Here is a 72,089-nt window from a genome sequence, read left to right on the forward strand (position 1 = left end):
CAGCTCTTCATATGTCCACCAAGTCAAATCTGTGAAGGTTAGTTATTGTGTGATCTTTAATGTGATTAATTTTCAGGAAGTTTTCAGCTTCAGTTTGGTCAGACCAAACTAGATTTATGACCTCGGCTTATAATGCCTTAGGATTAGTAAAATTAATTTTGTGTCCTTTTCCAGAAATATGATGAAACCTTTCCAAAATGTCTCCATTGGGAAATTACCTTAGAAAGGTCAGTAGGTGCATTCCATTTTCAAGTAACACGAGGGGTGAGAGGTTTAAATCCTTTACTAATGGTCAGTCAAGTAATAAACTTTAGGACAGTTTAATAAATTACGACAATTTCCTTACATCAGTGCTTGGTTGACATGAACTTTTGGTGGCCTGAGTAGTATTTTGTAAGCACATAAATATTCTTGTTAATGAAAATTGCTTACTTCAACAAAAAAGTAATGGGAATATTGACCTGCGGTGCATTTTTGCTAATATAAAAGGCTGTGGTCAACATGACTGCGTTCAGAAAGCTGTCACCCAAACAAATCACTCAAAGTATTTCCATCCGAGCCGCATTGATAGAAATGAAGTGTTCTGGTATACAAAAATGTAATTTTACATCAGCTGAAAGATGAAAGGGAACTAAGAAATGTGTTTCATCTCATTACTAAGCAATGCTGATGAATAAAACAAATGCCCAATGCTAAAGAGCACTGATGCAGAAATGATTAAAAAGAAATTCTAAAATCTCGATGTTTTGCTGAAAATGTAGAAAGATGGTGACGCAAAGACAAATATTTCTGATATCACATTACCATATGATCCTCTGTCACTGTCTGACTAACTAATATCCAATGGCACTGTTGACACCTACACAGGGGCATGTTCCCGGCTACCACCGTGAGCATGGCAGAAGATTGGCACATCGCCCATTTTAATTGCGCAAACAGATTTTGTGTCAAGTTTTGCCAACCTTAATGGTGATGGAGCAGAAGACAAAGAAAGGACACTGTAGAATTTGGAGTGTGATTGATATTTTTCTGCTAACCTGCTATGTCCCTTTTCGACCAGTATTCAGGTCAATCAAAGATTAATTGCTGTTGGGTGAGGAAAGTTTACAGAACACCAGAAGCCAGAAATGATCAAAATTAAAAATCTGCCTGCACCATTTCCAATCAAAGGAGGCAGCATATAAATCAGATACATGAATGGTTTTTTTCTGCACTGCAGGGATTCTATGATTCTATGATTGTTGCATGTGGCTAAGTGGGTCCCCTGCTGCTCTTTGCTTATTCGCACTGCAGGCTGCCCCTGTGCTCAGCAGGGGTCCAAGGAGCTTTGTGAAAATACCATTTTGTGCACCAGCCTGCTCCTCTTAAAGGCAGGCTGTCCCTCTTAAAGGGAAACTGCACTGAAGAACAATGAAGGAGGAAAGTGCTGGAAAATCAAATGCAAGGGCAGAGACAGCACTTCAGGGTGATGGATGCAGCACTGGAGATGTTCCTGGTTGGGGTGAGAAGGCAGGGGGCACTCAAGGAGGAAGTGAGAGCAGTTGACCAGGAAGTTCAATTCGCAATTTCTGGACCTGAAGACCTGGCAGCAGTGCCTCAAGAAATCTAATGGTGTCACGTGGGTTGTCAAGGTTAGTGAATGCATCTTCACATGACATCTTCAACCCACCATACCAGCACCACTCATGCTGCTTAATGCAACACACCCCCATTCATCACCTAGCACTCAGGTCTGACATCCAGATTCTCCATGACATGTCCCTGCATTACCTCCCTTTTCAATTCCCAGCTCACCCTCATCCTGCTGTCTGGTATAATATGCATACGTATGAACCTCTAACTTTCCATCCCAACTCCCTTAACTCACTCCAACCATCCTCTTCTGATCTCCTCCCTTCAGACACTCGAATTGCTGCCTGTCCAGCCACAGGATCTCAAAGACGAAGAGAGAACAACAATGTAGCCCTAATGACGAGGCCCAGCCACTTGATTTGACGCTTCACCACTGGGTGAGGTGACAGACAAGTACCGCTGTTGAGGACTCAGATAAGGGCCTTGACGGTGCTGATGGGCTTGCACTCTGAGATTCTGGATACACTGGTTGGCCAACCAGACAGCCTCCTGTCACTGTCAAGGAACACCAAACAGTCTGGTTCAAAGTGGACAGAGGATAGGGCACAGAGCTACCCTTTCAGCAGCCTCTGCTTCGTCTCTCTATTGTGCTGTAGATCCCGAGGCCCCCATACCAGTCGCAACCTCCAGGCAATCGGGTCACCAAATCCTCACCGGGATGCAAAACACTCCCTGAAAAACATAGGAACTCATTATAACACTTCCAAAAAGCCTCCAGAGTACTTCCAAACAGTTTGCAATAGCAGATGTTTTGAAATTTACTTCAATCTCGGGTGCCTGAACTTTAAGAAATGTTAATACAGAGCCCATCTTGCATCTCTGCGCTGTTTTTTGCAGACCTCCATTGCCAGGATCGATGGAGTTTATTTTCAGTAACCTGGCATCGTAGCAGCTGGTTTGGAGGATAAAGCTACTTCACAGGGTTTCTGTGCTTGCTGTCCGAGTGAAGTGGTGCTAAGCTCCCTTAGCATCATCTCTTTTGATGCTATGGAGATTAACTTTGTGCCTCAGGTGTTTGTACATTTCCAGTTCCAAGTCAGGATAAACCCAGAATGCTTGTAGTTCTCTTTTTGATTCTGACAGTGTGAAATATGGCTCTGGAATTTGATGGATGCCTTCAAACTTTATTTACATCAACCAGCAGATCAGAGGCTGCACCATTCTACACCACCGCAAGTGCTGTGTCACATAACATACAGGACAGTATTATGGGCACAGATTCATGGCAAAATAATATGACAGTTTTTTCTCATACTCTATTCTGTGATTTTTGCTGACCTGGAGAATGAATCCTGCATTTCACATTTTTCAGTGTAAGCATTAATGAATATCTTGCTGAATGTCATTTTGGAATGTGTTAGTTGTATCCCTTACCTCTGTATTAATGTCCAGGATACATAGGAAGATAAGAGGAAACATGCAGCGAATTGGAGACAGGTATGTGGGATTTAGCAGAGGTCAGCTGAAAGTGAGCTGCAATAGGTTCAGCAACAGTGGAGGATTCTGAATTGAACAGCATTGTGGCCGATTCTCAGGGTTGGAATCAATCACTAAGAGAGGTTAAAAAAAGGGTCAGAGTGACAAAGGGTCATCTGGATTCTTTCCTCTCCTTACAGATGCTGCCAGACCTGCTGAGATTTCCCAGCAGTTTCTCTTTTGGACCAAGAGAGGTATGTCAGAACTGTTCGTGAGAAAGAGGGCAGTGCAGGAGGTGGAGGTACGCTGAATATTGTAAAGCACTGAGGAGGAGTTGCAAAATGGAGATATAATGTATTATAGCCAAATTTACAGATGACACAAAACTAGGTGGGGAAGCAAGTTGCAATGAGGAAAGAGGAAATTTACAAATGGATATGGATAGGTTAGGTGAGTGGACCAAAATTTGGCAGATGGAATTTAAGGTGGGTAAGTGAGAGGTTATCCATTCTGGTCGGAGGAATAAAAAGGCAAGTTATTATCTAATTGGAGAACAATTTCAAAATGCTTGCAGAGGGATCTGGATGTACTTGAGCATGAATTGCAGAAAGTTAATATGCAGGTGCAGCAGTTAATAAGGAAGGGAATGGAATTTTGGCATTCATTGCTAATGGTTTAGAAGAACACGAAAGGAGGGAGGTGTTGGTTTGATTTGATTTGATTGGTTGCAACTGTACAAGGCATTAGTGAGACTGGATCTGGAGTACTGCACACAGTTTTGGTCTCCTTACTTGGGGAAAGATGTAAGTGCATAAGAGGCAGTTCAGGGGAGGTTCACTAGATTAATTCCAGGGATGAAGGAATTGTCTTATGAAGAGAGATTGAGCAGTTTAGGCCTATACTCGCTGGAGTTTAGAAAAATGAGAGGAGATATAATTTAGGTATATAAGATGCTAAAGGGGATTAACAGAGTGGGTGTTTCCCCTTGTTGGACATTCTTGAATAAAAGGCCATTGTTTTAAGGTAAGGGGTAGAAGATTTCAAACAGAAATTAGGAGGAATTACTTCACATGAAGGGTCATGAATCTATGGAATTCTCTACCCCAGAGTGCAGTGGATGCCAGAACACTAAACAAATTTAAGGAGGAGACAGACCAGTCTTTAATTAATAGTGGGATGAAGGGTGATGGGCATCAGGCAGGAAGGTGGAGACAAGATCAGCCATGATCTTATTGAATGGCGGAGCAGGCTCAAGTGGCTGAATTGCCTACTCCTGCTTCTAATTCTTATACTCTTAAATTCTAAATTATGTTAAAACTGGCAGGACTAACTGCCAACTCTAGGGCTTGTTATTGTTGTGTTTTTTTTCTGCCTGTGCTTACTAATGAATGAACATCGAGGCACCAACTACACACAAAAGTCTGGTTAACATACAAATAGATAGGTTCATTTATTAAGGAGATGAGAAGATGGTAGCAGTATTACAAAGTTGGAGAACTTGTACATATGTCTGACCTGTTTGGTTCCTCACTTCAGACTGAGTCTGAATCACATGACATATTGCATCATTTCCCCACTAGTAATTTTTACAGAAAACTTAACCTCAATCAGTACAAAGAACAAAGAAAATTACAGCACAGAAACAGGTCCTTTGGCCCTCCAAGCCTGCACCGACCATGCTGCCCATGTGAACTAAAACCCTCTCCCCTACCGGGGACCATATCCCTCTATTCCCATCCTACTCATGTATTTGTCCAGATGTCCCTTAAAAGTCAACATTGTATCTGCTTCCGCTACCTCCCCGAGGAGCGAGTTCCAGGCACCCACCATCCTCTGTGCCAAAAACTTGCCTCGTACATCTAGAAACTTGCCTCGTACATCAAATGGTATGATTGCACTGATTTATAAGAATCATAGGAACTAGGAGCAGGAGTAGGCAAGTCAGTCCCTCGAATTTGCTCTGCCATTTAAGACAATCATGGCTGACCTTATCTCGGCCTCAACTCCACTTAACTGCCCATTAACTAAAACCCTTCAAACCCTTACTAATTAAAAATCTGTCCACTTCTTCCTTAAATTTACTCAATGTCCCAGCATCCACCACACTCTGGGGTAGTGAATTCCACAGATTCATGACCCTTTGAGAGAAGAAGTTTCTCCTCAACTCTGGTTTAAATCTGCCACCACTTATCTTAAAATTATGACCTCATGTTCTAGACTGTCCGACAAGAGGAAACATCCTCTCCACACCCACTTTGTCAATCCTTCTTATCATCTTGTACACCTTAATTCGATCTCCTCTCATTCTTCTAAACTCCAAGGAGTATAGGCCTAAACAGTCCAATCTCTCGTCATAAGACAAACCCCTCATCTCTGGAATCAATCTAGTGAACCTCCTCTGAGCTGCCTACAACACAATTGCATCCCTCCTCAAGTAAGAAAACCAAAACTTTATACAATATTCTAAGTGCAGTCTCGCTAATTCTTTGTACAGTAGCAGCTATGCTTCACTATTTTTATATTCCATTCTTTTCGCAATAAATGCCAAGATTCCATTTGCCTTCCTTATTACCTGCTTTACCTGCATACTAGTTTCCTGCGATTCATGCACAAGAACACCCAGATCCCTCTGCACCAGAACACTACGATGTTCTCTCCATTTACATAATAATTTGCCTTTGTATTTTTCCTACCAAAATAGATAACCTCACACTTATCCACGTTAAATTCCATCTGCCAAATTTTGTCCCATTCACTTAATGTATCCATCGTCATTTGTACATTTCTTATTTCATTATCGCGACTTACTATCCAACCTACCTAGTTGATGGACAGATTTCTTGCTGTGTTAATGGATCTATAAAGAAACCCACCCGTAAAGTAAAGCTTATTCATTAGTCACAAGTAAGGCTTACATTAACAAGTTACTGTGAAATTCCCCTAGTCGCCACACTCTGGCGCCTGTTTGCACCTAACCAGCACATCTTTCAGACTGTGGGAGGAAACCGGAATGCTTGGAGGAAACCCACGCAGACGTGGGCAGAATGTTCAAACTCCACACCGACAGTGACCCAAGCCGGGAATCGAACCCGGGTCTCTGGCGCTGTGAGGCAGCAGTGCTAACTACTGTGTCACCATGCCACTCTGAGCTTGCGTTGAAATCTGGAAGTTAAACTATCCTAAACCTCTTTCTTTTTGTTGCAGTAGTTGAACTTCAACATCATCTTGCTAGCCACCCATCACATTTGCCTCGAGTTAAAACCATGGCTGTAGTATATTGAGTGCAAACTTTAAAAACCTGTACACAAATGGTGTTCCTGCTGGACACAAACAAACAATTGAATTAATTGCAACAGAAACAGAAAATGCTGGAAAATCTCAGCAGGTCTGACAGCATCTGTGAAGAGAGAATAAAGCCAATGTTTCGGAACTGGATGACATTTCTTAAGACCCTGCTGCGATTTTCCAGTATTTTCTGTTTTTGTTTCAGATTCCAGCATCTGTAGTAATTTGCTTTGATCTTAATATAATTGAATTAATTGGTTGTGGATTTGGACTTGGCATACGCTTTTCCCTTGGCTGTTTGAGAAAGTGTTTCTGAATTAGTTGATATGAAATTGGTCAGTACGGTACATTAAAATTCATTTGAAAGCAAGTTACATATCGGTAAGAGCAAATCCATCTTACTGCAATCAGAAATTTTGCTCAATAAATTTATAGTTTAGGTGCTATTTGAAATTAGATTTTTGATGGTTCAGATAATTTCATGCAGATATCCATCGTTATTTACAGAGATTCATTTGCTCTGCCTTCCACTTGTCTCACATGGATATATTAAAACAGAAGCCAGATTTATCGCTTTATGGTGACGTAGTATTAAATTATTCTCAGCACTTTGAATATTCAATTTCACTTTTCAGAATATCAAGAATTGCCGTTTGTCATTCATATGATCATTAACAATTGATTAATTATACATTTTGTTGATTTGGTTGTTACCTCTACAAGGAAAGAATGATAAAATGCAGTGTACATGTTATACAGTCAATTAAAGCAGATTTCTTTTTATTACCACTCGCTTTTATTTGATGGTTCATAAGTTGAGGACTCCACTAAAATGTAAATTGGAAATAAACTGAAGGTTAAGGTGACATATTCTGCTGCAGAGCTCCTCTTATGAATCCTTATTGTTCTAACTCGGAGCAACATTTTGACTCTTTTCCATAGAGCTAACACGCTGCTTACTCTCAGACCAGTTTATTAAAAAAAACTTAGTAAGATAGTCGATCATCAGGTCAACCGAGGTTAAAAAAATACTGATTCTGAGCCATGGGAGCATCATGACAGATGTGAATTGATTCTAATCGCAAATGCATTTGAGATAATCTGACATACTGGGCATTCACATCATGCTAAGATAATTGATAGGGATTATGCACTATTCGATAAGATCAGGTCTTTGCAGGGTGAAAGTCTTTACCACTATCTTTATACATTACAGTAGATATGATGCAGTAAATGACTTTATCACGATTCCATTCGTGACATTATTAATAGAGTTCCAAAAACTTCTATTCAATTCTTTTGATTCAGTTTGACTAAATCCCCACACAAGTGAATTGAGGAATGTGGTTTAAGGAACTCGGAAATATAAGAAGCCAGGGAGTCAAGCTTTACGGTTGGGAAGTTGGATGACAACATTATAACCCCATCTCCACCTACTCAACTATAGGGTAAGGTTCATGTTGTACAAATTAATAGGCGCAAATTAAGAATGTGGTTCAGTGACATCTTGCTGTGCATTGCCCATCTATCTCAATTCAGTAGCATTAACAGAAGGAAAAGGACCAAACAGGTTCCCTGCTGCAACTCACCAGTTTTAAGAAGGTGGAAATTTGGGTTGCTCCAATGATTAGCTGCCCCAACAGGTCAGGCCTTGGAGAGGAGATCACCTCCTAACCCTTTGAGTAGATTGCTAAGTGGCCACCCAAACCCAAGTGTTTTGGAGTATACAGGCTCTGTCCATATTTACCTAAATGATTCCAATCGGATTCCTCTGGCCATTTTCAGTTAGGGAGCCTCCTGCCAGAAACAGATAGACATATTGCTTATCCATTTACAGACTCCTCTCAAAATTCCATTAGGTTGGCCTTCAGTGTGCATGATGGGGCCAAGGTGTCCCTTCCAATTTCTAATGATTCAATAATTAGAAGTGAGCAGTCAGTAGTTGAAAATTAACACCAACATATTCAAGTCCAAGCTGGAACTGAATCTTCAACTGCATCATTATCTTGATTTAACAGAAATTAATAAGCAAAGTTTTTGTGGGTTACTTTTGTAAGTGCATTGTAAAATGGAAGCAAAAATGGAATTATGGTGAAAACCTAAAGAAAAGTCCATTCCCTCTTAATGCCTCTTAATTATGTTTACATATTTCCAGATGGAGAGAGAAAAACATGGCCTTTATTCTTCACATATGGTCAGATATTAAAGATATCCCTGTAATATGCCATTGGCTGTCTTCAATACTGCATCAAGGCAGTCACTAAAGTGTGGTCTGCCGTTCTAAACAATGAGCAACTTCAATATGCTATTGTGTAGGGATTTGCCACTGACATTGACCTTTTGCTTACTGCCACAAATGTTTCTTCAAACACATTAAAAATATTGTTCTATAAGAGTGAATAATTACCTTTTAGAAGCTACATTGGTGAAAATTCCTGCTTTCCAGTTAATAGAATATGGGGGGCCTGTTACAATAAGCGAGGGGGGAGCTAGCCTCACAATTTTAGGTGAGGTCAGTCCTCTTCACAGTCGACTTAAGTGCACCAACATCATGGGTGTTGCAACCCTGAAATGATCAATAGTGTTGAAATATGCTCTTGAAATAGAAATGAGTTAATCAAGGTTTCAAAGCACAAATACAAGTAAGCAGTAAATAACAAGTTCTTTGAATTGAAGCAATCTCTGTCAGCAGAGAGTGTACATGCAAAATATCACAGCTGGTTGATCAACTAAGATGTTGCAATCTTCAAACTGTTATGATCTTATTTAAAATGGATGCGATCTGGTCCAGTTTAGAACACCCTTGTTTTATTACCTTTAAACACTGGAAGCTAAATTCCATTAATGGTACGTTTTATAGGCCTAAAACAGGTACATTGATAACCTATTTAGCAGTGCAGATGCCAGAAACCCATCTGTGTGTTTGTTTGGCCATCGTTAAATTGCTTGGGGCCATTTTTAGGTGGCCCTGTTCGCCACCTGAAATGAACACAGGCTTTGTTTCAACATTAAAACGAGTCACCCCAGCATTCATAAAGACCCAGACTCCGTTTGGGGAGAGGAGGACCTCCTCACCAACCTGCTCCTGGGTCAAACTTGTCATCAACGTGCCCAGGCAGTGAGTGCCTGGGAGCGTTGTCCACCCCAACTGTCTGCCCCTCTACCATAGCTACCTTCACAGCCGGGTGTCCTTGGAGAGGGAGCATCCGCGGGTCCACCAGCACCAAAGAGGTCTTACATGCCCGATGGGCTCCGTGGGGACTGGGATGCATTAATCACATTTTAGTTTGATGTCTTAAGTTTAATTTGTGATTTGTTTTTGTTTAAGGCAGTGTCCTTTTAATGGCTGACCCTCAGTTCATTTGATTTACCTCAAAATAGGGTAACATTGCTGGACTGGTAATCCAGGCTAATACTCTGGGGAGAAGAAATCATAGAAACCTTCCAGTGCAGAAAGAGGCCATCTGGCCCATCGAGTCTGCACCGACCACAATCCCACCCAGGCCCTACCCCCACATCTCTACACATTTACCCGCTAATCCTTCTAACCTACGCATCTCAGGACACTAAGGGGCAAATTTAGCATGGCCAATCAACCTAACCCGCACATTTTTGGACTGTGGGAGGAAACCGGAGCACCCGGAGGAAACCCACGCAGACACGAGGAGAATGTGCAAACTCCACAGAGAGTGACCCAAGCCAAGAATCGAACCCAGGTCCCTGGAGCTGTGAAGCAGCAGTGCTAACCACTGTGCTACCGTGCCGCCCGGAGTTCAAATCCGAGCACAGCAGCTGGGAATAAAAATATAGAATAGCTAATCACTGTAATAGTGATCATGAAACTATCATTGTTTGTCATAAAAACCCATCTGGTTCACTCATGTCTTTCAGAGAAGGAAATCAACCATTCTTGACTATGGGCCTCCATGTGACTATAGACCCACAGCGATGTGGCTGACTCTTAACTGCCCATGAAATAACCTAGCAAGCAACTCCATTCGAAGACAATTAGGGATGAGCGACAAATGTCAGCCTTGCCAGTATAGCCTACATCCCATTAACTTTCAAAAAGCAAAATAATTTAGTTATGATTGAATTAAGATAGAAGCTAAAATATCATAAACTTAAAATTCCACAGCATATTGGAGAAATGACATCCCCCAAAAATATAAAATAAGCATTTCAGGACCATTGAGAGTGATTATTATGAAGGTGGCATCTTGTTAAAAACCCAGGTACACCCCATTGAATGTGTAACTTTTACAAAAGCTCTTAAAGCAAATCTAACAGAGTAAGATTGGACTTTTTTGTGAATTAACTGATTGCTTAGGGCAGTGCTTCCCAAACTGTGGGTCACAACCCCCAGTGAGGTTGTGAGACTAGATTTTGGGGTAATGAGCTCTGAGGCAGCAACGGCTGTCGTGGAGCTTGGACTGGGATTGGATAGCTGTGAGGCCCCTGAAATCCTTGCCTTTCTTGTTATTGGTTGGCATGGTCCAATACACTGCTCTCTGAGGCCTGGTTGCTGCATTGGAATCCCTGCCTTTTCATCAACTCCCCAGTGCTGAACTCCTGTTCCTCCACCCCCTTGGAACTAAAATCCCCCCCTCCACTCCGCTCCCCCGCCCCCCATCGGCTCAACAGCTCTCATAGCCTCTCAAATTTTCACTTTGGGGTCAGGCATCAAAATGGGGTCACACCAGGAAAATATTTGTGAAACAAGCTGAGGGATTACACCTTATACGGACCTTAAAAACACACCTTTTGGAGGAACGTATAACACTGGCAGCAGTTTCTGTATTTCCACATTCTTCTGCGCATGTGCAGACTCCTTAAGTTGCTGTCAGTTTCAGTAATGATGGCAAACGGTGACAGTCTCACTGTCATTACCACTGCGGAGCTTGGGCCATGATGCCTGTGGAAATTAATTGATTCCGAAGATTTAGATGCAAATTAGAGTGGAGTTCAGAATAAAAATGGATTGCTAAGTGGGATCCATTGTGTAATGAATGTTACAGCATGTTTTATGCAGGAATATGAGACAGGGAACTGATTAAAAGCAAGTTGCTGCTAAGTGCTTTAATCAACTCAAGGGTTCCTTATTCAAGCATAAAACACACTGGAATATTTATTGTAACTAATAGTGGATATAGCAATTTTGAAATCCTTTATTAGAATGTGACAATGAATACAGTATTAACATCTCACACAGAACATCACAATACTCACTTTAGAATTTCAGGCTTTTACGGAGAATTAATGCCTGCTCTTTCTATCATTTAGGTCACTTGATGTGAATGCTACTTATGTTTCCTGAAATCTAAAGGTCGTACTCAGACTCAGTGACAGTTCTCTTGTTCATTTCACATTCAGTACATGCAAGTGGAATTAATGGACCCCAAATAATCCCGTGTAGGTGAGATTCCATTATAAATCCCGATACTGTTTATATTATATGTTGGTGGGAGGGGGGGGAAGAGATGAATTATCACAAACTGACTATTGTAGATCAAAGCTATCTGGCTCAGAAGGTCAGGTAGACAAACTGGTTAAGAGCATGATGTTTAAGTATGCTGCTGGCGTGGGTTCAATCCCTAGGGTAGTTCGTAAGGCCTTCCTCTTCCATGCCCCATTGTGATATTGTAGCATTCGTGGCAAGGCTGCTAGAAATAGAGATGCGTGGGGAGTCATGATTAACAACCCTTGCACAACTGAAGATGTAAGATGAAGAGAGGGCTAGGGCTTCGGAGAAGCAAACTGAGGGAGCTCAAACAGATTGGTTAATTTCCCTTAATTACTTAAACTTATTGAAATTAACCATTAAAATGTCAACAGTGAATCCAAATTACTCGGAGCTTAAGCAGCCACTGCACATTTTTGAGTTCAATGTTGTTTGCCACATCCTATACCAGTGCCCATTCAACTGCAAGCAAAAGAACAATTACTTGTTAAAACAAAGTTGATAAAACATAAAGATTAAATGTACAGCTCACAAAGTTTTGAAATGAAGACTGAGCATCCACGGAAATTTTGTTGTGTTTGCAATGAACTGAATCTCTATGCAAATGCTTGATGGGCACATAATTCACTTACAAAAAAATCAGTATTCCAGTGAGTACACACGGGGCTTGCATATCAATTTAATATTTGGTTGTCTACATCTCTCAACTACCCAGATTTGGTCAGACCATCTAATTTTGCAGGTCAATTTTGTCTTATTCTAACTTCAGATTAGTATTTCCAATTTTTGAATGTTCTGACATTTGTTCCCAGTCTTTCTTTTCCAGCTACAGGAATTGGGCAATAAAGCAAATCTGATTCTGAACTTGTTCTGACACTCAGAATAATAGACTATTTAATAATGTAGTTTAGTGTTTAAAGACTGCACAATCAGAATACAATAAGGCATTAACCTCACTGAGAAATGGATGGGCGGGGGTGGGGGGGGGGGGTCGCTGGTGTGGCTGAACTTGAAGTTGATTCTTGACTCAGTTTCTTTGATATATACTGGAAATTATACAAAACATTACAAAGTATTAAACTCATTAGAACATACAATAGATCAAAAATATGAGGTTACTTTTATAATCATGCATTGTGAAGTAACTTGTTCTTGATTCTAACTATTTGTACCCCTGTACTTGACTTTTGTCATCTTCATTTCTGATTTTCAGGTTGATGTTTGAAAGAAGCAGAATGACCCGGCTCACTCGCTGACCCAGCCGTGCCCGGTTCACTGACCCAGCTGTATCTGACTCTGATCCAGGTGTTTTTGGTTGATCGAGGTGTGTCTGCCTGATCCAGGTGTGTCTGACTCTGATCCAGGTGTGTCTGGTTGATCCAGATGTGTCTAGCTCTGATCCAGGTGTGTCTGGCTTTGATCCAGGTGTGTCTGGTTGATCCAGATGTGTCTGGCTCTGATCCAGGTGTGTCTGGCATTGATCCAGGTGTGTCTGGTTGATCCAGGTGTGTCAGGCTCTGATCCAGGTGTGTCAGGCTCTGATCCAGGTGTGTCTGGCTGATCTAGGTGTATCTGGCTGAAACCAGGTGTGTCTGGCTGATCCAGGTATGTCTGACTGATCCAGATGTGTCTGGCTCTGATCCAGGTATGTCTGACTCTGATCCAGGTGTGTCTGGCTGACCCAGGTGTGTCTGACTGATCCAGATGTGTCTGACTGATCCAGATGTGTCTGGCTGATCCAGATGTGTCTGGCTCTGATCCAGGTGTGTTTGACTCTGATTCGGGTGTGTCTGGCTGATCCAGGTATGTCTGACTCTGATCCAGATGTGTCTGGCTGATCCAGGTGTGTTTGACTCTGATCCAGGTGTGTTTGACTCTGATCCAGGTGTGTCTGGCTGATCCAGATGTGTCTGGCTGATCCAGGTGTGTCTGACTCTGATCCAGATGTGTCTGGCTGATCCAGGTATGTCTGACTGATCCAGGTATGTCTGACTCTGATCCAGGTGTGTCTGGCTGATCCAGGTGTGTCTGGCTGATCCAAGTGTTTCTGGCTGGTCCAGGTGTGTCTGTCTGATCCAGGTGTTTCTGGCTGATCCAAGTGTTTCTGGCTGGTCCAGGTGTGTCTGTCTGATCCAGGTGTTTCTGGCTGATCCAAGTGTTTCTGGCTGGTCCAGGTGTGTCTGTCTGATCCAGGTGTGTCTGTCTGATCCAGGTGTGTCTGTCTGATCCAGGTGTTTCTGGCTGATCCAAGTGTTTCTGGCTGGTCCAGGTGTGTCTGTCTGATCCAGGTGTTTCTGGCTGATCCAAGTGTTTCTGGCTGGTCCAGGTGTTTCTGGCTGATCCAGGTGTTTCTGGCTGATCCAGGTGTTTCTGGCTGATCCAGGTGTAAAGTCCAGTTGGCGTAGACTGGGCCGGGACGTCACAGAGCGGAGACGTCAGCCAATCAGAATGAAGCTGTCACTGGTTGATGGGCCGAAGCGGCCCCGGCACAGACCCGGAGGGAAATGGCGCAGAGAGCGAGCGGTGCCTTGCTGCTAAATCTGATCGCAGTAACGTGGTTCTTTGTTAAAGGCGTCAGTGCTGAAGAGGCGGCTTTAGCTCCTTACAGCCGGCCCGAGGTGGTAAAAAGAGCTGGCAGGAGGGCAGGGGCGAGCTCAGCAGTGAACGCTGGCATCCCAGTCCATTCAGCGGCCCAGGTGAATGCAACTGTCCCATCCACTGCTTCAAGCAACAAGCTTCAGGACAGGCTGGACTTACTCAGATTCGCGTTTCCTACAGTTGCTTTTTAATTGTTATTCGTTGAGCATGGTTTTGCAGCGAGATATTTCCACTATATTCATCACAGCAAATCGCGAAGGGTAGAAATAATTGAATTTTTCAAGAGGAGAAAGAAAATTGGTGATTGCCGGGACTAAATGGTGTTAAGAATATGGTTAAAGTTGATAAAGCACTTTAAAAGTATACCATGCAGAGATAATGTACAGCACTTTTTTATTGTTAATTAGATGTTGTAATTCACTGTTCTATTCTCCCCAGTTTATTCCAGATATTCAGTAACTTAATTGTTTCTTGGGTTGCACAGTCTGCATTTTTTAAAAAAAGCCAAACTTCAGTCTTTATATTTACTAAAAACCCCTATGAACCTTTTACTCCCCCAACCTGAACTCTCTCCCCCCCATTTAGCTCACTCACACTCATTCACTAACATTAAAACGTCCCAGAACTTTTCAGTGTGTTAGTGAATAAAGACTTACCAAAACACGAGCAGCTAGTGCCACACCTCCAGCAATCCTAATGGTCCAAAGATGTGCAGTTAGGTGGATTGGCCATGCTAAATTGTCCCTAAGTGCCCCAAGATGTGTATTGGTGGGGTAAATGTGTGAGGTTACGGGGATAGAGTGGGTGGGGGGGGGGGGGGGTGGTCCTTGGTAAGATGCTCTGTTGGAGGGTCAGTGCAGACTCAATGGGCCAAAGGGCATCTTCCTGCACTGTGGGGATTCTATGATGATTCCAATAAGCACTCCGAGAACAGGTACCCTCCGCGTTTCTGAAGAGGCCGGATTAACAAATTCAGGCCAGAAATGTGGAGCTCCATCTTAGTGCAAAAATAAATGAACCTTGCCACTCCTGGAAAGGTTTGGCCCAAAACATTTTGCAAATCTGTAATGGCAAAACCAATACCATCCTGTTCTGCAACTGCGAAAGACTCCATGCCTCCCGCTTCCTGGATGTTCATTGAATTTGATGGTATAAAGCCTTGAACTAATATGGCAGGGGGGTGGGGATCAAAAAATTATGTCTACATAAGAACGGATATGTCAGGAGATAATGGATAGGTGCAGGAAAAATAGGGTTGTTGTAGTGGGAGACTTCAATTTCCCTGGTATAGACTGGAAATCGCGTAGGGCTGGGAGTCTGAATGGGGAGGAATTTGCAAAATGTGTACAGGAAGGTTCTTTGGAACAATATGTAGATAGCCCGACGAGAGAGGGGGCTATACTGGACCTAGTACTGGGGAATGAGCCCGGTCAGGTCTTCAAAGTTTCGGTCGGGGAACATGTGGCAAATAGTGACCACTATTCTGTTAGCTTTAGGATAGTGATGGAAAAGGATGAGTGGTGTCCCAAGGGTAAGGTGTTGGATTGGGGAAAGGCTAACTTTAGTGGGATTAGGCAGAAATTGGCAGGCTGTTGATTGGGAGAGGCTGTTTGAGGGTAAATCCACATCTGGCATGTGGGAGTTTTTTAAGGAACAGTTGTTAGGGCTGCAGGATAGGCATGTGCCTGTAAAAAAGAAGGATAGGAAGGGTAGGATTCGAGAACCGTGGAAAACCAGGGAAATTGAGGGATTGGTCAAAAAGAAAAGAGAGGGATACGTTAGGTCCAGGCAGCTAAAAACGGAGGGAGCTCTGGAGGAGTACAAAGAAAGTAGGAAAGAACTCAAACGAGGAATTAGAAGGGCAAAAAGGGGTCACGAAATGTCCTTGGCAGATAGGATTAAGGAGAATCCCAAGGCATTTTATTCATATGTTAGGAACAAAAGGGTTGTCAGGGAAAAAATCGGACCTCTCAGGGACAAAAGTGGGGAATTATGCTTAGAGCCCAAAGAAGTTGGGGAGATCCTAAATGAATGCTTTGCGTCGGTATTCACAAAGGAGAGGGATGTGTTGACTGGGAGTGTCTCGGAGGGAAGTGTTGACCCGTTAGAGAAAATCTCCATTACAAGGGAGGAAGTGTGAGATTTTTTAGGGAATATAAAGACTGACAAATCCCCAGGGCCTGATGGAATCTATCCAAGGCTGCTCAGGGAGACGAGAGATGAAATCGCTGGGCCTCTAACGCAAATCTTTGTCTCGTCACTGGACACAGGTGAGGTCCCAGAGGATTGGAGGATAGCTAATGTGGTCCTGTTATTAAAGAAGGGTAGGAAGGATAACCCGGGTAATTATAGGCCGGTGAGCTTGACGTCCGTGGTGGGGAAGTTGTTGGAGAAGATACTTAGAGATAGGATGTATGCGCATTTAGAAAGGAATAAACTCATTAACGATAGTCAGCATGGTTTTGTGAGAGGGAGGTCATGCCTCACTAACCTGGTGGAGATTTTTGAAGAAGTGACTAGAATGGTTGATGAGGGAAGGGCCGTGGATGTCGTCTATATGGACTTTAGTAAAGCGTTTGACAAAGTCCCTCATGGTAAGTTGGTGCAAAAGGTTGGATCTCATGGGATAAAGGGGGAGGTGGCTAGATGGGTGGAGAACTGGCTTGGTCACAGAAGACAGAGGGTGGTAGTGGAAGGGTCTTCTTCCGGCTAGATGCCTGTGACTAGTGGTGTTCCGCAGGGCTCTGTACTGGGACCTCTGCTGTTTGTGATTTATATAAACGACCTGGAAGAAGGTGTAACTGGGGTGATCAGTAAGTTTGCGGATGACACGAAAATGGCTGGACTTGCAGATAGTGAGGAACATTGTCAGAGGCTGCAGAAGGATATAGATAGGCTGGAAATTTGGGCAAAGAAATGGCAGATGGAGTTCAATCCAGATAAATGCGAAGTGATTCATTTTGGTAGAACTGACGTAGGGGGGAGCTATACGATAAATGGCAGAACCATAAAGGGTGTAGATATGCAGAGGGACCTGGGTGTGCAAGTCCACAGATCCTTGAAGGTGATGTCACAGGTGGAGAAGGTAGTGAATAAGGCATATGGCATGCTTGCCTTTATAAGACGGGGCATAGAGTATAAAAGTTGGGGTCTGATGTTGCAGTTGTATAGAACGTTGGTTCGGCCGCATTTGGAATACTGCATCCAGTTCTGGTCGCCACACTACCAGAAGGACGTGGAGGCTTTAGAGAGAGTGCAGAGGAGGTTTAACAGGATGTTGCCTGGTATGGGGGGGCTTAGTTATGAGGAGAGATGGGTAAACTGGGGTTGTTCTCACTGGAAAGACGGAGGATGAGGGGTGACCTAATGGAGGTGTATAAAATTATGAAAGGCATAGATAGGGTGAACGGTGGGAAGCTTTTTCCCAGGTCGGTGGTGACGTTCACGAGGGGTCATAGGTTCAAGGTGAGGGGGGTGTGGGGTTTAACACGGATATCAGAAGGACGTATTTTACACAGAGGGTGGTGGAGGCGCACGCACTGGGAACGTTTAAGACTTATCTAGATAGCCACATGAACGGAGTGGGAATGGAGGGATACAAAAGAATGGTCTAGTTTGGACCAGGGAGCGGCGCGGGCTTGGAGGGCCGAAGGGCCTGTTCCTGTGCTGTATTGTTCTTTGTTCTTTGTAACTCTGAGCTGAGCTTCAAACCAAAACATCCGCTCCAAGGCTCTTAGTTTCCACCTGTGAAATCGTGCCCATGTGGCTCAGCCTTGTTGTTGCTGAAATCCACAACCAGGCATTTGTCTTTTCTGAATTAGATTTTTGTTTTTGAACATGAGTACTTTCCATGTTGCCTTACTGATCTCCTCTCCAAATAAACTGCCACTTGTGTCTTATTCTGCACAAAGTTCCATTCTTTCATCCCCGCGGTCATGCTAGCTTCCATTGGTGCCTTGCCCCCTCAGATGAAGAAATCTTTCCTCTCGGTCTTATTTCATGTTATTTCTGAAATGACAGGCTCGACATTTTTGTTGCCTATTGTACATTTAATTATTCCCTCCTCCCTTCTGATCTACCATCTCTCCCCAAACCCATCTACCGAGCCGTATTTCATAACTCAAAAAGTCCTCTGCACCAATGCCTACAGCTATCTCTCCTAATTTCCCCTCTTCATTTCAAACAATTGTTTGATCTCCAACTGAGCTGTGTCTTGGGAGGTAATGCTCCATCAAAGGTACAATTTTGATGCACATTGTTCTCCACAGAACAAATAGCATATATTATATTACAGAACAATACATAATGTTCACAGTGTTAACTGCTTGGGGAGTCAGTTAGCTCAGTTTGTTGGATGGCTGGTTCATGATGTGGGAGCGACACCAACAGTGCAGGTTCAATTCCTGTACTTGCTGAGGTCATTGGTGAAGGTCTGCCTTCTCAGCCTTGCTTCTTGCCTGAGGTGTGGTGATCCTCAGGTTAAATCACCACCAGTCAGCTCTCCCCCCTCAAAGGGGAGAGCAGTCAATGGTCATCTGGGACTATGATGACTTTACCTGACCAGTTTTCTGCCAGTGATGTTACTCTCCTGAAAACCTATGGACTGCGAGGGAGGGAAAGACAGGAAATAAATAATGGCACAATGGTAATGTAACTCCCAACTAATATGTGAAAGCAAGTCACTGTTCCTCCTAGCTGCAGAATAAACCTTACTTTTCTCATGTTTCACATCTGCTGGCTTGTTCCATGATAAATAAATGTGACCTTTCAGATGTGCACTTGCACAATATTTCATTTGTAGCCTTCATGAGAATTCCTTTCATTTTACATCGCCTAGACTGCTGATATCTTCCCTTATCTATTTGCCTATGAACTAACTAAACCAAGCATTTGGAGAGCTTAATAATCTCATGCCTTCAATGAATAATGTAACAAGCCCTGCAGTGGTTTACAATATTTTTATCCTTCATGGCTATGAATATTTTTAACAACCAGAGTGACTTGTGTGTATTTTTACAACATAGGATGGACCATAAAATAGTCTAATAAAATTTCTAGTTACTGCATTTTGGTGTGACAAAATAGTACTCCCCAGTATATTTGGCCTAACAAAACTTTAATGGCTTCGATTTTCCCGCAATGGCAAGACTGATGATGCGCACTGTAAATCTTGGAATCTGCTACATCAAACCAAGCTGTTGATAACCCTAACTTCTGCAGGTTTTTCTAATTAGAATATGTTGCAGCAGGCAAGGCAATGAATCAGGCATTCAATTTTGCTGTAAACCCGAAGGCACATTAATGATGACGCAGTTATAAATGTGCAAATTGGCTGGCAAGTTCAAGGAACAAAGAAGATGGCCATGAGTTGTCAATCTCCAAAACTTGCTTCATACCTCTACGCTGCCTGCTTTGCCTCATGGTTACTTTTAAGAGGTCTCTGGATTTGTATGATAATTGCCCATGAAACTAACCACAGATAGCTGTGCTTAGTAATTAACAGCATAAGTACATTTTAATACCATGATAATTGTTAATGCAGTGGTAATCAACCATTCTGGCAAAGAAAGTGAGCAATTTAAACCCTAGCATCTCAATCATTCTGGTGATAAATTGTTCTCAGGGATTTAAAATACGCAAACCAGCCCCCCATCCATTGACTCTGTCTACACTTCCCGCTGCCTCGAAAAGCAACCAGCATAATTAAGGACCCCACACACCCTGGACATACTCTCTTCCACCTTCTTCCATCGGGAAAAAGATACAAAAGTCTGAGGTCACGTAGCAACCAAATTGGGAACAACTTCTTCCCTGCTGCCATCAGACCTTTGAATGGACCTACCTTATATTAAGTTGATCTTTCTCTACACCCTAGCTATGACTGTAACACTATAATCTGCACCCTCCCCTTTCCTCTATGTACGGTATGCTGTGACCTTGTAGCGTGCAAGAAACAATACTTTTCACTGTGTGCTAATACATGTGACAATAATAAATCAAATCAAAAATACGTCAAATTTTAAATTAATTACTTTAGCTTTCTTTTTCTGTCTCTTTTTCTCTCTGTGTTAATCCAATTTTTTTTCCCTCTCTTTATTTTGCTTTCTTTACCATATTTGACTCACGTGTTCCTGTTCTACTTTCCTTCTTCATATTTCCTGTTTCTTTCTCAATCTTCAAATCTCATTGGTTAAGGAGATATATTGTTGGTCTCACTATGCATTTTTATTGCCTTCACCATACTGTCAGCAGCTCACACAGAGCAGCAAGTTATGGGGTAAAAATACTTGGAATTGAAGGGCACACAGAAAATTCTGATCTGGTCTTGCTCCAGCTACATCTGTTAGCGCATTCGCCGTACGGGGCAGTGGGAGGGTTGGAACTTTCACCTGTAATTTATTTGATCTTCAGGACTTTTGTTAGGTTTCGCCGCTGTGTTGATTTGAGTTCAGGTCACTTCTAGACACAAGCATTACAAAGGTTCTGGGGGGGTTTGAATGTGTCCGATGTTTGTAAAACGTTGAGGAAGACAGCTTACCTAATGACATGTTGGGTGCTATCTTACCAGCCGTTCACACCACACTCCCCCTGCAGTGAGGTCAGAGAATTTGGCAGCCAGCCAAATCTCCGTTCACTGCGGTGGGATGGGAAAATCCCACCAGCGCGAACTGTGGTAAGATTCCGGCCACTAACTTTCCTCTGAGTAGCTGGGCTTGAAATGAAGTTGTAGTATCTGTGCACCAATTTACTTCATAACTGATTGAAACAATATTGATAATAAGCCAAGTAGAGTAAATAGAAAATATATTTTTTGTCATGTTAATGGCTTTAGTGAGGTCAAACATAGTAGGAGAACAAAGAAGGGGTGTTAAAATTTTGAAAATGATGCAATGAATTGAATGGTGTGGCAATATTAAAACTGAAAATTCCAGGTGCAAGGTCCCGCTGAAAGATCCTGGTTGTTTAATCTTCGTAGCAGTAATATATATTTCTAACAACTAGATGTTTAAATCTTATCCTGGGAGCAATAACTCAACAGCTGTCAGACTACTTAGATAATTATCTTTACGTCTATGAGGCAGATACATCAGAATTGGTTTAAATGCTAGAAAATTGGATCCACTGCTGATTTTAATGGGAGATGGATCTATAATAATTATCATCTATTTTCAATGAGGATAATAGAAGAGATGTACAAAAGTCCCCAGAAAATGTGAAGTTTTTTATACTCGTTCATGGGATGTGAGCATTGCTGGAAAAGCCAACTTTGTTGATAGAAGTGCAGGACAGACTTGTCCCTGCAAAAGTGGAGGGTAGAAATGGCAGGATTCGGGAACCATGGATGACAAGGGAAATTGTAAGCTTAGTCAAAAGGAAAAAGGAAGCATACGATAGGTCTAGGCATCTAAAAACTGATGAAGTCCTTGAGGAATAGGGAGAAAGTAGGAAGGAAGTATAACGCGGAATTAGGAGGGCTAAAAGGGGCCATGAAATGTCTTTAGCAAACAGGGTCAAGGAGAATCCCAAGACTTTTTATGCAGAGGTTAGGAGCAAGAGGGTAGCAAGAGAAAGAGTAGGCCCACTCAAGGACAATGGAGAGAAGTTATACGTGAAGCCCCAGGAAGTGGGTGAGATCCTTAATGAGTACTTTGTATTGGCATTCACCAAGGAGAAGGACATGACGGATGTTGAGGTCAGGGATAGGTGTGTGAACGCTCTAGAGAATGTCAATATATCCAAGGAGGAAGTGTTGAGTATCCTAAATTGCATTAATGCAGACAAGTCCCCGGTGCTGGATGAGATCTATCCCAGGTTACTGCGAGAGGCAAGGGAAGAAATAGTTGGGGCCTTAACAGATATCTTCATATCCTCTTTGGTCACAGGCGGTGTTCCAGAGGACTGGAAAATAATCAATGTTGTTCCCTTGTTTAAGAAAGTAAGCAGGGATAATCTAGAAAATTATAGGCTGATGGATCTGACGTCAGTGGTGGGGAAGCTTTTGGAGAAGATACTGAGGGACAGGATATATGCACATTTGGAAGAAAATATACTTAGTTGGTGACAGGCAGCATGGTTTTGTAAGGGAAATGTCATATCTCACCAACTTGATTGAGTTTTTTGAAGAGGTGACAAAGATAATTAATTAGGGAAGGGCTGTGGATGTAATTTATATGGACTTTAGTCAGGTGTTTGACAAAAAAAACATGGAAAACTGGTACAAAAACTAAAATCACTTGGGATTCAGGGTGGGCTGGGTGGATGGATACAGAACTGGCTTGGTTATAGAAGACAGAGAGTAGTGGTGGAAGGGTATTTTTCAGAATGAGATCTGCAGCTAGTGGTGTTCTGCAGGAATCAGTGCTGGGACCTCTGTTGTTTGTAGTATATATAAATGATCTAGAGGAAAAGGTAGTGGGTCTGATTAGTAAGTTTGCGGATGACACAAAGATTGGTGGAGTTGCTGATACTGCCGGGGATTGTCAGAGGATACAACAGGATAGAGATAGATTGGAGACTTGGGCACTGAAATGCCCGATGGAGTTTAATCCGGATAAATGCGAGGTGATGCACTTTGGAGAATCAAATTTAGGTGTGAATTATACTGTAAATGGCAGGACCCTTAGGAACATTAAGATACAGAGGAATCTGGGCGTGCAGTTCCACAGTTCCCTAAAAGTGATTAAGAAGGCATATAGCATGCATTGAGTACAAGAGTACAAGAGGAAATCATGTTGCAGCTATATAAAACCTTGGTTAGGCTGCATTTGGAGCATTACATGCAGTTCTGGTCACCACACTACCGGAAGAACATGGAAGCTTTGGAGAGAGAAGGTTCACCAGGATGTTGCCTGGTCTCAAGGGTGTTGGCTATGAGGAGAGGTTGAATAAACTAGGATTGTTTCCACTGGAAAGTCGGAGGCTGAGGGGAGACCTGATAGAGGTCTACAAAATTATGAGAGGCATACCCAGGGTGGATAGTCAGAGGCTTCTTTTCAGGGTGGAAGTGTCACCCTGTTCAAGGTGAGAGGGAGAAAGCTTAAGGGAGAAGTGCGGGGAGGTTTTTCACGCAGAGAGTGGTGGGTACCTGCGTTGCCAGAGGTGGTGGTAGAAGCAAGCACATTAGGAACATTTAAGAGGCATCTGGATAGGTACATGAATGGGGTGGAATAGAGGGATACAGACTGAGTACAGGCAGAAGATTTTTAAAAATGTAGTTAGGGCATCATGATCGGCACAGGCTTGCAGGGCCAAAGGGTCTGTTCCTGTGCTGTACTTTTCTTTGTTCTTTGGCTGCCCTTCCCTAAGTGCCCTTGAGAGTGTGGTGATGTAGTGCTGTTAGGAAGGGAGTGCCAGGATTTTGATCCAGTGACAGTGGAGAGATTATATCATTCCAACTCAGGATGAAGTGTGACTTGGAGGGGAACTTGAGATTGGTGGTGCCATGCACTTGCTGCCTTCGTCCCTGATGGTATAGGTGCGGTTTTGACAGGTGCTGTTGGAGGAGACTTGGCAAGCTGCTGCAGTGCACATTGTATCTGGTACACATGGCTACCACTGTGCATCAGTGATAGAGGGAGTGAATATTTAATGTGGGGTAAATGGATTATTTGTCTTGGATGGTGTCGAGCTTCTTGAGTTTTGTTGGAGTTGAACTATTCCAGGCAAGGGGAAAGTATTCTGTCACTTTCCTGACATGCTTTATAGATGATGAACAGGCTTTGGAGAGGCCTGTTAACCACCACAAAGTTCCCAGCCTCTGATCTGGCTCGCAGCCACAGCATTTATATGGCTGTTGCAGTTAAGTTTCTGGTCAGTGGTGGAGGATTTGGTGATATCATTGCCATTGAATGTCAAGAGGGTTGGTTAGATTTTCTCTTGTTAGAGATGGTCATTGCCTGGCATTTGTGTGGCATGGATGTTATTTGCACATTCAGTCCAAACCTGAATGTTGTCTTGTCTTGCTGCATGTGGGTATGGACACTCTCAGTATCTGAGACATTGCAAGTGATACTGAGCATCAGTAAACATCTCCGTTTCTGACCTTATGATGGAGAGATGAAGCAGCCAATAATTAGGCCTATGGCATGGACAAATTTTATGTTTTTCCTTTTTATTGCCTCTGATCGGTATGTTTGTGTGCAGGTGTGTGTGTTTTGTTACCCTTGGGGTGGCACAGTGGCAGAGTGGTTAACACTGCTGCCTCATAGCTGCAGGGACCCAGGTTCGATTCCTGGCTTGGGTCACTGTCTGTGTGGAATTTGCATATTCTCCCCGTGTCTTTGTGGGTTTCCTGCGGGTGCTCCGATTTCCGCCCACAGTCCAAAGATATGCTGGTTAGGTGCATTGGCCATGCTAAATTCTCCCTCAGTGTACCCGAACAGGCGCCAGAGTGTGGCGACTAGGGGATTTTCACAGTAACTTCATTGCAGTGTTGATGTAAGCCTACTTGTGACTAATAAATAAAAACTTTAAAACTTTAAATTGATTTATCAATTTTAATAATCCAGCAGCAAGCTTTTGTGTATTTAAAATCAGGGAAAGATATTTTATTTCTTACACATTTGCCCAGGGGCTAACGACAACCCAACACGCACTTGGCCCACCCACACTATCCCATACAGATTAATATAAAAACAGTAGTTAGAAAAATGAAATCTCAGTCTCTCTTTCATCACTGGCCTGATGTCTCTTAGTTGAGCTTTGGCTGACATGAAGGTGTTGGTAAGCAGAGATTGTTCAGTGACTGTGAGGGTTCATGTATTCAATCGGTAGGAGGCTGGCCTCTTAGGTGAACTTGAAGTTGGCACAGTATATAAGATTTTCCTTTCAAGGTATTGCTGTTGAGTACCTTGAATACTTAGTTGATTGCAACAGTCCAGTGGCTTTGGATGTTGCGTTATAGACTCTCTGATGGAATTCTGCTGGAAGTCTGCTGTCAAGTTTTAAAAGTAGGGAGCAAAAAGGGCAGCCTGAACCATCTGATCTTGTGTCCTGTGCCAAGTCTTTGTCCAAGTCACTCAGCTGAGGAAGGAGCAGTGCTCCGAAAGCTTGTAATTCCAAATACACCTGTTGGACTTTAACCTGGAGTTGTGAGACTTCTTACTTTGTCCAAATAAAGTGATGTGTCAATTCGATAAGCATTCTGGATGCAGATTTTCACACCTCTGGTTTCGAATAAAGGACAGACCATCATGTGACAATGAAGTATCAATGGGTTTACCTTTTTGTCTGGCCCCCAATGCGTTTGTCAATAATTAACTATTTTATTCTAAGTCTGTTGATCCCTGGATACCATCTTTTGTACTATTTAAAAATAGCTTTAAAAAATTGTAACACCTCTATGCCTGTACAGAGCATAAGATCGAGGACAATGCCCTGAGGCACTCTTACAGTGATGTTGTGTTGCTGAAATGATTAGCCTCCAGCAACTACAAGCATCTTTCTTTGTGCAAGATAAGTCTCCAACCAGAGTTTACCCCCTGATTCCCATCGACTTCAATTTTGCTACTACTTCTTGATTCCACACTTGGTCAAATGCTGGCTTGATACCAAGAGCAGTCACTCTCACTGGAGCTCTGGAATTCAGTATTTTTGTCCTTGTTTGGTTCAGGGCTGTAATGTGGTCTGAATGTCCCTTCCAGAACCCAAACTGAACATTGATCACCAAGCTAGCTGAATAAGTGTCGCTCGATAGCACAGTTGGTCACATGTACCATCTCTAAACGATTGACAGTAGACTGATGAGGTGGCAATTGGCTGTATTGGTTTTGTCCTGATTTGTGTGGACAGGACGTACCTAGGCAATTGTCTGCATTGTCAGATAGATGCCAATGCTTTATTGGTACAACTTGGCTAGAAATGTGGCTTGTTCTAGAACACAAGTCTTCAGTACTACAGTCACAAAGTCAGCCTTTGCTGTACCCAGTGCATTCAGCCATTTGTTCACATCATGTGAAGTGAATGAAATTAACTGAAGACTAGCATCTTTGATGCTGGGATCCTCAGGAGGAGGCCAAGATGGATCGTCCACTCAACATTTCTGGCACAGATATTTCAGCCTCATCCTTTCCATTGATGTTCTGGTCTCCCACATTGAGAGACAGGGATTTTGTGGAATCTCCTCGTCTTCCTCCTGTTACTTGTTTAATTATCCAACACCATTCATGACTGGATGTGGCAGGACTGCACAGCTTTGATTATGTTTGTAGATTGTGGGATTGTTTTGCTCTGTCAATTGCATGCTGTGTTGTCCTGTGTTGCAACTTCACCAGGTTAGCACCTCATTTTTAAATATGCCTGGTGCTGCTCTTGGCATGCCCTCCTGTACTCCTCATTGCAGGATTGATCCTCTTGCTTGATTCTAATGGTAGAGTGAAGGACATTCCAGGCCATGGGATTACAGACTGAATACAATTCTGCTGCTTCTGATGGCCCATAACTCATCATGGATGCCCAGTTTTGAGCAGCGAGCTCTGTTCTGAATCTATCCCATTTAGCATGATGGTTGTGCCAGTTAATGCATTGGCATACCTTACTGTGAAGACAGCACTTCATCTCCACAAGGACTTAGAATTGGTGGGAGAAACCACTACAATCAGGTATAGATGCATCAGTGACAGGCAGATTGATGTTGGTACCAGTGATCTAGATAGAAAGAGGGATGAGGTTTTGCATCAAGAATTCAGGGAGTTGGCAGTAGACTAAAAAGCAAGACCTCTCGGGTTGTAATCTCAGGATTACTCCCAGTGTCACGTGCTGATGAGCACAGGAATAGGAGGATAGTGCAGATGAATGCGTGGCTTAAGAGTTGGTACAGGAGGGAGGGTATTAGATTCCTGATCACTGGAACCATTTCTGGAGAAGGCGGAACCTGTACAAACAGGACGGTCTACATCTGAACCAGAGCGGGACTAATGTCCTTGCGGGACGTTTTGCTAGGGCTGTTGGGAGGAGTTTAAACTAATTTGTCAGGGGGAGGGGACACAGACTGTTAGCAGAATAAGGACACAGAATCATACAGCAAAACAAACAAGTCAGAGGGAGTGCAGCTGTGTTAGGCTTCATGGGAGTAAGGCCAGGCTGGATGGCCTCTACTTTAACGCCAGGAATATTGCAAGCAAAATGGATGAGTTTTGGGCAATGATTGACACTTAGAAGTGTGACATAGTAGCCATCACAGAGACATGGTTGAAGGAAGGACATGACTGGCAACTCAACATTCCGGGATATAGAATCTTCAGGCGAGACAGGGGAGAAGGTAAAAGGAGGAGGCATTGCATTATTAGTTAAGGAGTCAGTAACTGCAGTAAGGAGAGATGTTATCCTGGAAGGGATATCAAATGAAGCTTTGTGGGTAGAGCTTACGAATAAAAAAGGGGCAGCCACATTGTTAGGTATTTATTATAGACTCCCAGATAGAGAGATATTGAGGAGCAAATATGTGTTCAGTTTGTGGAGGTATGTAAAAACAATAACATTAGGGTTTTATATTAGGTGATTTCAACTTTTCCAATATTAACTGGGATATGCATAGTGTTAAGGGCTTGGATGGAGTAGATTTATTGAAATGTGTACAGGAGAACTTTTTAAATCAATATGTGGAGGGTCCAACAAAGGAAGGAGCTGTGTTGGATCTAATTCTGGGGAATGAAGCCGGACAGGTGGTTGAGGTAGTGGTGGGGGAGCATTTTAATGATAGCGATCACATTATACAATTTAAGCTTGTTAGGGAAAAGAAAATAGACAAGCTGCAAAAAAAAGTTTTGGATTGAGGGAGAGCGGATTTTAGTAAAGTAGAAGCTGCAGCGTGACATAGATAGGATGCAAGACTGGGCGGAGAAGTGGCAGATGGACTTCAACCTGGATAAATGTGTAGTGGTCCATTTTGGCAGGTCAAATGGGATGAAGGAGTATAATATCAAGGGTAAGACTCTTAGCAGTGTAGAGGATCAGAGGGACCTTGGGGTCCGGGTCCATAGGACTCTTAAATTGGCCTCGCAGGTAGAAGAGGTGGTTAAGAAGGCATATGGTGTGCTGGCCTTCATCAATCGAGGGCTTGAGTTTAGGAGTCGGGAGATAATGATGCAGCTTTATAAGACCCTCGTCAGACCCCACTTGGAGTACTGTGCTCAGTTCTGGTCGCCTCATTACAGGAGGGATGTGGAAATGATTGAAAGGGTGCAGAGAAGATTTACAAGGATGTTACCTGGATTGGTTGGCATGCCTTATGAGGATAGGTTGAGGGAGCTCGGTCTTTTCTCCTTGGAGAGACGAAGGATGAGAGGTGACCTGATAGAGGTGTACAAGATGTTGAGAGGTATAGATCGGGTGGATTCTCTGAGGCTTTTTCCCAGGGCTGAAATGGCTGCTACGAGAGGACACAGGTTTAAGGTGCTGGGGAGAAGGTACAGAGGAGATGTCAGGGGTAAGTTTTTCACTCAGAGGGCGGTGGGTGAGTGGAATCGGCTGCCGTCAGTGGTGGTGGAGGCAAACTCGATAGGGTCTTTTAAGAGACTCCTGGATGAGTACATGGGACTAAATAGGATTGAGGGTTACAGGTAAGCCTATATATAAGCCTAGGTAGGTAGGGACATGACCGGCGCAACTTGTGGGCCGAAGAGCCTGTTTGTGCTGTATTTTTTCTATGTTCTATGTTCTAAAATAAGACAGGATCTGGCCAACGTAGACTGGGAACAGCTACTAATGGGAAAATCTACAGAAGAAAAGTTGGGGAGGGGCATTCAAAAAAGAAGCCCAGCATGTTCCCTCTCAGGTGATAGATAGGAATAACAAGCCCAGAGAACCATGGATGACCAGAGATATTCAGGGTACAATAAGAAGGAAAAGAAAGGCTTTTGAAAAGTACAAAGGGAGCATATCAGTGGAGGCATTAGTGAGGTATAGAAAGTTCAGGGTGGAGCTTATGAAAGCAATTAGGAATGCAAACAGGGATATGAGAAAGCTCTGGCTGGTAAAGGTAGGGCAAATACCAAGATATTCTACAAGTATATCAATGGAAAGAGGATAACCAGGAAAAGAGTAGGGCCCATTAAGGACCAAGGGGGAAATCTGTGGATGGAGCCAGAGGACATTGGTAGAGTGTTGAATGAATACTTCATCTGTCTTCACCCAAGAGAATAAGGATGGTGGTATGGAATTCAGGGAGAGTGACTGTGAGGTTCTTGAGCAAACCAACAGAGGGAAGGACAAGATATTAGAGACGTTAGCAACCTTAAAAGTGGATAAACCTCCAGGCCCAGATGAATTATGCCCTAGGCTACTATGGGAGGCAAGGGAGGAGGTTGCAGGGGCTCTGGCCCAAATTTACAATTCCTGTCTGGCCGCAGAGGAGGTGGCAGACAACTGGAGAACAGCTAATGTGGTTCCGCTATTTAAGAAGGGCTGTAGAGATAAATCAAGAACTACTGACCAGTGAGTCTCATGTAGGGAAACTATTAGAGAAATTTCTGAAGGAGAGCATCTATCTCCACTTGGAGAAGCAAAGCTTGATCAGGGATAGTCAACATGGCTTCAACAGAGGGTGGTCATGCCTAACAAATTTGATTGAATTTTTTGAGGAGGTGACTAAGTGTGTAGACGAGAGTAATGCATTCGATGTAGTTTATATGGATTTCAGCAAAGCCTTTGACCAGGTTCCACATGGGAGACTTGTAAAGAAGGTAAATTCACATGGGATACAGGGTAATTTGATAAAGTGGATTCAAACTTGGCTCAGTTGTAGGAGACAGAGGGTGATGACAGAAGGCTGCTTTAGTGACTGGAAGCCAGTGTCCAGTGGCATACCACAGGGATCTGTGTTGGGCCCCCTATTCATCATTTATATAAATGACATTGATGACTATGTGGGGGGTAGGATTTGTAAATTTGCGGATGACACAAAGATTTGACAGGTGGTTAACAGTGAGGCGGAGTGTCTTGGGCGACAAGAAGACATAGATGGAATGGTCATATGGGCAGATAAGTGGCAGATGGAATTTAACCCTGAAGAGTGTGAGGTGATACACTTTGGAACGAGTTATTTGACAAGAAAGTACTCAATGAACGTTAGGACATTAGGAAGATCTGTGGAACAAAGGGTCCTTGGCGTCTTTGTCCAAGGATCTCTGAAGACGGAAGGGCATGTTAGTAGGGTGGTGACAAAGGCAAATGGGACATTTGCCTTTATCAATCGAGGCATAGATTACAAAAGCAGGGAAGTCATGTTGGAGTTACAGAGAACTTTGGTGAGGTCACAGCTGGAATACCGAATGCAGTTCTGATCGTCACCTTATTGGAAGGATGTGATTGCACTCGAGGGGGTGCAGAAGAGATTCACCAGCATGCTGCCTGGGATGGAACATTTGAGTTATGAAGAGAGGTTGCGTAGGCTTGGGTTGTTTTTGTTGGAGCAGAGAAGACTGAGGAGCAACCTGATCGAGGTGTAGAAGATTATGTACAGACATGGACTCAACATGGATTAAGATTGAGAGACATGGACAGAGTGGATAAGGAGCAGTTGTTCCCCTTAGTTGAAGGGTCAGACACAAGAGGACATAGGTTCAAGGTGAGGGGCAGGAGGTTTAGGGGGGGATGTGAGGAGAAACCTTTTCACCCAGTGGGTGGTGCCGGTCTGGAATCTGCTGCCTGGGAGGGTGGTGGAAGCGGGTTGCCTCACATCCTTTAAAAAGCATCTGGATGAGTATTTGGCACTTCATAATATCCAGGGCTATGGACCAAGTGCTGGCAGATGGGGTTGGGTGGGAATTCAGGTGTTTCTAATGTGTCAGTGCAGACTCGATGGCCAAAGAGCCTCTTCTGTGCTGTATGATTCTATGATTCTCTGATCCTGTGACGGTGAGGTCAAATAGATTTTCCCTCTTTTTAGTTCTCTTACCACCTGCAGTAGGCACAGTTTGGAAGCCATATCCTTTAGGACTCAGATACCTTAGACAATGTGGTTCAAATGCTTTGCTCAGGGATATTACAAGTACTTGCCCAGATGGCACATGATAAAGAGAAAATTAGAGAGGAAACAACTGATGCCATTAAATGTGCCACTTGTGATGAACATCTGGAAACTTATGCCAATTGTGCGAGCGCTGTGCCACAAACCAGTCGAGCAACAGACTGACGTGGTCATACTCACTGAATCACACCTCACTCTGAACGCCTCAGACTCCATTATCACTGTTCATGGGTATATCCTGCCCCATCTGAGGTGGCGGCATGGGGGTACACAATCAGGGGGGAGCGGACAATATATATTCTAGACCCCACAAAGTCCCTTGGCATCAGGTCAAACAGAGGACAGGACACTCCTTGCTGATTCCACCCACCGACCTTTCTCTGCTGTTGAATCAATCGTCCAAGTTGAACGTCACTTTAAAGAAGAAGCAAGTGGTGGGGAGTGGGGAGGAGGGGAGGGAATTCAATGTCCATCACCAAGAGTGGCTCAGATGAATGAATTAAAGTGACAGGAACAGGCATCCCCGCCGTATTGTTACCCCCCCCCCCCCCCCCCCCCCCCCCCCCGTTGGGAATCCCACCCCCCACCCCCCAACTCACAGTCAACGTAAGACCACATTGGTGAGGTTTACAACAGGTTTTTCAAAGCGGGAACCAGGCAAAGGAACCTCCAGGGACGCGCACGTAAGTACAGCCCTCAGGGGGAGAGGGACATGCTCGGGTAGTAGTAGCACTGCCTCCTGTGGAGGGGGTGGGATTGCTTGCATGCATGTGGGGGCATCTCTGTGTGCATGGGGGGGGGGGGGGGGGGCCTTGTCCATTTTCCCAGACAGTGCCCCTATCCTGGGATTGCTGATGTTGTCAGCTTTTTTATGGCCTGCTCCGCCAGCATGATGGAGTGGACCAGACTTCCATTTTCTACACCAAGTGTTGGATTATCTGGTGAGAAATGCCAGCTGTGCCGTCGGTGGGCAGTGGCGTCGGTGGGCAGTGCTGTCGGTGGGCAGTGCTGTCGGTGGGCAGTGCTGTCGGTGGGTAGTGCTGTCGGTGGGCAGTGCTGTCGGTGGGCAGTGCTGTCGGTGGGCAGTGCTGTCGGTGGGCAGTGCTGTCGGTGGGCAGTGCCGTCGGTAGGTAGTGCTGTCGGTGGGCAGTGCCATTGGTGGGCTGTGCCGTCGGTGGGCAGTGGCATCGGTGGGCAGTGGCATCGGTGGGCAGTGGCGTCGGTGGGCAGTGCTGTCGGTGGGCAGTGCTGTCGGTGGGCAGTGGCGTCGGTGGGCAGTGCTGTCGGTGGGCAGTGCTGTCGGTGGGCAGTGGCGTTGGTGGGCAGTGCTGTCGGTGGGCAGTGCTGTCGGTGGGCAGTGCCATCGGTAGGTAGTGCTGTCGGTGGGCAGTGCCATTGGTGGGCTGTGCCGTCGGTGGGCAGTGGCGTCGGTGGGCAGTGGCGTCGGTGGGCAGTGCTGTCGGTGGGCAGTGCCATCGGTAGGTAGTGCTGTCGGTGGGCAGTGCCGTCGGTGGGCAGTGGCATCGGTGGGCAGTGGCATCGGTGGGCAGTGGCGTTGGTGGGCAGTGGCGTCGGTGGGCAGTGGCGTCGGTGGGCAGTGCTGTCGGTGGGCAGTGCCATCGGTAGGTAGTGCTGTCGGTGGGCAGTGCCGTCGGTGGGCAGTGGCGTCGGTGGGCAGTGGCGTCGGTGGGCAGTGGCGTCGGTGGGCAGTGGCGTCGGTGGGCAGTGGCGCCAGTGGGCAGTGCCGCTGGCGAGTGTGCTGTGCCATCGGTGGGCAGTGCTGTCAGTGGGCAGTGCCATCGGTGCACTGTGCCATCAGTGGGCAGTGCCATTCAGTGGGCTGTGCCGCCGGTGGGCTGTGCTGTTGGTGGGCAGTACCATCAGTGGGCAGTGCCATTCAGTGGGCTGTGCCGTCGATGGATTGTGCCATCAGTGGACAGTACCATCAGTGGGCAGTGCACCGGGTTTCTGCCTGAGCCAGCATGTTGGCACTAAAATGATAAATTTCCACCCATAGTTTAAGTACAAATACATAAAATACAATAAAGGGAACAAACTATCTTTTGAATTGTTTGCATGTTAGCATTCCCATTTTCTGATCAAAGTATCTATTCGTTTGTTTAAGAAAAATAGAATGAAGCAAAAAAAGAAGCAGCTGATTATATTGAAATAAACTAATTTAAAAACACGCTGAAAGATTTCAAACTGACTAAATGCCTTTGTCTCTGAGTGTAAGTGATCGCAGTATCCATATTCTACAATATTCATTTTCCAGCTCTTAGGCTGCACTAATGGTCATTGTAAAGATATTTTTCCTCAAGTGGATGACATTTTGGTGGATTTATTTTGTGGCCAAAATAATTTCTATCTGTTGAGGATTGATTAATATTCAAGGCTCACACTGCAACTGTACTCTTAAACTAGAATAATGGGCTGCTCGTGAAGTAATAAATGCTTGCAGAGCAGAACTGAATTAATCCCTTTTGATTTCTATTACACCTTCCCATCTATTCTGAGGGGCCAGCCTCTGATTGTTTGGTTGTCAGGAAACTACTTAATTATACTGTACCCATTATTTCCAGAGTCCTGGAAATGACCTTCTGTTTTCCAAAGTGTGAAAATGAAGGCTGTTAAATGAAATGTTCTAAAAAATCTTGCCTGTTGATTTGTGCTTGCTGTACCTTGATAACCCAGAGATCCGTGGACCTTAAAGAGATCTTAATTGTGTGTCATGTGACATTCGCTTTCAGTGACTGGTGAATAGCGCACCCTTATGGTCCGTTCTTCATTCTCAATCTTCATAATAAAAAAATCTTCATTCATTCTCTATCTTCCATCGCCGCTATCAGTCTCATTTACACCTTCTGGACAGAAAATATAGGGAATACTTTGAGAAGTTCCTTGGTTGGGATTCATATCCCTGAGTCAGCTGATCTGGGAAAACCGGAGAGAAAAAGAAATAACAGCTGAGTTGTCATGATGTAATCATGTACGAACGTTCCTCACAATCTACTCTGTTCAGTCCATATGTTCAAATATTAACCAGGACAATTTAATTCACAGTAGACTTTGATCTCTGCCTTAAGCTCTGTACTCTTTTCATTCATTCCATCACTCTCGACAACCACTGTCGTATCCTTCACAGTCATGCCATCTTATTTGCTCCTGAATGGGGTGGCATGGTGGCACAGTGGTTATCACTGACTGCCTCACAGCGCCAGGGACTTGGATTTGATTCCCAGCTTGGGGTCACTGTCTGTGTGGAGTTTGCATGTTCTCCTCGTGTCTGCGTGGGTTTCCTCCAGGTGCACCGGTTTCCTCCCACAGTCCGAAAGACATGCTGGTTAGGTGCTTTGGCCATGCTAAATGCTCCCTCAGTGTACTCGAACAGGCGCCGGAGTGTGGCAACTGGGGGATTTTCACAGTAACTTCATTGCAGTGTTAATGTAAGCCTACTTGTGACACCAATAAATAAACTTGGACTTAAACTCAAATGGAGTTTCAGGCTCAGACCCTGTCACAAAAACTGCCTATTTCCACCCCTATGGTATTGACAGCCTCTACTCAAGCTGCAGCTATATCTGCAGGGATCCTCACTGATGCATCGTCACTTCCAGATTCGACTATTCCAAATGCACTTTGTCTAGCTTTCCACCCTCCACTATCCATTCATAAACCTCAGCTGATCCGAAACTCTGCAGCCTGCATCAAGTCTCATTTGCCCTTGTTTAAATACCTTAACAGACTAGTCCTTCACTGCCTCTGTAATCTTCCCCAGTCCTGCGGCCTCCAAGACGCTGGCACCCTAGTATTTGCAGGGAGATGAGAAGGGACTGGGGGAATGGGGCATTGCAGTAAGAAACCTGGAAATCTGACTGATAGGGAGATCCTGCTGAATTTAATGGCAGATTCTCATTTCTTTTCCTTCTCTGTTTCTTAGCCTGCAGCCTACCAAGAAGGCCTACGCTGGTACACTGCAGCAGCCAGGGAGCAGGGAGGGTGGGGGAAGGGGGGTGGAGGGAGGGGAGGGGGGCGCGATGGGTGGTGACAGATGTTGGATCGAAGATTTTGGAGAGGAGGGTGCACAGCTTGTGAATGGATGTCTGGGGGCTCAGACTATGGAAGGGAGGTTGGTGGGGGAGATGGTGGATATCGGGGAGGTGGTGTGGGGAAATCAAATGTTGGGGCAATCAGATTGTGGAGGTGGGATTTTGGGGTTGGGGGCAGGGGGGAGGGGGAGGGGGGGGTGCTCCTACCATTCCTGGCCCATAAGCAGTGCTATAAAGGCATTTAATGGATGAATCCAGCCTTTCTCACCTCCCTTGGGCTGCTGAGTTTTCTCAGGCCTGGGAAACGTGGCCTACTGTCTCTTTAACCTATCTCAATAAGTGATCTGTCACCTCCCCATCAGCTTAGTCACCTATCTCTCAACATGCCCCCTGTCCAGTTTTCTAATTTTTGACATTTTATGACACAAATTGAGTTGAAATATAATTGTGGTCGATAGACTTGATGATCAACAGAATAGAGATTAATGTAAGTTTAACTGCAGGCGATGGAAAGGAAACTTAGCCTCAATTGTGAATACGCAATCTATTTTTGAATATTACCATAACTTTTCCTTTCATTGAACTTGCAGATCCAGCCGCACCCAGGCATTGTTGTAACTGCAGTGATTGTTGGACTGTTAGCTTTCCTATCTGCGAGCTACATTGTCAGAAAGTATTGCTTTCCTCAAAGGTAAGGACTTTTTAACTGATAACTTCAATCCCTAACTCTGCAATTAGCAACAGTGCCTTCAGCTATCTGAATTCCCTGTTCTGGAATTCTCTCCCAAAATTCTTTTTACCTTTCTGCATCCCACTATCCCATTTAAGGCCCACCCTTAAATCCATGGGGTTGCCCCCACTGCACTGCTTTAGCCTCTGGGGAAAGAGATCGGAGAGGGTGGGGGGGGGGGGTCCCGCTGCCATTCTGCACTCGGCGGTGACAGAGAGAGAGAGAGTCCGGCAATAGGGACTGGCCATCAGGGGGAGGGGAGTGTGGGTGGTGGCCTGTCGGGGGGATGGGGGCTACCGTGGGGGTGTTGGGTGGGGGCAGAGATAGGATCTGCAGGGATGGGGGCGGGGGGGAAGATCGAGGCAGCTTGGGGGGTGGGATGGTGAGGGGGAGGGAGGTCAAGGCTGGGCCGGATCTTAGCGTGGGGGGATTGCGTGCCCAGCGATGCAGAGTCAGCCACTGATTGAGAGGTCGGCAGGCAGGGGCTACTGCACATGCACTGATCTCAGCACTGACAGATCGACACATGCGCAGTGGCCCACTCAGCGCTATGCTGCCGGCCTCTCCAGCGGGAATAGACCCCATCCACAGTTTTTAATGAGATTCACGCTACTGCACTCAGCAGTGCACCGAGTGGGGACGATTCATTTTGAAAATCCCACTGAAAAAAGCAGCAGGATCTATCCTAGTTTTTAAGTGAGTTCGACACTTTGATTTTCTTTGGGAGAATCCTCTCTTTGATCAAACTTTTGATGCCTGTGGCTGTTCTTGACGCAGTGATGTTTGTACTTAAGTGGCCTCAGTGAAAGGCTTGGGGCTGTTTTTTTGATTTGAAATGCCCTGTTGGTAATTGTAAGTTTTTTGGCATAAAGAAGAAAAGGAAGAGTTGGCATTGAGCTATCAGCTTTCCATGATCTGGGATTGTGCCAAAGTGTTTTACAGACACCGGCCGGAATTCACGCCGGCACGCCCACTGCAGTGAATGGAGATTTGGCTGAGCGCCGAATTCTCCATCCTCATTCTCTGCGGCATCAGGGTGTGAATGGCTGGAAAATTCCAGCCAATGTCTTTAGTCATGCTGCCAGTTTACACACAGCAAGATACCAGAGAAGCCCGTGGGATAAATGATAATATAATCGGTTTCAGTGATGCTGTTTGAAGGATGTTTTTCAGCCCGGCCACCGTGTTCTTTTATGAATAATGCCCTGGGATCTTTAATTTTCACCGGAAAGTGTAATTGGGACCTTGGGCCTCCTGATATTGTAGCAGCCCCTAGGTTCTGCTTTAGTATGATGGATAAAACTGACCATAAATAGTTATTAACTCAGACCAAGTTAATATGCATACCATTCCTCTTTACTTTGATTTCACAAGAGTATAGACACGCTGTGACTGGAACTCTACCACGGAATCGGCGCGGGCGAGGGTCTGACAACGGAAATCTCCGTTGACCTCGGGTGGGAATTTCCAGTCTTTCCCGAGCAAGGCTGTAAAATCCCACCCTGACCTTGTTATTTATATTTTACTAAACCCATCAGCTAGGATTGAGTCGTAACCAGGGCAGAGAGGGAGACATCAAAGCACTGCAGAAAAATCCTGAAAATATGTTTCCAGTGGTTCATTTTTGTAAAGCGCGCACATTCTTGCAGCCTCAGGCTGTGAGATGGAGAATCTGCATCCAAATGTCTTGTTAGAATTCAGTACTTGGGTGTTTTGAATGTGATTGTATCATGCCCCCTTGTGGCACTTTTGTGCTGGTGCATCCAAATAAATTGTAAATTTGCTCATCTCACATCCACCTACACCCACACACACCCACACACCTATACATACACCCACACACACCCACACACACACACCTACACACCCACACACACACCTATACACCCACACACACCCACACACCTACACACCCACACACACACCTATACACACACACACACCCACACCCACACACCTATACATATACCCACACACACCCACACACACACACACCTACACGCCCACACACACACACACCTATACACACACACACACCCACACACACTTACACCCACACACACACACCTATACACACACCCACACACCCACACACACACACACCTACACCCACACATACCTCCACCCACACACACCTACACTCATCTACACCCACACACACACACCTACACACATACCCCCACACACCCACACCCACACACCTACACACATACCCACCCACACACACACACACCCACACACACTTACACCCACACACACTTACACCCACACACACACACCTATACACCCACACACACACACCTACACACATACCCACCCACATACCCACACCCACTTACACCCACACACACACACCTATACACACACCCACACACCTACACACACCTGCACCCACACACACACACACCCACACACACACCCACACACACCTACACGCCCACACACACACACACACACACACCTATACACCCACACACACCCACACACACACACCTACACACCCACACACACACCTATACACACACACACACCCACACACACACCTACACACCCACACACACACACCTATACACACACACACACCCACACACACACACCTACACACCCACACACACACACCCACACACACACACACCTACACGCCCACACACACACACACCTATACACACACACACACCCACACACACTTACACCCACACACACACACCTATACACACACCCACACACCCACACACACACACACCTACACCCACACATACCTACACCCACACACACCTACACTCATCTACACTCACACACACACACCTACACACATACCCACACACACCCACACCCACACACCTACACACATACCCACCCACACACACACACACCCACACACACTTACACCCACACACACTTACACCCACACACACACACCTATACACCCACACCCACACACACCCACACTCACACACCTACACACATACCCACCCACATACCCACACCCACTTACACCCACACCTATACACACACCCACACACCTACACACACCTGCACCCACACACACACACACACACCCACACACACACACACCTACACGTTTACACACCCACACACACCCACACCCACACACGCACACCTTCACCCACCTACACCCACACACACACACACCTACATCTCACACCCACACACACACACACCGCACACACACACCCCACACATACACATATCACACACATCCCCCCACACACACACCTACACACACACACACATACCCACACGCCTACACACACACACACACACTCATCCCCCCACACACAAACATACACACACACACACATACCCACACGCCTACACGCGCACACACACCCCCCCACACACACACCTATACACACACATACCCATACACCTACGCACGTGCACACACACAAATGAACATACTCGCACACACCTACACACACGCATGCACAGCCCACACACGCACACACAGCCCACACATACCCCCACCTACCCATTCACATACAACCATGCATACACACACAAACAACCCCTCCACACACGCATATACACATACACACATATACACACACGCACAAACACCCACATAGACATGCACAGGACCATACACACATATACACATACACAGGATCTCACACACCCACGTACACACGATCACACACCTATGTACATACGCACACACCCACACACACACCCCCACATGCACAAACATTCACATACACAAACGAACGCACACGCACCCACGCACACGTGCCCATGCACACACACAAACATATACACACACACACGTGCCCATGCACACATATACACACACACACGTGCCCATGCACACATATACACACACACACGTGCCCATGCACACATATACACACACGCGTGCCCACGCACACATACACACACACACACACACACACACACACTCATGCCCACACATATATATGATTTAATTCTAAATGACATACAGTGGATTTGTTCCCTGTGGGAGTTGGTTTGCGTACTTGATTCAACACGTGTCATTTTCTCTGGCCTGGATCTTCTGTGAAACGTTTCTATGCCTCAACGCTGCTCTACACTTCCGGCCGGGTCTTCTGAATCTGGTTTTCCAGAAAGGCAGGACGCAGCGTCTCTCAGGGAAGTCCATTACAGCAGAGCAGTGTCAGGAGAAAGACATGCCCCCCTTTTTACAATGCTATCTGCCATATGGTAAGTTTGAATGTCCACTGTGAAGGTTGGTGAATGAGTGAATGGGTAAGATGACAGGTAGGTGAAGTGATATGTGGGTAAGGTGGATGAGGCGGTGGTTGGTAGGGTGATAGGTGGGCACATGGCAGGTGGGTGAGGCGACAAGTGGATAGAGTGGTCGGTGAGCGATGGGAGGTGGATGAGGTGATAGGTTGGTAAAGTGGCAGGTGGGTTGGGGTCTGGGACTAGTCCGGTCAGGGGTGGTTAGGGGATCAGGCAGGTGGTTGTGGGAGGAACGTCAAGGGGTTGTTGGGGTCAGTGTGCATGATCAAGGAGTCAGTTTTATAATTATCCAGGACTAAATTATTTCTGTCGAACGTTTCTTGGCTAACAGTTCAAGTACATCCCACAGAACCATGTGAACTCTAGCTCTGCGTCAAAGACTAGCTCTGGGCCAGAGCAAGCAGGGGAATTGCCCATCGGAAGTTGAAACAGTATATTGGGACTTCTGCAGCATTCCGATGAATATCTTGGGCCCAATGACAATGATCCAGAGCCGGATGAACCTGTTCTCTCAATTTAGAGAAGAAGATGCCATTTGGCTCATTGTGCCTGTGGCAGGACAGCTTTCCACACTGTGTTAACACCTCAAACTCTTCTTCAGCTGCTTAATTCCTTGTAAATACTCTGAAAATTCAATGAATGCTTCTTGTAAAATCTTCTAACATGAAAACCTGCTATAGGGTGGGATTTTCCAGACCTCCAAGCCAGTGGGATCTTCCAGCCCTGCCAAAGTAAACACCTGCGGCGGGTTCCCCAAGGTGAGTGAACCACACAAAAGCCTATAGACTTCGACAGGGCTGGAAGATCGCATTGCCAGCCAATGGCTTGCTGCGTCTGCCGTGAGGGGGACTGGAAAATCCCAGCTGTAATGTGATACGTTGACTTTTAATTCTTTTAAAGCGCATTAAGGGGTTAAATAACAGCCAGTCTCGAGCACAGGTGCAGATTGAGTGAGATGTCCCAAGGAAAAGGCCAATCATTCATTTTAAATATATACACATTTTCTAATGTGTATTTGCATGACAACTCTTTTAGATTTTCACTGTTACTTCAATTTTCTTGACTTGCCCTTTAAAAAAAAGAGTATTCACAGCCTGTCTGATTCAAATTGCAGCTGAGATCTTCAGGGAGATGTGTAGCTTAATGACGAATAATGTGCTTCGGAATTGTACTTTTTTGACGTTTAAAAATCTTATAAATATTAACCTATCATTTTGTAAGGTTGGCCTTTAATTTGAAACGTATCACCAGCTATAGGTATTGGTGATTCAGCAGCTTTTGTGCATCCTGTAATAAATCTACAACATATTGGAAATTAAATAGTGTGAAATAAAGGCAGCATGGCGGGGTGGCTTATTGGCATCACATTTTATTATCCTTGGATTACTAGAATCAGCAATTGTAGCTGATAGGGCCTGATTTCCCACAAGGTGAGTTCTTTGTTTGTACCAGGCCCTCGGTAGGATAGAGGTACTGGACATGGAACAAAGCATGAAATGACATTGCATCTTGAACATGGAATAAATTTAACACAACAAGGGAATGGAGCAGAAATTGTCCCTCCTCCTCCTCGTGCATACAGATGATTCAAAAAGTGTTTCAGTCACGAAAAGGAAGGATTTTGGAAGGATATCAACTGAGCTCCTGATAATTCATTGAGCTTATCGAGTGAGAAGCTGAGCCATCTTGACCAAGAAGGTCTCAGGTTCAGTTTTACAATGTCCAAATCTGATCCAAGGAATAATTTGATGGGAATTTTTTGACTTGTTTATTGTAGCAATGTGGAACTCTGAGCAACCAGATCAAACTGAGAGACATTCGGCATCGTTACAGCTGTCTGCCCTCTATCACATCATCTAATGTCATTCTCCCGCTAATGGAATACTCTCAATTACTTCTTAATAACGATCCAATGCTATATTTCCTTTTTTGTTCCATTATAAAATTTTGTCCACTTCTCGCTGCTTCAGTGTCTTCTTGTTTCTTTCTCAACACAATTCCACTGGGTGGCGTTTTTTCCTCACGGGTTCACAATTTATGTAAAGCCTTTGATCTTACTCACTGACAGCACAACTGTCAGGATTTAGCTGTCACCAGTCGCAGTCACAACAGATCAACTGTTGCCTATCTGGCCGTTTTGAGCTTATGACTTGTGCAAGTAGCTTCTGTACTGGGGGAGTGATTGAAGTGGGGGATGGTTTAAGATCTCTTCAGAGTAGGAACGTTAACGTTGACAGCAAGGCGCTTGTGGAGAAATCAATCCAAAAATTTCAACAATTGCTAATAGTTTGTCAGAGGAGCAGAATGTGGAATTTCCGAGGACATGGCAGAAGATTTTAGGGGTTGTCTAAGTTAGCGTAAAAATCAAATATAAATTTTCCCTGCAACTCAAGTTTAAATTCAAGTTGGGTTCAGTTTCAATACTGACTACACTTGGTGATCGACGCACAGGGCTTTATCTGGATAATTGACTCGCCTGATTAAGGAGTTTCTGGATCTGTTTGAGTCAATGGCAACGAATGAGATCTCACATGTTCTGCATCTAGTTTGTGAATGTCTTAAATAGGAGGAGGAATGATGGCAAAAGTGGAAATGATTCATTTGCACACATGCATGAATGTGATAAGGCTGTTTTTCAACTTTCCCATTGCCATGTGGTGTATTTCTGCACCTCGTTTTTTTTTTAAATACTGGGTCTGATTTTTGGACTAAACAAAAGGCAATTACGTATTGCTGAAAGGAGAGACATGTTGCTGAAACTCTTCACCTTGCACTCATCAAGGCAAACACAGTTCTCCTGTGGTATAAATTGTTGTGAGAGTTTGAAATTTGGCATTCTTGCATTTATCCTGATGAGAACTGGATAGAAAGCTTGGGCAAATAATCTGTCTTCGCAGCCGTTACCCATAGCTTATTCTATCATGAATTTTGTTTTATCTTGCAAAGGACTTTTGATTTCCCACATCATTTTGCTGCCATAACTTTATTTATTTATGTTTAATTATGAATACATTTGTGCAATTGCAGCAATCAAACATATACATATTCAACACTTAGGCGACATGAGGAGCAGCATATTTCAGAGGAGTCTGCCCCCTGCAGGCAGCATCTAGACTCAGACGAGGTAAAATTATAACTTTATCAAAATTAATATGCACTTATTTATCTTCTCACTAATTTAGTTTCCTCTTTTGGTGTAGTCATAGTATATTGTGGCTTTAGATTACAGTACAACATAAAAGCAAATGGAAGTAAAACATAAAAATGATAATAAAACGCATTTTATGGACAATTTTCAGCCTGCAATGACGTTCACTTTCTCACTTATTCACTGAGTATTTTAATATTGAATTTTGTTTGTTTTAGACAAGTCCACCGAAGCATCTCTCGCATATTTTTAAAGCAGCCCTGTGCCATGCCAAGATGAGAGAGTATTTATCACTTTGATAACTTGGGGCCGACCTGGGTTCAGGTCAGAAGTTAAAATGCAGAAAAATCGGGAACAGGGAATCCCTGACTCACCCCAAATCCACCCACGCCCAGTTCCACCAGAGGCAGAACAAGAGTGGGTGCTAATTCCATCTGCAGGAATGGGGCTTGGTCAGTTATATATTATAATGGGGCTCCTACTAACCCCCCCCCCCCCTTCCCCTCTCCCCACCTTTCATTTTAATAGTAATTCTATTTACCTTATTTTAACCAGCTTTCCCAGACCATGGGTTACCTGGCAGCTGACAGGAGGCAGAAAGAGCAGAAAGCATAAGCAGGTTATTGCTGAGTAAGTGCCATATGATAGCACTGTTGATGACCCCTTCCATCATTTTACTGATGAGTGAGAGTAGATTGATGTGGTAATTGGCCGCATTGGATTTATTCCGCTTTTGTGGACAGGACATACCTGGGCAATTTTCCACAAGAAGATGTCAGCGTTGTAGCTGCACTGGAACATCTTGGCTTGGGGGCACAGCAAGCCCTGGAGCACTAGTCGTCAGTACTGTTGCCGGAAAATTGTCAGGACCCATTGCCTTTATAGTATCCAGTGCCTTAAGCAATATATGGATTCTTATAGTTCCTCGCACTATAAAATTGGCCTTATCAGCAATATTCTAAATAGGCCCTGAGCCATTTGCTGATCATGCAAGCTTGATGCTGAAATAGGGTGTGTGAAAGCTATCCTGTGGGATAATGGCTACCCTGAGCAGATCATTGTTCAGTGTATATCACACAAACTCATGAATAGGCCTAAGGCTGCCTGCCACCTTCGCTCCTGGAAAGTTCCCGGTCCACTTTGAATTACTCTTGAAGAGTAAGGTGTTTCAAAGATTTTTCAACAGCAGGTGAAGTTAACTGTATCACTCTACTACTATGCAGTAACAATACGAGTGACATTTTCCACTAGCAGAAAGCTGTTGTCAAGCCCTTACGCTGTTCTGCTTATCATGCTAATGAGTAATGTGGTATGTGAATTTCACTGCCAGTGTGATGCCCGCTATGTAGGCCATAGGTCCCAACAATTGGTGGATCACATCAAGCAGCATGTCCCTTCTGCTGGTGGCACTAGGCAATGTACTGACCGCGTCCAACCAGCTGTGCTTGCAGAACTCAAAACATAGGCTGGAGTTTCGGGAAAGGCGAGGCTCACAGAACGACATTCTCTGTTGGCCTCAGGCGGGATCTTACGAGCCTCAGGCGGGCAAGGCGGTAAGATTCTGGTAATAGTGTCCAAACTCAGATGTTTTCCACCCCGCAAACAGGGCGCTTGCTAAGCTATCCAGATTGTGCTAAGAATTACACTGAAAACCAGTTATCAATCGGGCTCAGAGTGTGGCTCACGTATGTGCGTGAGAAGCTACATATTCACACACAGTGCCCTGTTCTTTCTAAACATAATGAATGTGTTTGTGCAATGTGCCTTTTTCAACTAAACAAAAGATTGGGGGGGCAGTCATTCCCTGGTCCATTTCCTGTGACAATGCTCTGTTTCAATTTAAACAAAGGCTTGGCAGTTAACTGTCCCCTGGTGCATTCTCCATGACAACACCTCTACCATTCAGAGTCCACTTGCCAATCAATCAGCACTCTCTTCACATGCAGCATAAATTATTGTCCCCGTGAGAATTGGTATTCTTACAAATTTATCTTGATGAGTACAAGATGAAAAGCATCTCAGCAACACTCAAATTCTGTACTACCAAATGACTGGTAACTTGAGTTGTCAGCTGAGATGAAATAGCTGTAATGCATTTTCAGAAACTGGAGGTCATCTCTACCAGGTTTTTTGGAAACAACAGATGCTGATTGCATTGTGAGCTCCAGTCAACGAGATAGGTTTAAGCCAGGATTTGTCTTGACATGGGCTGTTTACAGTGTTTGTTTAATTCTAATAATATTTTCTTCAAAGTCAAAATTTCTGACCTGTATACAACAAGCATACATTTGCCCAGCCTCTTCATTTTCAGTGAAGTTCAGTTCTGTTTGTCTACCTTGTGATGCACCTTTGATTTTAGTTTTAATAAATCCAATTTGCTCTTTCTCTTTCTGGTCAGGAAGAACATTTTTAGTTCCAGTGCTTAACATTTTAGGTAAGATTTTATATTCCTGTTTTGTGTGTCATTCTCTAGTTGTTACATATCAATGTGTGGTTAGGCAGCATGGTGGCACATTGGTTAGCACTGCTGCCTCACAGTGCCAGGGACCCAGGTTCAATTCCGGCTTCGAGGTTTAACACGGATATCAGAAGGACGTATTTTACACAGAGGGTGGTGGGGGCCTGGAATGCGCTGCCGGACAAGGTGGTGGAGGCAGACACACTGGGAACGTTTAAGACTTATCTAGATAGCCACATGAATGGAGTGGGAATGGAGGGATACAAAAGAACAGTCTAGTTGGTACCAGGGAGCGGCGCGGGCTTGCAGGGCCAAAGGGCCTGTTCCTGTGCTGTATTGTTCTTTGGGTCACTGTCTGTGTGGAGTTTGCACTTTCTCCCCGTGTCTGCGTGGGCTTCCTCTGGGTGCTCTGGTTTCCTCTCTCACTCTCAAGGTGTGCGGGTTAGGTTGGTTGGCCATGCTAAATTGACTCTAGTGTCAGGGGTATTAGCAGGGTAAATGTGTGGGGTAACGGGAAGAGGGCCTGGGTGGGATTGTGGTCGGTACAGACTCGATGGGCTGAATGGCCTCCTTCTGGGATTCTATGATTCTGTGAAGTATAAAAATAACTAGTCCATGATAATTAAGGGAGTTTTTTTTTCTGTATATCATAGAATCATAGAATCCCTACAGTGCAGAAAGAGGCCATTCGGCCCATCGCGTCTGCACCGACCACAATCCCACCCAGACCCTACCCCCATATCCCTCTAACCTACGCATCCCAGGACACTAAAGGGCAATTTTAGCATGGCCAATCAACCTAACCTGCACATCTTTGGACTGTGGGAGGAAACCGGAGCACCTGGAGGAAACCCACACAGACACGAGTAGAATGTGCAAACTCCACACAGACAGTGACCCGAGCCGGGAATCGAACCCAGGTCCCTGGAGTTGTGAAGCAGCAGTGCTAACCGCTGCGCTACTGTGCCGCCCCTGACTCAGCTTCTGGTCAGGGCAACAGATAAGTCAGATTTTTGCAATCCAATGATGGAAAGATATTACTATACAGTGCAGAAGTGTCAAAGGAGAAAAAAATGTTTTTAAAAATTACAGAGTTTTATTAAAAAATTATTGCGAAGAGGAGATTTTGAAGCAAGACCCAGTCACAAGCATCTGGAAAATTTAATTTAAAAAAAGACAATGGCTAAAAAGGAAACACTGAGAAACTTTGAAATCACTTCCTGTGTAAGCGGCATGTTGGTGCTTTACATTGTGAACAAGAGATTCTTCAACAACAATGAAGCAGGTATTCAAAGGATACAACTGAAACTAAGAGTATTTAATCCAGGTGACAGGTGTCTCGGCTCCTGGCTGGGGAACCAGCGAGAGCCCTGTGTTTCCTCCACTGGGGAAGGCATACAGTATTAAGTGCTCATCAAGTACTTAACTGGTCAGCAGCGGGGCTTTTCCAGGATAAGGACTCCAGGGTGAAAATCCCACCCCAGAGTTGCCAACCAAACAGAAGATGGCAGCTGCCCGTTTCAGTCAGTGCCAACGGGAGCAGGGGCAATGGCTGACAACGCATCCACCAAAAGCCCAGGATCACAAGTGACTGTGTCGCTGACCAAGTGGCATAATAGCTTTGGAGTTTGTGTGAATAGGGGCTTTAACCAGATTTGCTAACCCGGCTATTGGCAGTCAAGAGTAAACTTTATCCTTCATGAGCTTTTATTTCCATTTCTAGCTTACACAGGAAAGGGCTGGAGTTTACAGTTGCTGTTGTGTTGATGTATGCAATTTTAATGCTAAAAGGCAGTTTTTTTTAAAATTGTCAAAACTGCTGGATTTTGACCCAAATTAAAGCAGAACTTCTTGGGTTTAGAAAGTGGATTGTGTTACACCTATTCTGTAGGTGTAACATGCAAGGGCCAGATAAAACAGGTGGAGCGTATTATGCATCAGAATTGCACCACCCACCACATTTGGGAGGGTTCTTCCATTGTTGTCCATTGTGTGAGCAAGAACAAGAATCACAACACTTTTGCAAATACAAATTGAGACATCTCTTCATAAAATATGACTGAGAATGACAACGGCAGTTGTGAGGATTTATTAGCAACTAAGTTAGTGGTGTTTTAAATAACTGCTGAAGGCTGCAACCCAAAATGCAATTAAAAAAGCAATGGGAAAAGTGGGGCTGATCTTCATAACTCTTGTTTAAATTCAAAGGCCATGCCACCCAGGCACCCCACCCCTGCCAAACCATGCCACCCCTGGTGGAGCAAAAGTGTTACCTTTTACATAGTTACATAGTTATTTGCCACAATCAAATAAAAGTTAACAGTAAGATTTCTGGTAACATGTACAGGCACTAGGTCCATCACATTAGCATGGATCAGCAATCCAGGGATCATACTGTATAGGATGTCTTTGATCTCTCTCTTGGAGGTGCATCGACATATTTCTGGTGGTATGCCACCAATGCTTTAGGAAATAATTGATAGATAGCATAGATTTGAGCTACATGACCACTGCCTTTCCCACAAACTCTCATATCGACTCCAGCAAATCTATCCTTACCCAACAGCAGAACTGGTGCCAGCAGTTTGTACTGTAAGATTCTTGACTCAACCTATCTCAGGGGCCTTCCATTGACTCTGATAAGGCTGTTTCCTCTTCTACAATGGGCAATGTGAGAAGTCTCACAACACCAGGTTAAAGTCCAGCAGGTTTATTTTATGTTGGACTTTAACCTGGTGTTGTGCGACTTCTTACTATGCCTACCCCAGTCCAACGCCAGTATCTCCACATCATGACAATGGGCAATAACAATTGCTATTTTCTTTCGACCAAAAACTTGGACTGATTGCAAAGGACCTTTAGCAGGCATCTTCCCATTCCTGCCAAGTGGATCCGTGGTCACCAGCAGCTCCAGAAAACAAAAATTGTGCTTGCGATATCTCTTGACATTAATTCTGCAGAAAAAACGCATCCATGTTCTATTCTCAGCAGAAACTCTTTTTTTAATAATGGTTCATTCCGTGACTGGGAATCGAATCTGGACCACGAGAGTGAGATTGTCAAACCATGGGATCGAAATTGGATGACCGGATTAACTTGTGCCCATTGCCTCCCCAGTATCACACTATCTGCTAATTGATATGGTTGCATCGAGCAGTAACCATGCTGTTGATTGGCTGCATACCTCAGCAGGGGGCCAAAAACCATGAGAGGCAAACACCACATAAAGTCATCCTGAACCTCTTAAAGGGGAGTCACATCACCATGAAACTCCTACAATGCAGAAGGAGGCCATTCGGCCTATCAAGTCTGCACCGACCATAATCCCACCCAGGCCCTACCCCGTAACCCCACGTATTCACTCTGCTAATCCCCTTGACACTAAGGAACAATTTAGCATGGCCAATCAACCTGACCTGCACATCTTTAGAGTATGGGTGGAAACCGGAGGAGGAAACCCAGGCAGACATGGGGAGAATGTGCAGACTCCACACAGACAGTGACCCGAGGCCGGAATTGAACCTGGGTCCCTGGTGCTGTGAGGCAGCAGTGCCAACCACTGTGCCACTGTGTCGCCCATCATGGCTGGAGCAAGTGCTGGAAGTCATTGTGGAACTTACAATACAAGGTGGCACACAACCAACACACCCGGTGCTAAGTAACAGGAGACAGGTGGCAAGACATGTCTGTATCCCCATAGAGGAGTCAGTGCTTGCCATCTTTGGAGTGACCATTGATGGAAAGATGAGAGGTTGACTTCAAACAATAGAAGATGATAATATCCTCGTATCTAATCCTGCTTCTAACATCCCACTTCCTCCTCATCCCACAGATGTCCCAATTTCAAAGCTGCAGATGGTGTAAGCATGCACCACCTCCTTTCCCCTCCCCTCACCACAGCCCCACCCTCGTGCCTTTCTGCTTTCCGATGCCCAAGAGCTGTCACCTGGCCAGGCAGTACCAGACAAGCAAGAAAACAGGGATGATGAAGAAATAGCAGCACTCCATCTTGTATTTTCAGCTATTAACTCTGATGTTGACCCTGCACATAGTTTAGGGGGGAGCTTAGAGTTGGGATCTGCATGTGGTGAGTCATAGGGCATCTGGGGCCTGAAGCCAGAGCAAAAGGGCAAGGGTAGTGTAGGTGCCAGCTCCCTAGAGAGCAGATTGTGCCCGAGTTCTGCTGCAGAAGACTCAGATGAGCACTTTGATAATGCAGGCTACAGAAGAAGGCTATTGGAAATAGGCACTGAAAGGCTTGGTGATTCGCCAGGCCTGCAATGTCAAGGAACATGGTGGAGTCCAGCACCAACTTTGATCAGGGCATTGTGCAGAACCTTGGTGCCCATCCTTTCCAGGATGGAGGAGGCGGCCAACTTCATGAGAACACCCTCTGCTTTGCCATGATGGCTCAGATACAGATGGCACAGTGGACAAGCCACAGTATGAATACATGGTGACTCTGATAGGGTATCGGGCATTTATTTGCATGATTCTCCACACAAGCTGGATGACAAGGGATTGGAATCACTTTCGGCTCTGGTACACCTCAGCGTTGGTATGCAGCACCTACAAAGTGATGTGTGTGCTACATCATGGTGAAAACTGTAATCCTAGCAAAGGTGCATGCTTGCTCTAGCTGTGGTCCTCTGGTAAGAGAAAATCAATTATAGCCAGCTCTCTTTGAATACAGAGTCCCCTTTGTCCAAAAGAGTAGATGGCAAACTGGGAAACGTTGGTCACATTTCCAGCTCCTTCCTGGAAGGTGCCCAATTCACAAATGTTCACCTTCAGTGCCGCTGGCGTTGTGGTCCTCACTCTGCTCTGAGGCTGCAGAAGCTGGCAGATTTTGGTGAGGACATACTTGGTGAAATGTAAGTCTCTGACACACTGTTTCTCCCACCAAGGGGCCTCTTTCCCCCCCTCCTCATCCTCCTTTCACAACTTGTGTGTCATCTGCTCATTCTCCCTGTCATGCTGTATTCCAAGAGGCATAGCTATTGCTGACTCCTTGTCTGGGAGCAAATGGGTTTGCGAAGAAGCCTTAAAGCCAGGGCCAAGTCCTTCAGCATCAGCCATGTCTCTCCCTGTCAACTTTAACAACTTTGAGGACCTCTAGAAAGCACCAACATGTGTACAATCATAGCAACAACCAGTAGCAATCAATGGACAATGAACTTAAAAATAGTTACCGATCCCTTTAGGTAGTGCTGTAGTCAGATCGGGGGAGGGAGGGGTGGTTCCTGGTGCTGAATGCATGTTCAGCTGTGTGTCATTAACAGAGGGTGTTAGCTGGGGGCTTCAGCTTCAAAGTGACAGCACTTAAACACTGGTTGGCATCATGCTCTGCTTGCTTTGCAGCCTTTCACAAACACTCATAGAATCGCTACAGTGCAGAAGGAGGCCATTTAGCCCAATGAGCCTGCACCAACAATAATTCCACCCAGGCCCTATCCCCCTAACCCCATTTAATTACCCTGCTCGTTCCCCTGCCATTAAGGGGCAATTGAGCATGGCCAATCAACCTAACCCGCACATCTTTGGAGTGTGGGAAGAAACCAGAGCACCCGGAGGAAACTCACAAAAACAGATACCCAAGGCTGGAATTGAACCCGGGTCCCTGGTGCTGTGAGGCTACAGTGCTAACCACTGTGTCACTGTGCCACCCACTGCCTGTACTCACATCCTCACTGCATGTATTAACACCCTCACTCACTGCATGTACTAACACCTCACTCACTGCATGTACTAACACCCACACTGCATGTATTAACACCCTCACTCAGGGCATGTACTAACACCCTCATTCTGCATGTACTAACACCCTCATTCTGCATGTACTAACGTCCTCACTGCATGTACTAACACCCTCACTCACTGCATGTACTAACACCCTCACTCACTGCATGTACTAACACCCCCACTCACTGCATGTACTAACACCTCACTCACTACATGTATTAACACCCCCACTCACTGCATGTACTAACACCTCACTCACTGCATGTACTAACACCTCACTCACTGCATGTACTAACACCCACACTGCATGTATTAACACCCTCACTCACTGCATGTACTAGCACCCTCACTCACTGCATGTACTAACACCCTCACACACTGCATGTGCTAACACCCTCACACACTGCATGTATTAACACCCTCACTCAGGGCATGTACTAACACCCTCATTCTGCATGTACTAACGTCCTCACTGCATGTACTAACACCCTCATTCACTGCATGTACTAACACCCTCACTCACTGCATGTACTAACACCTCACTCACTACATGTATTAACACCCCCACTCACTGCATGTACTAACACCTCACTCACTACATGTACTAACACCTCACTCACTGCATGTACTAACACCTCACTCACTGCATGTACTAACACCCACACTGCATGTATTTACACCCTCACTCAGGGCATGTACTAACACCCTCATTCTGCATGTACTAACGTCCTCACTGCATGTACTAACACCCTCACTCACTGCATGTACTAACACCCTCACTCACTGCATGTACTAACACCCTCACACACTGCATGTGCTAACACCCTCACACACTGCATGTACTAACACCCTCACACACTGCATGTATTAACACCCTCACTCAGGGCATGTACTAACACCCTCATTCTGCATGTACTAACACCCTCATTCACTGCATGTACTAACACCCTCACTCACTGCATGTACTAACACCCTCACACACTGCATGTGCTAACACCCTCACACACTGCATGTACTAACACCCTCACACACTGCATGTATTAACACCCTCACTCAGGGCATGTACTAACACCCTCATTCTGCATGTACTAACACCCTCATTCACTGCATGTACTAACACCCTCACTCACTGCATGTACTAACACCCCCACTCACTGCATGTACTAACACCTCACTCACTACATGTATTAACACCCCCACTCACTGCATGTACTAACACCTCACTCACTACATGTATTAACACCCCCACTCACTGCATGTACTAACACCTCACTCACTACATGTATTAACACCCCCACTCACTGCATGTACTAACACCTCACTCACTGCATGTACTAACACCTCACTCACTGCATGTACTAACACCCACACTGCATGTATTAACACCCTCACTCAGGGCATGTACTAACACCCTCATTCTGCATGTACTAACGTCCTCACTGCATGTACTAACACCCTCACTCACTGCATGTACTAACACCCTCACTCACTGCATGTACTAACACCCCCACTCACTGCATGTACTAACACCTCACTCACTACATGTATTAACACCCCCACTCACTGCATGTACTAACACCTCACTCACTGCATGTACTAACACCTCACTCACTGCATGTACTAACACCCACACTGCATGTATTAACACCCTCACTCACTGCATGTACTAGCACCCTCACTCACTGCATGTACTAACACCCTCACACACTGCATGTGCTAACACCCTCACACACTGCATGTATTAACACCCTCACTCAGGGCATGTACTAACACCCTCATTCTGCATGTACTAACGTCCTCACTGCATGTACTAACACCCTCATTCACTGCATGTACTAACACCCTCACTCACTGCATGTACTAACACCTCACTCACTACATGTATTAACACCCCCACTCACTGCATGTACTAACACCTCACTCACTACATGTACTAACACCTCACTCACTGCATGTACTAACACCCACACTGCATGTATTTACACCCTCACTCAGGGCATGTACTAACACCTCACTCACTACATGTATTAACACCCCCACTCACTGCATGTACTAACACCTCACTCACTACATGTATTAACACCCCCACTCACTGCATGTACTAACACCTCACTCACTGCATGTACTAACACCTCACTCACTGCATGTACTAACACCCACACTGCATGTATTTACACCCTCACTCAGGGCATGTACTAACACCCTCATTCTGCATGTACTAACGTCCTCACTGCATGTACTAACACCCTCACTCACTGCATGTACTAACACCCTCACTCACTGCATGTACTAACACCCTCACACACTGCATGTGCTAACACCCTCACACACTGCATGTGCTAACACCCTCACACACTGCATGTATTAACACCCTCACTCAGGGCATGTACTAACACCCTCATTCTGCATGTACTAACACCCTCATTCACTGCATGTACTAACACCCTCACTCACTGCATGTACTAACACCCTCACTCACTGCATGTACTAACACCCTCACTCACTGCATGTACTAACACCCTCACACACTGCATGTACTAACACCCTCACACACTGCATGTATTAACACCCTCACTCAGGGCATGTACTAACACCCTCATTCTGCATGTACTAACACCCTCATTCACTGCATGTACTAACACCCTCACTCACTGCATGTACTAACACCTCACTCACTACATGTATTAACACCCCCACTCACTGCATGTACTAACACCTCACTCACTACATGTATTAACACCCCCACTCACTGCATGTACTAACACCTCACTCACTGCATGTACTAACACCTCACTCACTGCATGTACTAAGACCCACACTGCATGTATTTACACCCTCACTCAGGGCATGTACTAACACCCTCATTCTGCATGTACTAACGTCCTCACTGCATGTACTAACACCCTCACTCACTGCATGTACTAACACCCTCACACACTGCATGTACTAACACCCTCACACACTGCATGTGCTAACACCCTCATTCTGCATGTACTAACGTCCTCACTGCATGTACTAACACCCTCATTCACTGCATGTACTAACACCCTCACTCACTGCATGTACTAACACCCTCACACACTGCATGTACTAACACCCTCACACACTGCATGTACTAACACCCTCACACACTGCATGTACTAACACCCTCACACACTGCATGTGCTAACACCCTCATTCTGCATGTACTAACGTCCTCACTGCATGTACTAACACCCTCATTCACTGCATGTACTAACACCCTCACTCACTGCATGTACTAACACCTCACTCACTACATGTATTAACACCCCCACTCACTGCATGTACTAACACCTCACTCACTACATGTATTAACACCCCCACTCACTGCATGTACTAACACCTCACTCACTGCATGTACTAACACCTCACTCACTGCATGTACTAAGACCCACACTGCATGTATTAACACCCTCACTCAGGGCATGTACTAACACCCTCATTCTGCATGTACTAACACCCTCATTCTGCATGTACTAACACCCTCACTCACTACATATATTAACACCCCCACTCACTGCATGTACTAACACCTCACTCACTGCATGTACTAACACCTCACTCACTGCATGTACTAACACCCACACTGCATGTATTTACACCCTCACTCAGGGCATGTACTAACACCCTCATTCTGCATGTACTAACGTCCTCACTGCATGTACTAACACCCTCACTCACTGCATGTATTAACACCCTCACTCAGGGCATGTACTAACACCCTCATTCTGCATGTACTAACACCCTCACTCACTGCATGTACTAACACCCTCACTCACTGCATGTACTAACACTCTCACACACTGCATGTGCTAACACCCTCACACACTGCATGTATTTACACCCTCACTCAGGGCATGTACTAACACCCTCATTCTGCATGTACTAACACCCTCATTCACTGCATGTACTAACACCCTCACTCACTGCATGTACTAACACTCTCACACACTGCATGTGCTAACACCCTCACACACTGCATGTATTAACACCCTCACTCAGGGCATGTACTAACACCCTCATTCTGCATGTACTAACGTCCTCACTGCATGTACTAACACCCTCACTCACTGCATGTACTAACACCCTCACTCACTGTATGTGCTAACACCCTCACACACTGCATGTATTAACACCCTCACTCAAGGCATGTACTAACACCCTCATTCTGCATGTACTAACGTCCTCACTGCATGTACTAACACCCTCACTCACTGCATGTACTAACACCCTCACTCACTGCATGTACTAACACCCTCACACACTGCATGTGCTAACAGCCTCACACACTGCATGTATTAACACCCTCACTCAAGGCATGTATTAACACCCTCATTCTGCATGTACTAACATCCTCACTTACTGCATATGCTAACACCCTCACAGTATGATGCCTGTGTCAGCTGCCATGGACACCCTCTGGGGCCTCTAAGGCCACTTGTGATGCCCAAAAATCAGGTGGTGTGTGTTGAAATTTTGCATTTAGTTAATCATTGTTACCAGTCATCAGGTAGCTGTGTGTGTCGGGTGTTTTGTTTTGCTGTAAAAGTTCTGATGGTAGTTAGCATGTCCTTCCAATGGAAATGCCTCCTTTGGTGCATTATAGTGTCATGCCCCTTTAATAATATGTTAATATATTATAATGCATGGAAATCAGGTCACAGGTTGGGGAGGGGGGAAGCAGGGAAGATCTCAAACTGAGATCTCGTTGCGGCAAATCCCATTTTTGGCCACTTGCAAGATTTAGCGGCCATTATGGGATTTGCACCTGCGGCTATCAGAGCCACTACATCACAGCTCAATTCCATTTATTTCTGTCACCTAAGTAAGGATACAACTTGGAATCTTAATTAAGAGGCACCAATGTTCTTTTCCCGGATAATTAATGACAAAGGTTGGGTGTACATCAGGGATTCTCTTGGCTGGTATCACAAGGCATCCACTTCTTGTTATTCATAGATTCTGTAAATGCATAAACATTTAGGACTAGCATATGACAAAATAACAAGGTATCTGAGACATATCTTATCAAAAGTCTCTTTAGTTTTATTTAACCCATGAGCTTTTGCCTCTTTTAAAGAGGCATTGAAACAATTCAGTAAGGGGAGCATTTTCTTGGTTAATGAAGTTCCGATCTTCCATAATTGGAAGAATCCTCGCTGTGTGTTTGTGAGTTATGGGCCTTCACTCTCCTCAAAGATAGCTTCCCATTGCTGAGTGATGTATTCAGAATTGCATTTGATAGTTAATTTGAATTATTAGATGAAATTCCGCAAGTGCACTCTTTACCCTTTCAACTTCTTTTCTGCTTGCAGGATTTTTCGAAATGAATGAAATAGTTTGAGATGGAACCAGAATGAAGACTCCGCTGTAATTTACTTTTCTTTTTCAGTGGGCCCAACGTGCAGGCTTTCAATGAATTTTGGTTCAGTGCTCCTGTTTTCTGTGTGCTTGTGTTTTTGTGGATTCTGTGTACATGGGATAGAATTGAACAGAATGCTGCCTTATTATCAACCAATGATGTACATTGATGCGAACCAAGTCAACTTCTGTCTCATTTGCACATAAATGATAAATGGCAGAGCCAACAAGTTTAGCCAGCATGGATATTCGAAAAATCCACATAATCATATTTGCAAAAGTACTAATAATTATTAGTGTGATATGTTCATTTGTTACAAATTGCTACTGAGGGATTTCAGTATTCAGCCGTACTATTAAATTCTACAGTAATTCAGTACTGTGATTGATTGAATCCATTTAAGTAAGTCAGAATTTTCCATCATTGCAAACACTTAAAATTAAATCCGAAGTAATAGTTATGTTATGAACCATAAGTAATTGTTATGTTGTGTCATTATAAAAAGATTATGCAAAAGTTTAGTTGATAGGCATTGCAATCAGGATGTAATTAAGGTAGTTTCATTCCTTCAGTTTTACTGATATATTTCACAAAATATAATAGGGAATTTCACAGAACACAGCAGTTTTATTTTGTGTGTAAAATGATATTTCAATTAAAGTGGTCTGTGCGTTCGAAATTGCTCACACCACTAATAATCTATCAGACATCTGACAAATGAGCTTCAGATGCACTTGTAAATTGAAATCTTTCATTGTTTGCTTTTCTTTGGGGATTGAAGTTCCTATTACATTTCGCGAGTGTGCCTGTGTGGACGTCTTTCCTGTCAATCATCGTTACGTCAGCTGGACCCTCAGATGGCATTGCACAATGAAATCAGGATTGTTGATGGAAAAGTATTTGAAGTTTGCTAGGCTGCCTCTTTTGAATTGATTTGGGTATATGAAAAACCTTCAACTTTCTCCTTGGGTTCCCCAGACATGCTCGACGACAGAGCTCCAATGGAAAAGTACTTCCAAACCTCCAGTAATGTCATTTTGAGCCGAGGTACCAACTCTTGTTGGCTGTGGTAGAGGTCAGGGAGTATTTTCAATTTTCCTTCCTTCCCTACCAGAGGAACATAGGAACAGGAGTAGGTCACTTAGTCCCGCGAGCCTTTTTCGCCAACATCAACCAATTTTTACAGATTCACCTCGAAAGCATCCTTTCTGGATGTATCACGGCTTGGTATGGCTCCTGCTCTGACCAAGGCCGCAAGAAAATGCAAAGGGTTGTGACCGTAGCCCAGTCCATCACGCAAATCAGCCTCCTATCCATTGACTCCGTCTACACTTCCCGCTGCCTTGGAAAAGCAGCCAGTATAATCAAGGACCCCATGCATCCCGGACATACTCTCTTCCACCTTCTTCTGTCGGGAAAAAGATACAAAGTCTGAACCATGTACCAAACGACTCAAAAGCAACTTCTTCCTTGCTACTATCAGACTTTTGAATGGACCTATGTTATATAAATCTGATCTTTCTCTACATCTATCAACCATGATCATATTGAATGTTGTTGTAGGCTCGAAGGTGCAAATGGCCTACTCCTGCATCTATTTTCCATGTTTCTATCTATGACTGGAACACTACATTCTGCACCATCCCCTTTCCTTCTCCCCGATGTACTGAATAAACGGTAAGTTTTGTTTGTATAGTGTGCAAGAATCAATACTTTTCACTGTGTCCCAATACATGTGCCAATAGTAAATCCGATCAAATGCTTCATACCTCTCATTAATAAAGAATGATCAATCTCATAGCAGCATGACTGTGATCACATCATCAATCCTGCATTTCCTCCCACCTCCAACATGTTGCTCTGGGTTTCTCTGTTCTTTTCTGATTTACGCTCTCAATTCAAAAACCATTAACAGCAACTTAAACATATTTCTATAGCCAGATGTTTTCTGTCAGTTGATTAACTGCTTTAAGCGTGTTGCCTTCGAGAATTTTACGAGACAGGCAAAAGTGGGGTATCCAGAAGAAAACTCCAGTACTCCTGGTTCTGAACGAGGAAATGAAAAATAGTTCTGAAAAGGTGTTCTTGTAGAGAATGCCAGTAATACTGGTTATTGCACAATTGTTTCGGCACATTGCGTCTACACCAGCTCATGCTGCCAACTGCACTGGTAGTGGCGCCAATAATACAGGTTACAGAGCCAGTAATAGAACAAAGAAAATTACAGCACAAGAACAGGAACAACAAGCGGGTGGCTATCTGCTGGAGAACATGGAGCTAGCCGCAGTGGTATTTTCCAATGCGCGCTTTGCTTGAATGGTTGTGAGAGAAACATTGTCAACACTGGTGTCATTCAACAGCAGTGTCCCAACTGATGTATAACTGACCTATTCAGTAATTGCCAGGTGGCCCTTCGATTGGATCTTCATTAAAACAACAGACCAATCATGAGATAAGATAAAAGTTGGAGAGTGCAGGAGCGAGGGTATAAATTGAGGAAGGGGGAAACTGATGGAGAGAGACATAGCTAGGGGCCTCACTATGGGAACAGACAGAAATCTGCCTTGTGCACCACTAAGTGCAGGAAGAGAAACAACAACCTTAATATCTACAACTTCAAGGGGAGCAGTCCATGCTGTCCATATGTCTCCACTGGGCTAGTAGAATAATTGGCCCACTTCTCTGGCATCATCACCACCCCTTTTATGACGAATTATGAACTTGTAAAAGGTAAGCATAAAGCAGAATACTGCGGATGTTGGAAATTTGAAACACAAACAGAAAATGCTGGAAATACCCAGCAAGTCTGGCAGCATCTGAGAAGAGGGAAAATCAGAACAGTTCCAGTGAAACATTAACACAGATACTGTGGGGCCTGCTGTGTATTTCCAGCATTTTTGGTTCTGACATTTAAAAGCTGTTGCCTCACTGCAAAGTCTGGGCAAGCTTTTCCTGTGCCAGTCACTTATTCAAATTAGGGGAAAAGATTTCCATTACAAACTCAGCATTGCCCATCACCCAAACTTCTGGTGTAAGCGTGTCTGTACCATATATGTGCACTCAAAGTGGGCTGTTCTATTTTAGAATTGAAAGCAAACCTCCAGTGAAAGTGTCAGATAACAGAGAAAGCTAAGTGTGAGACACGTGCTGGTGAGCAAGGTTCTGTGCACAGCACCGCTAAAGGTTAAGTTTGTAGATTAAACACCTAAATACAAAAATGCAAAGCAACCCGGTAATCAGAAACCATCAACTGTGTTACAGAGGCATATTTGATAAGGACAGGGCCAGAAATCTGCCTAGTTTGTATTGGATGAACCTCAACAAAGATTTATTTGATTGAAGATTATTGTTTATTGTTAAAGTAACCCCACATGCGAGAATTTGACTGCAATTAAACATTTAGAACATTAATCTTGCAAAATGAATGCAACCAGTTTTTCAGCCGTTGGTCAGTGAGATCCCACAAAATCGGGCCTCATAAATCCACTTTGTTTATTGTGTCTCAATCAAGGTCCAACATTCCGGGCTGGTTTTTAGCTCCGGGGTCACTGACCCATTGCATCAGCGCCTGAGGTTTTGCTCAATGTTTTACAATCTGGCAATTTACTGGCCAGGAATGCTCTCAGCATCCGACTACTGTTGCTGGGCAGACTTCTGAGGCTGGGGGACCAATAGGAGGCTGTCCAGCACTCGCAGTCCGGCAGCCCCATCATCAGGCTTGGCAGCTGATGAAGTGTGCATGAGAGAGAAAAATGGATATGAATGTGCTTCCAAAGACTCTTGGAAAAGATTAGATTAAAATTATGGGTGACACAGCGGTTAGCACTGCTGCTTCACAGAGCCAGGGAGCCATGTTCAATTCCGGCCCTGGGTCACTGTCTGTGTGGAGTTTGCACATTTTCCCCATGTCACCGTGGGTTTCCTCCGGGTGCTCCGGTTTCCTCCCACAGTCCAAAGATATGCAGATTCGGTTGATTGGCCATGCTAAGTTGTCCCTTAGTGACAGGGGGATTAGCAGGGTAAATAACGTGGGGTTACAGGGATAGGGCCTGAGTGGGATTGTTGTTGGTGCGGGCTCAATGGGCCAAATAGCCTCCTTCTGCACTATAGGGATTCTATGAAAATTGTCCACTGCTGCCAGACCACTGCTGGACAGGGCAATTTGTGCCATGCGGCTGCAGCTGTAGCCATCTTGGTGTGTTGGCCATGGGGAATGGGATGAAGGCTGGTGAGTGAGGGTGGGGAGTGGTTAAAATGATGCTGGAGTGCTGACCTCCAGTTGACCTCAGAATATTGGCCTCAATTTGGCCTTTAATTTTCTTAATAGGCTACCCATTGTGTTTGTGGATGGCAGCCGTGAACCCATAATCTCTATGGGTGAAGGTATTCTTGTTGCATTGAGGTGACTGTTTTTCAAACTTAACTATAGTAGAGAGGCATGAAGAAAATAGCTCTGATATCTGTAGCAATTATTGTAAGAACAAATGTTAATTTATCCCGATACACCTTATTTATTTTTCTGTAATAAGATTTATTCAACTGATGTTCAGAAGCTTGTTGAAGTGTGTATGCCTCATTTATTGGAGGAATTGTGTGAAAAGTTACTAAAAAACTGTCACTTTTAGATTAGGAATTATGACTATAAAAGACCAGTTGAAAAAAGAAATTGCGTCATGTCAAAAGAGGCTATTCAATGTGAAATGCAGAATTTATTCAATTGGCAAGAAAAACACAAAAAGTTAAAGGTGGTAAATTCACAAATGGTTAAACCTTCATTACAGATGAAATAAGTTCTGAATTCTAAATTCCCAATGTGTATTCTATTTGCAAAATACATGATTAAAATTTGTAGTGATTGGATAGTAACTTAAAAATTCCCTTAGCAGGGGAATTCAATTCATAATATCAACTTGGCTAAAATTAATGAAATCTATCTTCCTGTCTCATTTTAATAATTGGAACATAGTTGGAAGAGGAAATACTCACCTGCAGTTGGAAAGTGTCTGGCAGCATTACTGGCTGATGCAGGGAGACGGTGGCATCGTGGTAATGGCACTCAGCTAGTCATTCAGCGGCCCACGTTATTGCTCTGGGGACATGAGTTCAAATCCCACCAAGGCAGTTGGTGAAGTTTAAATTCAATCAATACAAAAAAATGAAAAGCGAGACCATGAAACTGTCATCAATTGTAAAAACCCATCTGCTTCACTAATGCCCTTGAGGGACATTATCTTCATGTGACAGACACACACAATGTAGTTAGTTGTCTCTTAACTGCCCTCTGAAATGGCCTAGCAAGCTATTCCATTCAAATCCCTTAGGGATGGGCAACAAATGCTGGTCTTACCAACAATGCCCACACTCCATGAAAGAATGAATAAGAAATTTGACTTTACCTATTCTCTGAATATGATGGCTCTGTCAAGACTGATACTTACATGTGGAATGTTTCAACTTCCTCACTGCCTGTTGATGCTGGTCCATCAGCGTGCTATTTTGGTCAGCCATTTTGTTTGATTTGTTATGGCATTTATTGGGCACCTAACCTCTGGAAACATCCTGACAGATTTTATATATTTCTCAGCTTGGAAAAGTGGTAACATCTTGCTCCTGATCCAGAAAGCTGTGGGTTCACACCTCAGTTCAGCACATAACCTAGGCTGTTACTTCAGTAGCAGTGCTGAGGGACAGCCGGGCTGTTGGAGATGTCATTTGACTGCCGTGATATTAAACCAAGGCCCTGTCAGGTGAGCGTATTTAATACCATGGCACTAATCAAAGATGATTAGAGAATTTACCCAGTGGTTAACATTAACCTACATCACCAATGCAGATTGGTACCTCATTGTCCCATTGCTGTTTGTGATAACTTACTTTCTTTGGAGCCAATGTTTGCCTTTGAAACAACAGTGATTACACTTTTAAAATAAATTATTGGTTGGGGAACACTTTGGGATATCCTGGGGTTGTGCATGTTGCTATATAAATGCAAGTTTTGAAGTGTTAGAAACAAAAACAGAAAATGCTGGAAAATCTCAGCACGTCTGACAGCATCTGTGGGGAGAGAATAGAGCCAATGTTTCGAGTCTGCAACATGCTTTTATTTCAGCTTCCAGCATCTGCAGTAATTTACTTTTATATTGAAGAATTGGAACATGCTTTTGTCAATAATAACCCTGATCATTCATAAAATAATATCCCTTCCATGGTGCCCTAACTGACCCTATACATTTGTATTGTCATAGAGTCATAGAATGCTACAGTACAGGAGGAGGCCATTCAGCTCATCAAGTCTACACTGACCACAATCCCACCCAGGGCCTATCCCCACAACCCCATGAATTTACCCTAGCTAGAACCCTAGTTAGAACTAAGGGATAATTTAGCATGGTCAATCCAACTAACCTGCACATCTTTGGAATGTGGGACGAAACTGGAGCACCCAGAGGAAACCCACACAAACACGGGGAAAACGTGCCAACTCCACACAGACAGTGACCCAAGCCGGAAATCGAACATTAGCTACAAGCTGGGTAGGAAAATGTATGTACAGTGTTTTTTAAATTCATTCGTGGGACATGGGTGTCGCTGGCTGGCCAGCATTTATTGATGTGGAGATGCTGGCGTTGGACTGGGGTAAACACAGTAAGAGTTTTAACAACACCAGGTTAAAGTCCAACAGGTTTATTTAGTAGCAAATGCCATTAGCTTTTGGAGCGCTGCTCCTTCCTCAGATGGAGTGGATATCCTTAAGATGTCCTTAAGAAGAGTGGATATCATTAAGATAAATCTGAAATATCAGAAGCATTTTTTCAAATAGTATTTTGAGAACTTTGACATTTCACAATTTTAAAATTTGAGTACTGCAGAAAAAAGACATTTTTTCGAAGTTTTTCATGTTGCACTCATCAGGACAATTGCAGAAATACCAATGTCGGGGAAACAACAATTTTAAACTGTATGAAAAAAGAGTTATGATTGGTTGGCAAGTGGACCCTGGTTGTCATGGAGAATGCACTAGTTAATGCTGACTGAGAGGTAACTGCTAAACATTCTTTGAAAATTTAAACCAGGCTACTTGATTGGTCAAGGCATTGCCTTGAAGAATGAACCAGCAAATAACTGTCATTTATTTTGTTGAGCAAGAACAGGTGCAAGGTGTGTACATGTTATTACTGTCTGCAACGAACACGGCCTTGTGTTTTAATATATGTAGCTTCCAGTGCATGCAAATTTGTCACACTGTGAGCCTGACTAACAATCTTAAATTGGTTGTCAGCGTAATGTTCAGCACACTGGGGATTATTCAGCAAGCGTTGTCTAATCCCAGAATTACATCTAATGTTGTGTTCTGAGTGTTACAAGCACAGGCTGGTTGGGGATGGTCTGTACCTTGCTCTAATTTTAAAATTAGTTTTTCAGGGTCAGAGAGGCTGCCTTGCAGCAGTTATGAATTTAGTATATTAAAGGTACAGATATACATCATTAAATGAGGTGTAATTTCTTGTGGGTTTTGCAGCAAGACTAATTGCACAGAAGTGCAAGTTCATGTCAATTCAACTAGATTGAGAAGATTTCAGATCCTTCCTACATGCCTGGAGTCTCACCCCACCTGCACATTGCCCTCGAAGTGACAGTGGTGAGGAAGAGACCGTGCTCCACCTCCTTGTGGAATGTGCCTTTGCAAAGAAGGTCTGGAACGAGATGAGATGGTTTTTGTCGAGGTTCATCCTGAGCAGCTCCATGACGCAGGACTCTGTGCTCTATAGGCTGTTCCCCGGGATACACTCTGAGACAAATATCAGGTGTTGCTGGAGGATCATCAACTTGGTGAAAGACGCTTTTTGATCTGCCCAAAACTTGTTGGTCTTCCAGTGAGTGTTGTAGACTGGTACATTCCAAACCCCAGGACTACATGCTGAAGCACTAAAGCTTGGGGTAGCTGCCGCAGAGGTACAATAGGGAACTTGCTGTCTAAGACCTTTCAACCACAATGAACTGAGGGGAGGAGAACTTCCTTGGGCCAAATGACACAATGAATGCATGCTGTGAATATTACACATACCTCAATTGTACTGAAGCACCTCGGAGTGCAACTTGTTCTATGTAGACAACCTTTAAATACCTTCGCAACACCATCAACAAAACGAAGGAGACAGTCATTGACTTCAGGAAGCACAGTGGAGGACATGCCCCTGTCTACATCAATGGGGACGAAGTAAAAATGGTTGAAATCTTCAAGTTTTTAGGTGTCCTGATCACCAACAACCTGTCCTGGTCCCCGCATGCTGACGCTATAGTTAAGAAAGCCCACCAACGCCTCTATTTTCTCAAAAGACATTTGTAAGACATTTTAAAATGTCTGCATTGTTTCTTCGACAATATTGAAGCATCTCAGAATGTAACATGAAGTATGTAAGGAACCTGAATATTATTGCACTTTGTGTGATGGCCATTTGGGAATGTTTATAATGTTCTTACAGATTTCTTATGAATAAAGTATATTTTTGGAGAAAGAAACTCTATCTGGTAATTACTGGAGGTGCTCCCACTGAACTCCACAACCTTGCCCACCCAGAATTACAGTCAGAAAGAATTGAGTTTTATTCAGGCTCACAATGTAGCAGCATTTTGAAAATGAGCAGGTGAGTTTATCATGGTGTCCTGCCCAATATTGATTCTTCAATCGCCATCACCAAGAACATATTATTTGGTCTTCACCGCATTGCTGTTTCTCAGAGGCTTTTGTGCGCAAATTGGCTGCCACGTTTCCTACATTTCGAAAGTACTTCATTGGCTGTTAAGTGTTTTAAGATATCCAATGTTGTGAAAACACTATGGGCCTGATTTTACCATCGCATTGTGCCCATCTTTGGGCGTGAAAAATTGGTAAAGTCAGGTGTGAGGCGAGTCGCGTGATCCACGCACACCTCCATGCCGGCTCCCGCTTTACCAAGGCCCGAAAATGGCCGCGATCAGGACCGTGCCCGAAATGGGTGCAATGGCCATTTAAATGCATTTTCATGCATTTAAATTGACTTAATGGACTGCACACCCAACCTTACTGGCACTTCCCCCTTTACCACCGCTTTCGCCCAGTCAGAATCAGCCAGAAACAGATATGCTCCGCAAAAGTCCAATTCGGGCGCTCCAGTTAGTGAGGAGGTAAGTGCCGAGCGTCCGACAGCTCTCTGCTTGAGATCGGTGAGAGGGGAGGGGGAGACAGTGGGTCCACTGCCACTCTGCCTGAGATCAGTGAGGGGGAAGGGGGCGTCCTCTGCCACTCTGCCTGAGATTGGTGGGGGAAAGAGGGGGAGGGGCCTGTAATTAGTCTGGGTGGCGGAGGGCTGGGGGGATAAGGGAGTCAGTAATGTTATGGGGGTGGGGCAATATCTGTGGGGGCCAGGGGGAAGCATTATTCGGCCCGGGAGGGATGTGGCAAAGGAATCACATTCTATCATTTTTTTTCTGTGCATGCGCAGTAGGAGACGCTGATAGGAGCTTCGGGCACGTTAAGCCCCGTGCACAGATTTCTGCAGCGCGATTTGGAATTGCTGCTATTTTTTCAGGCAGAGTGCGTATGGGGGCGCCTGAAAATGGGTCTAAAAGTTGGACCTGAAACACTCCCAGTTTGAAGTCCGCCCAGCACTTAGAATCAAAATGGCAAAATAGGGCCCTATGGGTGGGATTCCCCCCAAAAAATTCTAAGTGTCGAATTCACGTAAAAACTGGAGTAAATTCCGCTGTTTTTTCCAGCGGGATTTTCAAAATGAATCTCCCACACTCTCTGCACTGCAGAGTGCACTAGCGTGAATCTCGTTAAAAATCAGTGGCGTATTCCTGCTGGAGAGGCCGGCAGCACAGCGCTGAGCGGGGCCACTATGCATGCGCCTATCTGTCAGTGCCAAGATCGGTGCATGCGCAGTAGCCCCACGCTGCTGGCCTCCCGTTCGCTGGCCAGCCCCGCAACCCCGCATCACTGTCCCTCTGACACTCCACCCCCCGACCCCGCATCACTGTCCCTCTGACACTCCACCCCCCGACCCCGCATCACTGTCCCTCTGACACTCCACCCCCCCGACCCCGCATCACTGTCCCTCTGACACTCCACCCCCCGATCCCGCAATCACTGTCCCTCTGACACTCCACCCCCCGACCCCGCATCACTGTCCCTCTGACACTCCACCCCCCGACCCCCCATCACTGTCCCTCTGACACTCCACCCCCCGACCCCGCATCACTGTCCCTCTGACACTCCACCCCCCGACCCCGCATCACTGTCCCTCTGACACTCCACCCCCCGACCCCGCATCACTGTCCCTCTGACACTCCACCCCCCGACCCCGCATCACTGTCCCTCTGACACTCCACCTCCCGACCCCGCATCACTGTCCCTCTGACACTCCACCCCCCGACCCCGCAATCACTGTCCCTCTGACACTCCACCCCCCGACCCCGCATCACTGTCCCTCTGACACTCCACCCCCCGACCCCGCAATCACTGTCCCTCTGACACTCCACCCCCCGACCCCGCATCACTGTCCCTCTGACACTCCACCCCCCGACCCCGCATCACTGTCCCTCTGACACTCCACCCCCCGACCCCGCATCACTGTCCCTCTGACACTCCACCCCCCGACCCCGCATCACTGTCCCTCTGACACTCCACCCCCCGACCCGGCATCACTGTCCCTCTGACACTCCACCCCCCGACCCCGCATCACTGTCCCTCTGACACTCCACCCCCCGCCCCGCATCACTGTCCCTCTGACACTCCACCCCCCGACCCCGCATCACTGTCCCTCTGACACTCCACCCCCTGACCCCGCATCACTGTCCCTCTGACACTCCACCCCCTGACCCCGCAATCACTGGGCTCCCGGGCGAGTCTGATTTCTGGCGGGGAGCTGGCAGTGCTGGAAATCCGGCGGGTCTGAGACTAAAGCAGCGCAGCGGGCTGGGAGAATCGCCCCCTATATGAATATGAGTCACTCTTTCATTAGTTAATCATTCTGACTTCATTACTCTCCATATAACGTGGGGAAAGTAAAATGTTCAGCTGGGAATGCTAAAGGATCCTCTGCCATTCTAAATTTTTGAGCAGGATACTTTTGGTTTTGGCTTACTTGACGTTTTCAGTTCTTCCCCCACACACTTGATAAAGTGTCTAAAAATCCAACCATTCAAAATGCCACAGTTCATAGCATCTTTTTGTTCCACACATATGCAAGGAATATATCTGAAGTCTCCCTGAATCATAACTTTGAAAGCTGCAATATTTCTCAAAACTTGGCCGAACTGTGACCATCAGAACTAAAGGGAACAGCACCTTTATTCAGCTAAAAGCAGTGAATGCTGTTTGTAGATATGTTAACAAGTGCAGTCAGGCAGGGCAAGCATCCCAGAACCCGAGAACCCGAGCACCAATTCCTTTAAGTTTAAGTAGTGCCTGTGCTATTTTCCTGGTTGAGGATTAATAACCTGTGTTTGTCACTGTCTTCACAAGAGCTCCCGTGCAGTCTCAGGTAAAGCAGGATTCCCTGATATAAATCAGTTCTGAAATGAAAGCGATGCATTCTGCTTACATTGTTATATCATACTTCAAAACTGTTGGACTGCAAAATCTGGTTTTGGAAGCTAAGTCGAATGGACCAAAGGAACGTTGTTGCAGGAAGATGTAAAACAAACAGCACCACCATTGGTAGGACAGTGATATACATTTCTCTGAGCAAGTTTTACTTTTGGTGTCGGCTCATTTTAAAAAAAATTCATTTGTGGGGCATGGGCGTCACTGGCTGGCCAGCATCTATTGCCCATCCCCAGTCAGCCTTGAACTGAGTGGCTTGCTAGGCCATTTCAGAGGGCAGTTGAGCGTCAACCACCTTGCTGTGGCTCTGGAATCACATGTAGGCCAGACCAGGTAAGGACGGCAGATTTCCTTCCGTAAAGGACATTAGTGAACCAGATGGGTTTTTCCGACAATCGACAATGGTTTCATGATCATAATCACGTTTCATGATCACTTCATGATCATCAGCAGGTTATTACTTCCAGACACTTTTTATTGAATTCAAATTCCACCACCTTCCATGGTGGGATTTGAACCCGGGTCCCCAGAATATTAGCTGAGTTTCTGGATTAATAGTCTAGCGATAATATCTGGGCCATTGCCTTCCCTAATTTACAATTAAAAAGTTGATAACAGGCAGGAGGTTTTAGACACTCCTCCTACCCAACCTTTGGGCCTGGCTTGCTGCCAATTCAAACCACTTTAGCTTGGTTTTTTAAAAATTGTACCTTGGTGAAGGATATTTTCCCATGTTAAAACTGGCATATAAATCAAAGTTGTTTTGGAAGAATTCTTTCTTTTTGGTCAGTGTAGTGAGCAAATTAATTTCTTTTTTCAGCTGCAGTTTCCCAACTGTATGATGTGCTGCATTGTTGTGTGCCCAGGAAAACCAGACTGCCAGCTTTACTGTGTATTTTAATTGGTTCATGACAATGCCTTTCTCCTGTTTTTCAGCTGTGTGTGTAAGGCACTCATGTGCCAGGCCCCTATGAATAAATACCACTGCCAACATTAGATAATGGTGTTTTCACAGGTGAATTATTTGTGAGGGAGCATTTTACGGATATACAAAATTTTATAGGAAGAACTGAGGGAAAAATTATTCGGCTCACCAAAGTTCTGGATAATGGAACACCTACTGATTTTCGGAATCCATGAAGCACTTCCAGATCAGATATGAGGCAGATGTTAAAGCTCCAACCGATGTATCTTAGCCCCAACACCCTCCTGCACCTACGTGGGAGCTTTCCATTGCCCTGCAACTGAAGTGAGATCCATGATGTGGAGATGCTGGTGTTGGACTGAGGTGGGCACAATAAGAAGTCTCACAACACCAGGTTAAAGTCCAACAGGTTTATTTGGTATCACGAGCTTTCGGAGCGCTGCTCCTTCATCGGGCTCATCTGAAGGAGCAGCGCTCCGAAAGCTCGTGATACCAAATAAACCTGTTGGACTTTAACCTGGTGAAGTGAGATCAACAACTATTAACCTTGGGCCACTGTCACCTCATCTTATGCAGAACCCCTGAGATAACTAGACTTGCACTCCATCTGTCTAGTGTGGAATTTAGCTCATTCCCTGAAGGGAAAGGCTTGTGCGAAATGTTCCATGCCACCCACTAAGAATATATTGCGCCCATTTGTATGCTAATAAGATTTTATTCAACTTTATGTGCATTGGAACAGAGCTGTCACACTACTGCCATGATCATTATATATGCTGGCTAAATCTTTAAATATGCAAGTTATTTGAAACTGTCAGAAATGAGTACTCAGTAAGGAATTGATTTTGGTAGAGAAGCAATACGGTTGAGAGGGTGAACATTGTGGAGTGTTTTAGTCAATGTTAGGTTAATGTTTAGTATAGCAATGCTACATTACAGCCAAATGCATAGATTTAAACGTAAAGATATTGGGCGGGATTTTATGGCCTCGCTTGGGTGAGACCGGAAATTCCCGCCCGAGGTCAGCGGAGATTTCCGTTGTCGGACCCTCGCCCGCGCCGATTCCATGGCGGGTGAGGTGGTGGAGTTCCAGCCATCAAATTGATTTTTTTGAAGATTACATCATATAATAACTTTGCAAAGTAGAAAATATTGAACCGTCCAGAAAATTCTAAAATGATTCCATGAGAGAGATTCTAAATATCTAATTTTGCAAATGGATTTTTTCCATCCTTGGCATTAGTATTAAGGTTATGAAGAAGTTTCAATCATTTTCATTAGAAGCAAAACTAAGCAGTCATTCCAATCTCTGTTCATTTGCATCCTGCCCTCTGTTCCCTTGTTTGGAATTCGCAAAAGATACCAAATTCAAAGTGAGTGCACATTTGTTTAATGGAATACCATACTTAACATCTGAACATACGATTTAGGGGCAGGAGGAGGCCAATCAGTCTTTCGAGCCTGCTCCACTATTCAAAAAGATCATACTGATGTGATTGTAATCCTACCCCTGATAACCTTTCACTCCTCTGCTTGTCAAGAATCTATCTTGCCCTGCCTTAAAAACATCTAGCTATTATACTTTCACCGCCTTTTGAGGAAGAAAGTTCCAAAGCCTCACAAATTGATAATAAAAGTAAGGTTGTGGCAGATGAATTAAATGGGCATTTTGCATCTATCTTCGTTATAGAGGACGCCAGTAACATCCCAGAAATAGCTGTAAATCAGGAAATGGAAGGGAGGGAGGAACTCAGGAAATTTACAATCACCAGGGAAGTGGTACTGAGCAAATTGTTGGGTCTGTGGGCTGACAAATCCCAGGTCCGGATGGACTTCATCCTAAGGTCTTGAAAGAAGTAACTAGTGAGATAGTGGTGCATTGGTTTTAATTTTGCAAAATTCCCGAGATTTGTGAAAGGTTCCATTAGATTGGAAGATAGCAAATGTAATTCCTTTATTCAAAAAGAGAGGGAAATGGAAAGCAGGAAACTATAGGCCAGTTAGCTTAACATCTGTCATAGGGAAAATGTTAGAAGCTATTATTAAAGATGTTATAGCAGGGCACTTGGAAAAATTCAAGGCAATCAGGCAGAGTCAACATGGCTTTGTGAAAGGGAAATCATGTTTAACCAGTTTATTGCCGCTCTTTGAAGGAGTCACATGCTGTGGATAAAGGGGAACCAGTAGATGTACTGTACTTAGATTTCCAGAAGGCATTTAATAAGGTGCCACATCAAAGGTTGTTGTGTGAAATAAAAGTTCATGGTGTAGGGAGTAACATATTGACATGGATTGAAGATTGGATAGCTAACAGGAAACAGATTTAGCACAAAGGGTTTTTTTTAGTTGGCAGAATGTGACAAGTTATGCGCCACAGGGATGAGTGCTCAGACCTCAACTTTTTACAATTTATATAAATGACTTAGATAAAGGGACTGAGTGTATGACTGCAATATTTTTGCTG

The 72,089-nt window shown here is 44.6% G+C and overlaps 1 protein-coding gene across 2 annotated transcripts; it reads left to right on the top strand.

The window, feature by feature from the left end:
• Nucleotides 1-14,271: 14,271 nt before the first annotated feature.
• LOC144484886 (uncharacterized) lies at nucleotides 14,272-58,862 on the top strand. Of its 2 annotated transcripts, XM_078203255.1 has the most exons (4): nucleotides 14,272-14,490; nucleotides 35,998-36,098; nucleotides 45,929-45,964; nucleotides 57,067-58,862. In XM_078203255.1, exons 1-3 carry the CDS (start codon nucleotides 14,299-14,301, stop codon nucleotides 45,954-45,956), a joined length of 321 nt encoding a protein of 106 aa, XP_078059381.1. In that variant the 5' UTR covers nucleotides 14,272-14,298; the 3' UTR covers nucleotides 45,957-45,964; nucleotides 57,067-58,862. The 2 variants fall into 2 exon arrangements, 1 of the variants encoding a protein (XP_078059381.1); XR_013496122.1 differs by lacking the exons at nucleotides 45,929-45,964; nucleotides 57,067-58,862 and adding an exon at nucleotides 43,410-43,497.
• The last annotated feature ends 13,227 nt before the right edge of the window (nucleotides 58,863-72,089 follow it).

This window comes from Mustelus asterias, chromosome 3 (assembly GCF_964213995.1).
Source record: "Mustelus asterias chromosome 3, sMusAst1.hap1.1, whole genome shotgun sequence".
NCBI lineage: Eukaryota > Metazoa > Chordata > Chondrichthyes > Carcharhiniformes > Triakidae > Mustelus > Mustelus asterias.

Excerpts from the sequence above, each read along its gene's own strand:
- LOC144484886 (XM_078203255.1), top strand. The coding sequence starts at position 14,299 with ATGGCGCAGAGAGCGAGCGGTGCCTTGCTGCTAAATCTGATCGCAGTA. Across the intron at positions 14,491-35,997 it reads CAGTCCATTCAGCGGCCCAG|ATCCAGCCGCACCCAGGCAT; the intron begins GTGAATGCAACT and ends TTGAACTTGCAG. Across the intron at positions 36,099-45,928 it reads AAGTATTGCTTTCCTCAAAG|GAAGAACATTTTTAGTTCCA; the intron begins GTAAGGACTTTT and ends CTTTCTGGTCAG.